This window comes from Miscanthus floridulus, chromosome 7, assembly GCF_019320115.1.
Source record: "Miscanthus floridulus cultivar M001 chromosome 7, ASM1932011v1, whole genome shotgun sequence".
NCBI lineage: Eukaryota > Viridiplantae > Streptophyta > Magnoliopsida > Poales > Poaceae > Miscanthus > Miscanthus floridulus.
The window spans coordinates 69,012,969-69,085,057 of NC_089586.1; the positions used below are offsets into that span (position 1 = coordinate 69,012,969).

Here is a 72,089-nt window from a genome sequence, read left to right on the forward strand (position 1 = left end):
AAAGGGTTAGAGTATTCAAATTAACAATATTTAAATTAACATTATGTAGCATTGTAAAATTTAAACTACTTGTTATGCAATACGAACACAATATGAAAGCACATGTATACATTCAAAGTAACATTAACAGACATATTAAACAACTTCACTAGGAAAAGAAGCAACTTCTATGTAAGGACATGTTGTCCACCAGTGTTTCTTATTAAATTATTACAATAGCTTGTCTGCATCTGCTAGAGCAGTTCATTATAATTTTAACCTAGGGATGAGTAGCCTAGTATAAGATGAATTGATTAAGAACTATAATGTGTGTCATACTTAGTCCTATACTCTATACTAATATGTCTAAAAATATAAGATGTCTACTTTTTTCACACAATGCTATGATGGACTCATAGCATAACGATATCGATGATATTGTGCATGATTTTGAAGGTTATAGTGCTTTCAATATATGCTTGAGTAAAATGATTATTTGGATTAATATTTTCATGTAAGAAAACAAGCATATAACAATTTAAATCATTAAAAACTCAACCAACCAAATTTATCGCTATATATATGCATCCCTAGTGCACAAAAACACATAAATAGATTTATATTCCATTTGCCTTTTAATTAGACATTTGTTTTCGCTATAATTAATAATACATTGTAAGAAAATTAATAATTAAAGTATATAAATAATAATACAATGTAAGATAAATTAACAGCTAAAGTATATTTTAAAAGAATCTATCAATCTAATGGCTAACAATTAATATAAAGGGGTAGTGAAGGTATGAGGGTTTTGATTATGAAGAAATAGGCACCAAATTTTACCTCAACGAGGGTTGAACTACAGTGAGGGCGTCCGTGTCACGCCGACGTGCGTGGCACGGCATACGCGGCGGTCGGCGGTAGGCGCGGCGGGCGATGCCAGGCGAGGCGGGCGGCGTGAAGGCACGGCGACGGCGGCGCTACGGACGCGGTGGCGGTGGCGCTGCGGGCAGGGAGGGCAAGTGGCTCACGGGAAGGCGGGAGGGAGGGCGGCTCACAGGCGTTATTTATCTAGTCCTACCACGCCGTGGGCTATGGCGCGTCACTGCCGCGCCAAGATCAGTGGCACGGCAGACCCTACCACATCACCGGTCAGCGCCCCGGTTGTCACCACGTCAGCCTCTCGCCACGCCACCATGCATGGCGCGACACAGGCGTTTCGCCGTGCCATGGCAATAGACACGGCCAAAAGTGTTAGTTTTGAAAAAAAAAATAGTGTTAGATTTAAAATTAGTTTACAAAAAGTGTTAAAAATAAAAAAAATCACAGAGTCACCCTGTAAGGATTCCAGCCTCTCCTCTTCTTGAACATACATTGCGATGAGCTTCTCTATATCCCACTTATCGGGCTACATGTTGTAATTAAGAACAAAGGTTTCATATTCCTTTGTCAAGGAAGTAAAAACCAAATGAATTAGGAACTCATCCTTGAGCCCCAAATCCATTGGCATCAGCTTCAAAGCCGTGTTGCTCATCTTCAGTATGTGCTCTCTGATACCGCCACCAGTATATTTCTCATTAAATAATTTCTTGATCAAAGTACTGGCATAAGCCTTTGAAGAGTCAATGAACTGACTCTCCACCTTCTTAAGATACTCCATGGTGGTATCACAATCTAGGATAGACCCCCTTATAGCATTTGAAATTGTGAACTTAGCCACCATCAAACACTTGCGGTTTGAAATGTCCCATTTCTTACGTTCGAGATCATATTTCATCCACACTTCTGCATGATCTCGCTGCTGAGCAGTGAAATCAGCATCAGTCTCATTTTCTTCTCTTACCGGGTCCTCTGGCTTAGTAGGACACGGGAGGTAAGCGCTAGGTCATTTTCAGACAGCGCAAGTGCTAGTTCATACTTCTCTCGCCATACCCTATAGTTGCCCCTTCAAAAGGTGGTATGTGCGAAATAAATGCCATTGGATTGAGTCCTGAAAAACATCGTCAAAGATAGTGAGAAGATATGACATCATAATTGCATGCTTTAATTTAACGTTGGTCAAAATTAAAATATACAACATTCTTATACACTAATTCTACATCACCGTTGGGCAGAAATAGAATTAATGCATGGAAAACTTATGAATAAACATTATAATATTGCTATTATCATCGTTGGTCAGAAAAATAATAATATTATAATTTACTGACTAAAAATGACTACTCTTCAAATTAAATTCTTTCGTTAATTCAAATTTAAATAGAATATAATAAACTTTTATATTGTAGTGGAAACATGAAAGAATTATTTATCTACTTTTCAGAAGAGTTTTACTGTACTAATCTACTCTCTGAAAAAATTATCCTGTTGGTTTAAATTTTGACAGAGATTGAAACCGGACCAAAAATCATCAAAATTTCCTTCTAAAAATTAATAAAACATAAACTTGTAGTTCACTATTCATTTGGCCCAGACTGCAAAACGGCTTGGCCTACTCTGCTCTCACGCGCGCTGTGCCTTCCCAGGCCACAACCTAGGCCTGGGCCAAATGCCGGCATGTTCGTTCTCAGCCGTTCATCGTGGATCGATGGTCGAGTGAGCTCCTCGGTGGATCAAAACTAGCGCACGGCGTCTCTCCCCGAACCCTAGGTTCATTCGTTTCCCACCCCTTCCTCTCTCAGCACAGCGAGCAGCAGGCACCGAGCAAAGGCGAGAGGTGATGGCACCGTCGCCGACCCCCTTGCCGACGCGCACGCTCCCCACAGCGCGCCACCGTCGAGCGGCCTAGCCGCGGCGCCCTTGGCCAGAGCTCACGCAAGCTCGATGAACAACAGCGGCTCGGCCTTCTTCTCGCGCGCCGACAAGACGGCAGCGCGGTGCAGCGGCGAGGTAAGCCGTCTCCCAAGCCCTTCCCCTTTCCCCTTCTTCTCTCGCTTGGATCTCGCTCTATTCTTCTCGGATCTTGTCCGATTGGGGTTAGGGTTTAGTGTTAGGTCGAGTTAGGGTTAGGGTTTGAGTACTGTTCTTCTTTCCCGAGCTTTCTACGTGATTAGGGTTAGGGTTCGTGTTCCTTTTCAAAACTGAGACCCTTTCTTACTCCTTTTCTTCACCCAATTTGGGTTTAGGGTTCGATGAACTCTCTGTTTAGATCCGAAAACGGATCTATCACCTCCATCTAAATGCTGCTACTCGGTTTTCTACTCCGATAAGCTAGATCTCCGCCTAGTTAGGCGACTGATACCATTGATAGAAACATTACAGGATCACTAGTCATATATCTAGCATACCTACTTACATTTGATGAAGTGTAAACCCTAGAACATGTACTAGTACGGAATTAACAGAGAGAGAGAGAGTGGGATGCGGGTAGCAAACCATTGGCCACCTTCGTAGAAGACGAGCTGGCCATCGCGGTGCTCGGTGGAGGTGCGGCGGTGAAAAGGCGGCGGTGCAGTGGCGGCGTTGGGCGGTGGCGGTGCTTCCCGTCGCTGGCAACGCCCCCTCACTTAGATCGGATAGGGTTTAGGGAATGTAGGTGGGGCGTCTGGCAGGTCCGGTGAACCTCGTGTCTTGTGCTCCGGCCCCCACCTCCCTTTTTATGACGCTCTGCGATGGGGCCCACCAACCATAGAACGGTTGGGCGCTCCTGATCAGGGCACGGATTCAAGGGCCCAATTAGCCTGGTGGAGATCATCTAACACATGATGCACTTCCAACTTGGCTTGTTGACGTTGTTGACGCTGACCTACACTACACGAGGATAACATAGATGGCATCGGTTACAATATTATCAGCTCGAATGCGGCGCCCTCTGAGGCATTGGACAGTTGCACCATGTCCATATTGGAGATGGGCTTACTATGCTCCAGCGAATCACCTGATAAAAGGACTTCGTCGAATAATGGGGTGGTCAATAGGCTGAGGAAGATTAGGACATGTTACAGTCCCGTCCTGGTGCGAGTACTGAATAAGCTAACTTGGAGATTCAAGGATGTCATGATGAACGCAATATGATCGACATTGCTTTGTTTTCACCCTTTAGTGACGCGACGCATAAAGTGCCTGCTTGTCTTGCTTCTAAAATTTGCAGGTCAAAGATTTGACAACCAAAAGTTATCAAATTTGGATAAAAACATTTGCCACAAATTTGGTAAGCTAAATATGAGATGTTAGCAAACTTTAGCAACAAATCAAACAGAGACCAAAAAAATTAATTTGCCTAAGTTTTGACAAAATTAAAACTTAGCTATCAACCAATTGGGCTCATAATTTGGCTACTAAGGCCGCGTTTAGATGACGAAAATTTTTTGTTTTGGCTACTGTAGCACGTTCGTTTGTATTTAGTAATTAGTGTCTAATTATGGACTAATTAGATTCGAAAGTTTCGTCTCACGATTTCTCACTCAACTGTGCAATTAGTTTTTTTCATTTATATTTAGTACTCCATGCATGTGCCGTAAGATTCGATGTGACACTTTGGAGTGAAAATTTTTGGGAACTCAACAGCCCTAAGTGTTCATCTGACTGATGTAAATATCCCGTAATAATAGTAAATAAACAATGCTCTGTCACGCTCCCTCGAGAACGGGCTCCTGAGCCCTGGTGGCGCAGCGCTCGAGAGGAGCGCACGAGCGTCGTTCACGTGACCCCCGCTCCCGCAAACGGTAGGCTCAAGAAACGGGCTTCCGCTGGGAATGGAGTGGCAGTGCCAGCGGCGGACGGGTGCGGCCAGTCGGGCAGAGAGCCAGGGGGCAAGCGATGGCATACTCGGCAGTCGGCAGACGCCGAGCGTGGGCGGTGGGCCAAGGCATCGTGTTCCTGACGGCTGCCGCACTCTACTCCTTCCCAGACGTCACTTTTCGCTTTTTTTGCATCCATAAACCACACTCCTCCGGTCCTTCCCCCTCCTCTCCACACTCCTGCTCTCCTGCTCCTGTGAGGTGGGGTTCTGATCGGCAACTCGGTGAGGCATGGCGGACTGGGGCCCCGTGGTGGTGGGCGTGGTGCTCTTCGTGCTGCTGTCCCCTGGGCTGCTCTGCGAGCTCCCGGGCACCCACCGCCACGTCGACTTCGGCGGCTTCCACACCAACGGCAAGGCCATCTTCGTCCACACCCTCATCTTCTTCGCCGCCTTCACCATCCTCACGCTCGCGCTCCACGTCCACATCTACGCCGGCTAGTAGGTAGTAGTATGTGGTCGATCTGGACTTGCAGACGTCAGATCGGATCGGATCGGATCAGAAAGCATGCCGTTGTTGCTCTTGTTCCTCTTCAACTCGATTCGACAAGTGCTTGTACTGCCTTCCTCATTCCTAGTTTCTACTCTATCTATATATCATGTAAAGGCCGCATGGCCGTCCATCTGTAGCTATGCTTGCAGGAACTAGTGCCTGCCCTTTAATCGGATCTGTTGCTTGGTTGGTTGGAGCAAAATCTATTATTTGTAGCTCGATTAATTTGCGCTTTGTTCATTCCGATTTCCGATCCCTTGTGTGTTTCTCCTCGTGTGTTCCAATTCCGTGCTAGTACTAGTAGTGCTGCTCCCAGTTTATTTCCATCTCTCGATCCGCAGCAACCCAAGTAGCTGCCTCCGATGGACGATCAGTCAAACCTCCATAGTTGGTCGTTCGTCAGGGTTCCTGCGCATGTACACTCATGCTCTGGTGTGTTCTCGGAGCGGAGTCCGCTTCTGTTTGCAGTCCTCATGTTCATGTTTTGCTCTGTATTCTGAACGAACCTGGTGGCTTCAGGAAGTGCTAATGATGCAAACTTGAGAATCAATTTACGATCTAATCTCCAGCAAGCAGACGACGGTGATCTCCTTGATCGGACTGATGAGTGAGCGTGTGTTTGGTCATTGACTCGCCTCTCCTGTGCCGTGGGGGAATGGGGTTGGTGTCGGTCGGTTGGTTTGAGGCGGAGGTGGAGGTGGACGTGTGCTCCTCAGCTGTGGCTGGCTGCCTGGCTGGGCGCCACGTTGGCGTCTGCGCATGACCGTGGCAGCACAGCGAGGGAGCCACCATGTCTGCCTACATCCAACATCAGCAATCCAGGAAGACGCTGTATGTGTATCTATAATATACCCCAAAGCAAGCTTTCTCGTTTACTCCTGTTATTATCTGCTGCAGTAGGCAGATACTTTTCACAGCTGAGAATAATTTGGACGCCAACTCAGCCTTGGCGTTCGGTTTTAACCGACGGTTTGGTTCAGTTTAAATTTCTGTTTCCAGAAAATGACCCCTGATCAGTTTGCTAAAATTCTAAAAACCGATCAATTTTGGTTCGGTTTTTTAGTTTGGTTTTTTGGTTAAAACCGAATAAACCAATGCAAGAAAACATCAGACAGGATTTAGAACTGACAGCATAGCACAGTACAAACTTGCATAGCACAGTATATTATTTGAAGACTCAAGACTGTTACAAACTTAACAATTCAATGCTCAAATCAAATATTGCAAATTTGCAGTTCATTCTTTATAATAAACCATAGTACTCCATCAGTTTTGATAAACAACAGGAAAAAAAAAAAACAGGTTCCAGCCAGCAGGCATCAACAACAGCAAGAGAACAATGCTCCATGGCACCATCAGGATGTGTCCAGGCGTCCAGCTAACCAACTTACCATTATCAAGATGCAGTAGTAGTAGTGTTATCCTTAGAAATGGCCAAGGCACCAATTTCTACATTAAGTGATTATGTTTTAGTTAGTACTCGGTATAGTCATGTTACTTCAATAAGCTATCAAGATAAACAATAGAAATGATAACAACTTAGACTTAGCATTAAAAATTACCTTCATCAAGCTTGGCCAATGCTTCTGTGTCCTCTTCAACACTGATGTAGTTGTTTCCACGAAGCCAATCATTTGTACAAACGAGCCGCTCAACCATTGTTGGTGTGAGTGATATCCTAAAATCATCAAGTGTTCTTCCACCTGAACTGAAGGCTGACTCAGAGGCTACTGTTGAGATAGGAATTGCCAGAAGATCACGGGCCATACGAGACATTATAGGAAATCTAGTAGCATTGTTCTTCCACCATTTCATAATGTCAAAACTTTTACTAAGCTCCTCATTATCTTCTAAAAGGTACTTGTCTAGTTCAGACTTCACAGTGGTATTGGCACTCCCCTTATTACTCATCTGTTGTGTAATTATGGAGCTCATCAATCCAGAACAAAATTCTGGTGTTTCTTGAGTTTCAGCAGGCACCTTGTCACTTGGAGATGGAGCATACAGTTCTCTGTACTCCTCAAACAAAGCACGAAAATAAGTGTTGACTGTTGCCCACAGTTTCTGACCTATTTCATCACCAAACATTACCATAGTTGCCATCTTGACATAGTTAGAAAGTTTGAACCGAGGATCAATACCAACACAGAAAAAATAACAATGTTAAGCAATTGATCCCCCTTGTCTTTCTCTCCTTTCTTCTCTCTATCCCCCGGCCTTTCTCCATACTTCTCTCCCCAATATTTGTAATACTTCACTAACATTGTCTGGCCCATTTTCTTACATAATGTATCTTCACTGTGACATCATTGTCTCAGCAAAACCAAAATATTAGCAATCTCATGAAAGTATGTGTGAGATGTTAGACGACTTGTGGCAGAGACACGGAGGGTCAGCTCATAGAAGTATTTAAGAAATTGAGCCATTTTCCTTGCCTTTTCCCAATCTGATTTGATTGGAACTCCTTGTGCTTTCTCACTCTCTAACTCTAGACTATAGTATGGGTCTTCATCACTATACCTTTCAAAGGCCTTTTCATACTCTTGTGCAGTTTGTAGCATCAGGTAAGTTGAGTTCCACCTAGTGCAGACGTCTAGGTTGAAAAATGCTTTGGTCTGAACCTTTGCTAACTCGGCACATTTCTTGAACTTTATCAACCTAGATGGTCCACTCCTAACATACTTAACAGCAACCCGAACACGAGCGATTGATCTATCAAATTCTTTCAGCCCATCACCTACTATCATGTTGATAATATGTGCAAAACACCTCATATGAAGGTACTCTCCTTCAGCAATGCAGTCTTTTGATTCATTCAGGACCCTCTGCATGTACTTAATTACAGTGTTGTTTGCACTAGCATTGTCTACTGCTATTGTAAAAACATTCTCAATTCCCCATTCAGCCAAGCAATTCTCTAAAGATTTTTCAATGTCCTCCCCCCTATGGCCCTTAACCAAGAAAAAACCAATAATTTTTTTGTGCAAATTCCACTCATTGTCAATAAAATGTGCTGTAACACACATGTAATTATGACTGTTCTTAGCCGTCCATGTGTCTGTTATCAGGCTAACTCTTTCACAGTTGTCTTTCAAAAATTTCCTAGGTTTTTCTCTCATATCATCAAACACTTTCACACAGGCTCTAGTTATTGTTCTTCTAGATGGCAAAACAAAATGTGGGCATGCTTTTGACATAAATTTTCTAAGGCCAGAACGTTCAGATAACATAAAAGGTTGCTCATCTTCTATTATCATCTCAGCAAAACTCCTTAACTCCTCAGGATCAAATTTCCAAGTAGATAGAGTACCAACACTACTATTACTAGGGCTAGGTTGTAGTTGTAAAGTACCTTGATTATCTACTATAGGTTTGTGAGGATTCTTCTTGCAGATTTTCAAATGAGCCTTCATGAAGGACGTACCATTTAACTTTGTGTCACAGCGGAGTTGCTTGCCACAGTACTTGCACTTGGCTCTCTCCTCCCCATTATCAAGTTTGATCTTGATGAAGTGTTCCCAAATATCTGATCTTGGAACCATGGGCTTTCTTTTCTTGCTTTCCTCATCTCCCACTTCCTCTCCATCCTTGACTGCTGCTGCTCATCCTACTTGTCATTCTCCCCATTTACAACTTCATTCTCATTCACTTGAACATTCAGATGCGTCAGTGTCCCCCATCTACAAGACATCAAAACAAAAACTAGCCATCTACGTACTTAGTCAGGGTACAAACTAACTAACTAATCAACTGGCATTGTCACAAAGCAACCAACAGGCATTTGGATCTATTAGGCATTAAGCAAGAACAAGAAGAACTAAAGACTTACATTGGAGGACTGTTCTGTTCTTGCGGCCGTGGTTGAGGAACTTGACGACGGTCGACGGTGGCACCGCTGCTGCTGGCCGCCTGGCACCCTGGCCTGCTAGGTGCGCCGCCAGCCGCCTGCCGCGCCTCCAAAGGGTTAGGGTTAGGAGCGAGAGTGCGAGGCTCTGCGTGCGTACGTGCGGTGCGACTCAATTCGATGCGGGGAAGTGAAGTGGTGCGGGTGCGGGGTGCCGTGGTGGACTAGCGGTGGTGGACTGGTGGGCAGTGGTCCGGTGCCTGGTGGGCTGGCGCTCAGCGCTCAGCGGCTCAGCGCTCACGGCCTTAGCCTGCCTTACGAGAGTTTCTCGGTTTCTCGGTACTTCGGTTCGGTATGGCATAGAAACCGAAGCCGAAGCCGAACACCGAACTTCACAGAACTAGAAACCGAAACCGAACCGAAAAACCGAACTACCGACTATTCGGTTCGGTGTTCGGTTTTCGGTGAAAAAGCGCCCAGGGTGAACGCCAACCAAGTCTATCTTTGTAGTACTTTTTAGTTCTTAGGGGTGTTTGGTTCCAGAGACTAAAGTTTAGTTCCTGTCACATCAGACGTTCAGATGCTACATAGATGGAGACTAATTTACGAGATGAATCTATTAAGCCTAATTAATCTATCATTAGCACATATTTATTGTAGCACCACATTGTCAAATCATGGACTAATTAGGCTTAATAGATTCGTCTCGCAAATTAGTATCAATCTGTGCAATTAGTTTTATAATTAGTCTATATTTAATACTCTAAATTAGTGTCAAACATTCGATACGACAGGGACTAAAATTGAGTCCGTAGAACCAAACACCCCCTTAGTACCAAGCAACCTAAAGTCAAAAGGAGGGGGCTCCGTTCGGCTGTCATTATAAGCCGGCTTATCAGTCGTGGTACAGTATTTTTCTTTTCTAATAAATTAATTGTACAAATCAGCATAATTGACTTATAGACCAACCGAACAGAGGGGTAGTATGTAACTTGATGGTTGTGCAAGGTCGACGATTCCTGTCTCCTCCGATCCTTCGTACGCACACAAAGCAATCTGTAACGCTGTACGAGTACTGCGCATGTTCGTGGGCTTTTATTTGGCGATCACATTCAGAGTTCAGACCGTTGTGCAATATTCAGCGATTTGCTGTCGTAGAGAATAACCAAGAATAATAAGGGTATGTTTAGTTTGCGAAATTCAGACGGTTGTGCAATATTCAGCGATTTGCTGTCGTAGAGAATAACCAAGAATAATAAGGGTGTGTTTAGTTCGCGAAATGAAAATTTTTGGGTGTCACATCGATGTGTCGGAAGAATATCGGGAGGGGTTTTTGGATACTAATAAAAAAAATAAATTACAGAACCCATCAGAAAACTGCGAGACGAATCTAATGATACTAATTAATCGGTCATTAGCACATGTGAGTTACTGTAGCACTTAAGGCTTTTCATGGACTAATTAGGCTTAAAAGATTCGTCTCGTGATTTTGCGGAGAACTGTGCAATTAGTTTTTTTTATTTACATTTAGTACTTCATGCATGTGTCGCAAGATTTGATGTGACAATTTAGAATGAAAATTTTTGGAAACTAAAGAGAGCCTAAGCTTTGGGCGAGGTATGTCCGCATGTGCAGTCTGCTGCTCTGCAACTGGCTCTTGCACGATCGAGTCGACACCCACCAGGAGTCCAACTCGATCTTTTCAATTTCAGTATTTTGTTTGTAACAACTGCCTAATAGATTGGTCTTTCTGAAGAACGCCGGATCAAATGAATTCACAAGCTTTATCTAAAGCACATTTGCTGTCCCTCGTTTCTTTTTTTCAATTTTATTTACTGTGAAAAAGCACGCACCCCTATATAGCTTTGGATTGGATGCTGAAAACGGCCCTTCTTTTCAGCGTGATCACCAGCTCAAGTTTTGATTGCTGAAAAAAGTCGCGCTTTCCAGTCGCGCTTTTCCAATCCCATTGCTGAAAGAAAGCATGAACACAAAGCATCATTAGCCGCGAAAAAGGAAACCAAAGCATCATTCCACTCCTCTCAGCGGAAGCTTCTTTATTTTGCTTTGCTTCGCAGGAGGCGGCACGTAGGGGATAAAGCAGCCTGTTTTATTCTGCAGGAAGGAATAATAGGATCTCCGATCGTGTTTCATGCATGTCGACGGTGGTGTGATGGGGATTCATCAGGACGTTACGTACCATTCCGTCGGCTCACCGGTCACCACACCACCTGGCTCAAAAGTTGTAGAAAGCTGTGTGGTGTAGGGTGAAATTGTTGGGGCAGGCGAGGCGACACGCCGCGACAGGCAGTCAGTCCACCGACTACTACGCGCGCACATACGAGTACTCCCCGACAATTGCACAAGAGGCAAGTGCACGCTGCGACACGGCGATCCTGGATCGAGGAGGAAACGGCCAAGCCGAGAGGCGCTGCACGGAGAAGACGCCAGGCCCAAAGGATTGTAAAACTGAGCAAGCCGTGGATGGCTCTTTGCATTTGCATCGGTTTTCCACGCATCAGACAGTGCGATCAGTGTCGTAGCTAGGACTCGTAGCTATGGTGCATTGTCTAAATTTTGTTAAGCCGCTATAAATTTAACATGTCGGTGCACAAATATATCAATTACAAAACACAATTAAAAAAAGATATACAGAGTTTATAAAATAGATGAGTGTAACTTTCTTAACATAGAATTGAAATATTACGTACCATAATAATTGAAGAACAATATGTCACTACTTCTTATTCTTGTCAAGCCTGCGCCTTCTAATAGCCATGAAAATGTTGATGAAGGCTATCACCCATCTTATTTCTCAACTTATTCTTGATAAAGGCCATTACAAAAAATATTCTTTCGACACTTGCAGTAGCCACCAGTAGAAGCAATACCAACTTGATAAGTAAATAGACTCAATGATAAACTTTATCCCTCTTTGTTTCAACAAGTTTTACTGAGAGGTCAACAAGATTGTTTAGGCCTTTCAAGATTTCATCTTTTCTCATGTTATCAATAAAGTTTTCAAGTTGCAAATCGAGTCTTAGCAAGTCAGAGCTTGAAAACTCATTAGGGTAAAATTCAGCGAGTTTATGTACCTTGTTTGCATCAAAAGAAGCGAAAGAATCTGCTGGATTCAATGCAGCCATACAAGTAAGCAACTCCATATTTACCTCATCAAACCGACTATCATGCTCTTGACTAATTTTATCAATGACTCCAATATATACTTCTCTTTTGAAATGATCATCATTTGTTTGGTCCGGAGCAAAACGTGTTGATCTACCATGCAACACATAATTATTTTCCATTCCAGGGATTTGAATGCCAAATTTGTTACAAAATATTGTAACCCTTAGAAGAAATGAAACCCACCCTTCAGACCTCATTTGCTGCATTTTACTCTTTGCCAAACGGACAAGTGGCATTGCATTAAGAATATGTTGGTCTTTTCTTTGCAAACACTCAGACAATTCATTTGTGTGTCCAAGAATGTCGAGCATCAAATGAGCACTGAAAATGAAATCTGAAGGGGACCGTGACGCCTAAGATGGAGGAGGGTGAATTAGGCAACTTAAAAATCTACTTCTAAATTATGGCCTCTTTTACTAACCTTAGCAAAAACCTATGCAAAAGATAAACTATCTAAATGTACGCCTATGGTTTTGCTAGTGTGTTGCTATCTCTACTGCAAAAGGAGTAATACAAACAATGTAAATACGAAAGCAAAAGAGCAAGGTAGAGATATGCAAACTCCCGTCGACGATTCCGGTACTTTTATCGAGGTATCGAGAAGCGCGCAAGCTTCCCCCTAGTCCTCGTTGGAGCCCCTCACAAGGAATTCCTCGCAAAGGCCAAGCTCCTGGTCACATAACTTCGTGGATAGCCTTGGGCCTTCCCCACACGCAAGTGGGTCTCCGACGTGCCTTCCGACAAGCCTCTCCCGGATACTCCCCGCCGTCTTCACTATCAAGCTTCCGGCCAAAACGCCGTGGGTCTTGTTCCCTTGGGTACATGGTGGCGGCCACACCACAGTCGCAGTTAGTGTGATCTTGTAAGACTACAAGCCCCTCCGATATACAACAATGGTACGTGGAAGCACCGAGTGCTAAGGGGTATGCAAACCTCACTAAACACTAGGCCTAAACCTAGAGCAAGCGCATAAGCGGTGGTCTAATCAACCTAAGCACTTCACAAAGCACCTACACTAATCACCTAATGAATCACTAAGCACTATGCAAGTGAAGATCACTAAAATGGTGTATCGACACCCTTGATATGTTTCCTTAGCTCCACACACTTTAAATGGCCGGTTGGAGGTCTATTTATAAGCCCCACTGAGAAAGTAGCCGTTGGGGACGAAATCCCGCTTTTCTGCTACTGACCGGACGCTGATCACGTCCTAACCTTTAGAGCCGCGATCAACTGATCGAACGCTGCCAGCGTCCGGTCACATGCCACCGGACTCGTCCGGTCGCAATTTCGCCGCTCTAGAACCTTTCTGTACTTGATCGGACGCTGCTGTTCTGCGCCCGGTCAATGCTGAAAGTGTTGCCGAGATGATGAATAGTGCCATCGATGCGTCCGGTCATTTTACTTGTTCAGCGTCCGGTCGCTGCTGCTGACGCCTGCTGTAGTCAAGTCACTGATCAGAGCGTCCGGTCGATCACCTTCCAGCGTTCGGTCCAGCGTCCGATCACCTTTGTGAGCTCGTATCTTAACGATCTTGCGTCCGACTTGGTTTCTATCTTCATGCTTGGACTCTACTTGATATCTTGAGTCTTCTCTTGTGCTTTTAGGATCTTGCTAAAGGTGTTGATCATCAAATCACGTCGCCTTCGTCCAAGTCACGTCTTGCACCCTATTGAACTATAAAACAATCATTTGCAAATTCATTAGTCCAATTTCGTTGTGTTGGTTATCAAACACCAAAATTCAAGGTAAATGGGCCTAGAGTCCATTTTTCTTACAATCTTCCCATTTTTGATGATTGATGACAACACGACCAAAGCAAGCAAATAATAGAATTTTGAAATTTGAAAACTACCTACTTGCTAGGATGCAATGCAAGGGACAAGGTTATATGATGCTAAAAGATACTACTTGTAAAACTAAAGGATACCACATAAAAACTTATCTTGCCCTTGTAAATATCCTCATGTGGCATTATGGATTTAAGCCTTGCTTGCTACAAATTTTCCCATTACATAGACTAATCCATAATCCACTATCCTCCCTTTCTCGGATTATTACCACTTGTAGACCATTACCACTTGTAAATTATTATGATATAGCTTTTGGTTCTACAAAATAATGTTTGCTTTTGGTCCTCTAAATTCTTCCCCTTTGGAATCAAACACAGAAAAGGAAGACATTAGTAGCACAAGAGAGGGTCAAACTTTGTGATCCTTTGTGTGTAGAGTGGAATAGGTCACAAAATTTGACTCTCACATTATATAGATTAAGCCCCCCCTAAATATATGCATACATATGGTAGAAGGCAAAGCATATGCATAATTAGCAAATTATTGCTCAAGGAAATTTAATCTATATAATGCATGGAGAAAGCATATAAATATCAAAATGAAATCAACATGATAATATTGGTTTAGAAATACCACATGTGGAAACCAATTTGATTTCTACCACTTGCAATAGGTGGTGGATATTTGAAGTATGATGCTTAATTCTGGGGACTCCATTTTCCTTGCAATGAGACTACTATACACATGATAAGCTTGAAAAGGTGTTAGTCTCAAAGCATCCAACTTGTAGAGTAGCCTCTCCCTAAATTTGTGCACACAAGTATGGAATACTTGTAGAAAACATGCACATTGATTTTAGAATAAAAAATACCACTTGAAAGATGACATCACATGAATGTGAGAGTCATTTTCGAAGGCGATATTCGGGAGAAATTATCTACAATTTGGACTTTGGCACATATTAGATGAACAATCGAAAGACAAGCTATGTGTCGTGCTCCTAAACAATTTTAAACCATGTAGGATTGCTCCAAGGAATAAGAATAAAATCGAGCAAGCCTACCATAAGATATACCTAGTGTATGCATGACAAAAGATATAAGCATGCAAATGCAAACCTAGGCATGAAGAGTAACTAGATGCTTAAAGATGCCATTTGTAGAAGATTAAATCTAGTACCATTTGAAGCAAATTGAATCTAGTTACCTAACATGGGAAGAGGATTTTGGGTCCATAGTATTCACTAACCCACTTGGTAATGATTTTGTCTATCATGATGCACCCCATGAAATGCATCCATACTTTGCCAAGTCTCCAAATTCTCCGAAGTCCATCAGACTTTTCACTTCCCTTTCGGGATCAAACCTTCTTGGTGCTCTTCATGTTGAAAATGATTTCCTTTGGCACCCAAAAGCGTTTGACCCCATTGTTGGCTTGCTTGTTCACCTTGATGGCCACCACCTTGTCATTTTTCTTCTTCTTTAACAAGTATGGTGTGGAGGCCTTCTTGTCACCTTGTTGGTGTAGGTGTTGGAGATCTTGCTTGTTTGCTTCTTCTCTTTCTTTTTTGCTCCTCCCCCATTCTTCACCTTGTACTTATAGGACTTGTGATCTTCCTTGTGGCACATGTAGCAAACCACGGTTTGTCCTTCATTAAGCTTCTTCACTCTCTTGACGGTGTTATCTTGATGAAGTTGGTCTTGCTTCGCCTTGCCTTTCACTTGAGTCAAGTCCTTGGTGAGGCGAGCTACTTCTTGCTTGAGTTGCTCATTCTCCTTTGCAACCTCTTGTGTGCATGTATCTACAACAACTTTCTCAACACAAGCTTGGTTGCATAAGGGTGAGTCTAAACATAAATCATTACAAGAAGTAGAGACATCCTTTTTAGACATGTTAAAGATAAAACTTTTCTTTTTAGATGTCTTAGTGGGGGTTGTACCAATGGCTTCAAGATTAGCAACTTTATTAGTTAGCTCATCATAATGTTTGCACATGGTTTTCATTTTAGCAAGCAAACTTTTATAAGCATCTTATAAGCTAGCTAACTTTTCTTTTAATTTTTCATTTTTCTTTACAAGTTGCTCATCATTGATTATGCACGCATTTGTTGTTGCACTAGCCTCAAGTTGCTCAATTTTAGTAGATAGTTCAATATTGAGATTAGCAAATGTCTCATATTATTCAAGCAAAGTTTTATATGCTTCTCGTGAACTATCTAGCTTTCCTTTTAATTTTTCGAGCTTCTTTTATTGACTAGTGCAAACTTTAGCATAATTAAGATTTTGTTGCACAATTTCATCATAAGAAGGCATTTCATCATCACTATCACTCTCACTAGAGGATGAGCTTTCGTTACCTCGTGCCATAAGGCACACACGAGAAGATCTTGATGATGAGTGCTTACGCCCTCGCTTCTTGTGATGGTCTTCTTCTTCACTTGAAGAATCATCCCATGACCTTATTGATGTGAGGGCTTGGTTCTTGCACGCCTTCTTCTTTGTCTTGGGTGTGGTCTTATTTGGACAAACTTCCACAAAGTGCCCCAACTCGCCGCATCCATATCATCCTCTCTCTTTTTGCTTATTTCTTTGATTGGTGAAGATAATATCTTGAATTTGGATGGGCACACCCTTGACATTGAGCCTTTGGATCATCTTCTCCACTTTGTTGATAAGTTTGATTGATTCTTCATCAAGGTCTGAGGTGGAGGAAGAGGATTGATCATCATCACTTGAATCTTCATCATCATCATCATCATCCTCATCTTCTTTTTCATCTTCACTTGAGGAGCTTGAGCTTGAGCTTGAGCTTGTCTCAACTTGCTTGCCCTTCATCTTCTTTTTCTTGCTACATGCGAGAGCTTTGCCTTTGCTTGATGAAGAGGCTTCTTCTTGACCCATCTTGCATGACATTTCAAATGCCACTATCTTACCAATGACTATGGCCGGGTCATGATGCTCAAGTCCTCCATATTGTGAAGGATGGTGATGATGCTTGCATATTTATTTTGTGGAACCACGGAGATGATCTTCCTCACAATGTCCGCATCATCTAGCTTTGTATCCTATTGAATGGAGCTCATTGATTATTAGATTCAAACGAGAATACATATCATGAACAAGCTCATCATCATTCATTGTAAAGGAATCATAATTTTGTTTAGCTAGACAATGTTTTGCTCATGAACATTAGATGTGCCGTCATGGAGCTCTTGAAGTTTTAACCAAATTTCATGTGCCATATTTAAAGTGAACACTTGGTTAAACACATCCATGTTAAATGATTGAAACAAGAAATTCTTAGCTCTAGTATTGAAATGCATTTCCTTTTCTTCACACTTTGTGGGTGTATCGGGATTCTTAATGGGTTTCATTCCATCACGAGTGACTCTCCAAACACCCAAATCAACCGCCTCAAGGTGACAAGCCATTCTAGCTTTATAGTAAGGGAAGTTAGTGCCGTCAAAGTGTAGAGGCCTAGAGGTATCCATCCCAACCACTCTAAATAGCGTCGGCTCAACAGTGGTTAAGCCAAAGGTCCAAATTAAGTCAACATGGCTCTGATACCACTTGAAGGGGACCGTGACACCTAAGAGGAGAGTGAATTAGGCAACTTAAAAATCTACTTCTAAATTATGGCCTCTTTTACTAACTTTAGAAAAACCTATGCAAAAGATAAACTATCTAAATGTGTGTCTATGGTTTTGCTAGTGTGTTGCTATCTCTACCACAAAAGGAGTAATACAAATAATATAAATGTAGAAGCTAAAGAGCAAGGTAGAGATATGCAAACCCCATCGACGATTCCGGTATTTTTACCGAGGTATCGAGAAGCACGCAAGCTTCCCCCTAGTCATCGTTGGAGCACCTCGCAAGGGCCAAGCTCCCGGTCGGGTAACTCTATGGATAGTCTCGGGCCTTCCCCACGCATAAGTGGGTCTCTAACGTGCCTTACAGCAAGCCTCATCCGGATGCTCCCCGCCGTCTTTACTATCAAGCTTCCAACCAAAACGTCGTGGGCCTTGTTCCCTCCGGTACATGATTGGTGTGATCTCGTAAGACTACAAGCCAATCCAATGTACAACAATGGTGTGTGCAAGCATCGAGTGGTAAGAGGTATGCAAACCTCACTAAAGACTAGGCCTAAACCTAGAGCAAGCGCATAAGCGGTGGTCTAATCAACCTAAGCACTTCGCAAAGCACCTACACTAATCACCTAATGAATCACTAAGCACTATACAAGTGGAGATCACTAAAATGGTGTATCAACACCCTTGATATGTTTCCTTAGCTCCACACACTTCAAATGACCGGTTGGGGGGTCTATTTATAAGCCCCACTGAGAAAGTAGCCGTTGGGGACGAAATCCCTCTTTTCTGCTACTGATCGGACGCTGATCACATCCTAACCTTTAGAGCTACGATCAACTGATTGGACACTGCCAGCATCCAGTCACATGCCACTAGACGCGTCCGGTTGTAATTTCGCCGCTCTAGAACCTTTCTGTACTCGATCGAACGCTGTTGTTCTACGTCCGGTCGATTTGTCGCCAGCGTCCGGTCAATGCTGAAAGTGTTGCTGGGATGATGAACAGTGCCAATAGTGCGTCTGGTCATTTTACTTGTTCAGCGTCCGGTCGCTGCTGCTAACGCCTGTTGTAGTCAAGTCACTGATCGGAGCGTCCGGTCCAGCGTCGGTCACCTCTGTGAGCTCGTATCTTCGCAATCTTGTGTTCAGCTTGGTTGCTATCTTCATACTTAGACTTTGCTTGATATCTTGAGTCTTCTCTTATGCTTTTAGGGTCTTGCTTAAGGTGTTGATCATCGGATCATGTTGCCTTCATCCAAGTCATGTCTTGCACCCTATTAAACTATAAAATAATCACTTGCAAATTCATTAGTCCAATTTGGTTGTGTTGATCATCAAACACCAAAATCCAAGGTAAATGGGCCTAGGGTCCATTTTTCTTACAAAATCAAATGACTCAAATACACCAACCATAGTATGTATTTTTGGCCAATCACCCCTTTGTGAAGTATCTCGTCCAAGAGCTATGAGTACATCACGAATTGTGGGATACATAGCAATCATGTTGACCATAGTTTTATAATGGGAGCCCCACCGAGTCTCACCAGGTCTAGGCAGCCCCATCTCTTGATTTAACCCACTTCCAGATTCTAGTATACCACACTCAAGTGCTTTCATGACATTGTCATATTGGTGATGTCGAAGCATGCCATGACGCTTACAAGAACTACCAACAATATTTAGCAAGAGAGATACTCGATCAAAAAACCACACACAATCACCATTTTCTTTGGCAACAGCAATAAGAACCAATTGGAGTTGATGTGCAAAACAGTAAACATAATAAGTAGATGGTGATTCTTTCATGATCAAGGTTTTTAGCCTTTTAATCTCTCCTTTCATGTTACTAGCCCCATCATAGCCTTGCCTACGGATTTGAGTTGTAGTCAAACCATGACTAACTAGTAAAGATTGAATTGCTTCCTTAAGTGATGAAGAAATAGTATCATCTACATGAACAATTCCAAGAAACCGCTCACACGGCCTTCCTGATTTATCAACATAACGCAAGCAAAGGGCTAGTTGTTCTTTATGAGAGACATCACTAGACTCATCAGCTAAAATTGTAAAGTGATCATCCCCAATTTCCTTAATGATTTGATCTCTAGTCTCCATTGCACAACATTGAATAATTTCTTTTTGTATGTCTGGGCTAGTTAATGTGCAATTACCTGAAGCATTCTTTAAAACAAACTTGTCGACCTCTTCATTATTTGCTGCAAGCCACTTCAAAAGCTCAATGAAGTTCCCTCTGTTGCTAGACTCTTCACTTTCATCATGCCCACGGAATGCTAATCCTTGCTATGAAAGAAACCTCAAACATCTAAGCGAATAAGTCAACCTAATCTTGTAGAGACGGCTCTCCTCATTATCCAGCTTCACAATTTTATCATCAATTGCTCCATGGGGAGTCATAAATAAGTTATATCTTTCTTGAGCTGCGTTGTGAGTACTTGTTACACCTCCCACATGTAAATCAAGTGCATCATTTCTATTCCAATTTCTCCAACCACCTTCAACAAATGCAGATTTCTTACATTTCTCCTTTCCAAACAAGTAGCACACAAAGCAAAATGTTGCTTCCTTCTTGACACTGTATTCAATCCATGGATATTTATAAAACCACATAGGATTGAATTGTCGATCCCTATTTTCAATTTTTCTACTTTTAAATTGATGTGCATAAGGTTGGAATGGACCTTCAATAATATATGATCGTCGAACTGCATCTTGATCATTGACTGGATAATTTGCAATGGGTTGTCTTTCTCCCGGATCAAGTGGAAGCCGACTGATATCATAAATAGGTTCTTTTTGGACAACTGGAGGTGGATCTGGAGGCATTGGAGTTAGAGTTACATTTTCTTCAATCACTCTATCCTGATCTGGTCCATCTTCTTGTTTAGACATTAGAGTTGGAGTTACATTTTCTTCAATCACTATATCTTGATCTTGTCCATCTTCTTGTTCTTCCATTTGCTCTTCTCGAACAGCTGCAACCACATAAGGAGATTGAGAACAAGCCTTCTTCTTTGATTCATATTTATGGAAAAGAGAGGCAATATCACCACTTCTCTTCATTTTTAACAAATCTGCATGAGAATTATATGGCGTTTCAATTTACCAAACCAATAATCCAATACTGTAAAAAACATATAATTAAAATTAAATTAGTTTTATATACTCATACCCTGTGCACTTTTGCCGTTCCTGGCTTGCTAATTGCAGAAACGTGGATCCTCCGAATCTCCGATCCTGGCTGAAAGAAAAAGAAGCTAAAAGAAAAAGAAGAAACGTGAGTACAGAGTAGGGCTATGGCTTAGCAAATAGCAATTGAGATTTCATCTTAGGTTTTTGATGTATGTACCTGATCCTAATGGTTGCTGGGTTGCTGCTCACGGCCTAGCGTTTGCCGTCGTGGACTCGAGGTCCTCGTGGAGTCGCCACGCCCTGTGGTCGATCTCGATGGCCGCACCCACGTCGTACGGAGGAGAATACGCGAACCGTCGGTCTCTCGCGAGTCGTGATTCTAGAAGGTCGGCCAAGCGACGTACACGATCAATTCTCCAATACAGACTACATGGATGGGCTTCCGTTGGGCCGAGCGCAGGGTGGTCCGCGGCCCACAGGGACCACCCTGTAGCTCCGCCCCTGACTGCAGGTATGACTGTGATTGCCGATGGAGGAAGAGTTAATGGTACATCAGGGGAAATGTTTAGATCTGCAGTAAGTGCAAGAAAAGCTAATGTCTTGAGGGAGATCTTCCAACTTGACACCCGTGGTATTCTTCTTGAGAAAGCCAAAGCAGAAGTTCGTGAAAAATTACAAGGCTGGAATATTTCTACATCTAGCCAGTTTGCCGAGAAAGGGAAATCAGAAAGAAGAGAGAAGCATGTTGAAAACAATATAAAGGTTAATGGCATCCTCTCTGACAATCCAATCAATAAATGCAAGAAATACAGTTCAAAAGATGCAGATATCGAGATCCCTGTGACCGATGTATTGAATCCAGAACAGATGCGTGTACCTATGTCCATTGATGTCCCTGACCCAGATTTCCATGACTTTGATAAAGATCGAACAGAAAGAGCCTTTGGCAACGATCAAATCTGGGCTACATATGATAGTGAAGATGGCATGCCTCGCCTATATGCAATGGTACAGAAAGTTATTTCAATGAAACCTTTCAGGATACGAATGAGCTTCCTCAATTCTAAGTCCAACAATGAACTGGCACCAATAAACTGGATCGCCTCAGGTTTTACGAAGACATGTGGTGATTTTAGGATTGGAAGATACCAGATTACTGAAACAGTCAATATCTTTTCCAACAGAGTTTGCTGGAGTAAAGGTCCTCGGGGAATTATCAGGATTATTCCCCAAAAAGGTGATACATGGGCTGTGTACCGGAACTGGTCTCCTAATTGGAATGGACTTACACCAGATGATGTGATATATAAGTATGAAATAGTAGAAGTGATCGATGATTTCACTGAAGAGCAAGGCCTGAGTGTTGTCCCATTGCAGAAGGTAGCTGGTTTCAAAGCAGTTTTCCACAGGCTCACGGGCCCTGATGTGGTCAGAAGAATACCGAAGGAAGAGCTTTTCCGTTTCTCTCATCGGGTTCCTTCTCGCCTGCTCACTGGTGAAGAGATAAATAATGCTCCAAAAGGCTGCCATGAGTTGGACCCTGCTGCAACTCCAGTTGACCTGCTTAAGATTATTACAGATGTTAAGGAAGATACCACACAGTGAAGCTCCGAGTAGAACTCAACTTGTCTGTCCTACAGACTTGCAACTGCGAGCTAGCGTGGTTGAAGTCTCATAATGTTGTTCACTCACTGGTCAGCATCATATGGCTCACTTGCCTTAATCTATCATTGAACTTCTGGATGACGATGAGGACTTTATTAAGCATTTCTAACATTTAATTTTATGTAATATCGATATCCTATAGAGCAAACGATTACCGAGAGGCTGCATATTGTGCTGAGGCCAGTTCTCAAAATGGCAGGCCTGACTTGTTGCGAGGTAGGTGCCACTAAGTGATACTCGTCTGTAAGGTTATGTCAAGTAAGAGCGTAGTTTGAGACTGCTACCAGGCTTTACTCTGTACCCGTACTCATTTACTTATCATGTTGTATTTTCATTAATGCATAGCATAATCCTTATATTATCTATCGTATTAAGTTATTTTGATTAAATATTATGTCTTTTCTGTGGTGCCAATTACTCTTCCACTCTTGTTCAAAGATTTATGTACAGACGATTCTTACAAATGGTCTGTAAATGTTCAGAGGTTAATCGGTTTCACATATTTACAGTGTGGAAGGCAGACTATCATTGTGGTAGAAATATGGTTCCGGTATACCATTCTAGAAGAATATGTGAACTGACCGTATTAATACCATTCTAGAATAATGTGTGAATTGACCATATTAATACCGATCTTATGGATGGATGGTTTGCCTTCGTACCACGGAAAATTTAGTTTGGCATAATGTGTATTTGCAGAACAGTAATTTCATCATTCTAGGCCAAAGGAGCATAATTGTCCTGATTCCAGTTCCAACATGAAATGCATATTGTTGATCAGTGTATGATACATTCCATGCCGTTTGAAGGCGGTGTTGTTAGTCCAGTGACCAAAATTTGTCCAATGAATCCAACAAACTGCAGTGTGACCCCGAAAAAATGGGTAAGCTAAATGCTGCACTCAGTAGAATCAGCAGCTGCATTCAACGACGGGCTGATGCTTCAGGCCAACATCGAGGATCCAACAATGATAATGATGCCTAGTGATTTTGCAGTCAGCCACAGATTGATAATCTCGTATTGAATCACAAAATAATTGAGATACAGACATTTCAGTTGTAGACAATGGCACCTTATCAGTATCGCTAAAGGCCCAATTATCACCAGATATCTTGAGAGCACAATATGTGGATGGCGTTGTTCACTGCAATTCTGCTAATATACAACATGGCTGTCGATGACGATGCAACTCGTTTCTGTTCCCCTTTTTCTTTTTGCAACACTTTCGCCGGATGAAAATAATAATGAGAACAAAAAAGGGCAAAAGTACAATATATGTAAGTCTCTCATAAACCATCAAGTTGCAAGACTGGCACTGAAGATGCCAACTGTTTCACCATCGCACTAACTGTTTGTACAGGTACGCTTGGATGTACTGATGTACAGAACTGCATTCAGAAGACTGCTATCAGAATTTGTGCGACATAGATCTCAGAATATCCACATCGTACTGTACGTACCATTATTTCCTCTTATGAAGGCATCACCGTATTTATTCTTTAGCTGACCACTGACGTATTCTTGAGTTTGCTCCATCGCAATGTTCATGTATCCATCAAGACACGCCAGAATACCTGATTAGGATCAGGAAAACTCCACTAGTGTGATTGAACAAGCAATTAAAGGGCGTACCCAGTGCAGAAAGCTCCCGCTCTGTGCGGGGTCTGGCGAAGGGTGTCAGTGGCAAGTCTTATCCTCGCCTGTGCAATGCGAGAAGACCGTGACTCGAACCCGGGACCTTCCGGTCACAGACGGTAAGACTCTACTGCTTGCACCAGGCCCGCCCTTCCGTGATTGAACAAGCAATTGGTTTAACAAATTCGTTTTTCAGTTATTTATACAATAGAAATAGAAACAGAGAGAAATATAATTTTCAGTATGTAAGCGGGCCTCATCCATAAATATGAGCACTGATTATTGCCCACCATGAGTATCAAAGTGGAAAAATTGAAAATGGATCTTCCAGCAAATTCAACACTGTTTGACATAACATATACACTAGCAACATGGAATCCAAATACTGTAGACATCCGATGTACTTTATTTTAAAAGGAATAAGCAAATTCTTCTTCATACGAAGTGACATAGATCCTAGGTTGGTCCTTTTTTTTTTGAAGAATATAAGAAACTTAACGTGGTCAAATATTCACCACAAGGGTATACAAACATGTAGTAGCAAGGAAACTAATGTAGTTAATAACAGGACTAACAGCTAGCAACTAAATATGGATACACAAGTTTGGCTTGGCTCGCCCATGCCACAAACCAAACACACACTTAATATCTATTATAGGGCATTCAATACTCTAATGAAAAACATGCCGATAATCGTAACTACAGAAAACCACACCTATCTGACTATCCAAAATCACTACTTTCACATGAATATCTCACCTCTCCACTGTCCCCTGAATCATAATCCTTGTTAGAGCACCACGCAATTATCTCTGAAGTCATAACACAATCCATGACTTAGAACTGATAAAGTAATCCATGATGCTAACAGCACAGGGCAGGACAGAGTCGTTTGCATAACCAAAACACCAGGCTTAAAACTCTACAGGGATTTGTTCAAAAGCCAAATCTACATGTGATTCCTAAGGTTTAATTTAATGTATGAATCTGATTAGCCACGTTGAAATCGCTTGAGCAAGACCAAAATTCTCATGGGAATCACAATATCATATTCTATCGCGGTTGCCATGCTCCATGAAGCACAGGTTATCTTTATAAGGAACAATAAACAAAATTTGCCCCATTGTTCTGCATAAACACAATAAAGGCAGGTACAAGTTATCTTTACAAGCACAAGTTAATCACCTAATAACTTTACAAGTTATCTTTACATTTTGTCACCTAATATCTTTACAAGTTATCACCTCTGCATAAGCAAAATTTGCCACATTGCCCCATCAAGCACAAGTTATCTTTACAAGTTATCACCTAATAATATCCCCAGCTAAACACAATAAAGGCAGGGTACAAGTTTCTCCTGGAATTAAGAATAAAATAGTTGAACAAGCATGACTGTTCCTCCAGGAGGGTTTGGAACATTGTTACAGACACGGGCAAAAGGCCCAAATTTTTACTATTTGGCCCTTTTTCTAAAGAAAAATTACATTTGGCCCCCTGGCAGAAGTAAACTCATCTTTGGACCCTGGGGGTTGGCGCCAGAACTCATGGCGCCGAGATAACACGTTTCGGCACCACAGATCTTGATGCCGAGGTCCCTGACCGAGATCCTAGGTGATGTTGACGTGGCCGGTACCTCGACGCCATAATATATGGCGCCAGGGTCGGCGGCAAGATCTGTGGACGTCTTGCGGCAGTGCGATGGGACGTGACGAGCATGGTGAGAGGTGGAGTGGCGTGGGTGGCAGCACCTCCTGTCCTGTCCTGTCGTTATGTCGTTCCTGCCCGCTTTGCGGGATCCACCGGGAGTCATACACTCCACCACACGCAGATGCAAGTAGAGAGCATTGCAGGGTGGACGGACGAGGGCCCGAGGAAAAGAAAAGACACGCTGAATTACCACCGGTGAATAAACTCGGAGAATGTCTTTACGCTTTCGTAGGAACAGTAATAGTGCCTGCCGGCAGGTTAAAGCGTGCGTGATCTGAATCAAGAGCAGCTTTGAAGTTCGGGGGAGGGCATGGGAAAAAAAGGAGAGCAATGCTGTTGGTGCAGAAAGTGACCAACTAGTGAATATTTGTAGTTTTGCTGTACGTTGTGATCGGAGGTGGCCTAGCACTCAATGATACATGATTTATACTGGTTCGGGCAACGTGCCCTACGTCCAGTCGGGGTCGATTGGTGACTTTATTCCTGAGCCCAGGTGCTCGAAGTTTGCAGTGGGGTTATAAACGAGAAGGAGAAAGATGTGGGTGTACAAGAGGTCCGGTCGGCTCCGGTCGGAAGGGCCGAGAGTGACATGAACTTCACTATGAGCTAAGTGTTCAAGCGGGTGCTTGAGGTCCGAACCTGATGGTTCTGTGGTTGTGAGCTATCGATCTAAGAAACTCTGGCCTACTGGAATCGGTCTCCCCTTGTTGGAGGAAGCGCACCCCTTTTATAGATGAAGGGGACGGCTTTATAAGTGAGAGAAAAAGGGTGCGTATGCTACCGAGCCTTGTTGTCCACGCCTACTAAGCCTTGTTGCCCACACCGACGGGTACCAGATAATGGTGGGCGCCTACAACACTGCAAAATACTGTTTGATGCACTGTAGAATATCAGATGCATACGGGAGGTCGTGCTGTCTTTTTCAGGGATGGTGGATGTTGGTACCTGCAAATACTGTTTGATGCCTATAGGCATGTGAGGATTCTCGCCATGTTCACCTGGTACGGTAAATCCTGGCGTCCATACCGCTATTGATGCCCAGAGGTACGTGGAGGGCCTTACCGTATGGGAGTTTTAGCGGCCCCTACAATAATACTGTTTGTCAGGTGGCTGCAGAGTACTGTTCCGTACAGGGTATGGTCCTGGTACAGTGGTTTTGACTTGTGAGCCTTGCCTTGCCTTTCTCCGCACGTCTTCTGGTTCCTACCGAGCGGGCGTCCCCGGTCGGATGGCTCCAGTAAGCTCTGAGTACGCCGGTCGGAGAATAGCGGTGAGCAGGGTTTCTACGAGCCTCGGTCGGAGGGACGCGAGGTCGGAGTCAGAAGTAGCGCTTTGGGCCAGGCTTTCCTATCGGAGAGGGCGTCCGGAGGCGGCTGGAGGCCGAAGCAAGTGCTCCGATCAGAGTGGTGGGCCCAAGGGGTCGACGAGCGGGCGCCGCTCCTTTCGGTCTAGACCTTCTGGTCGGCGATTGGGCCGTCCTTCTGGCCTGTTGTATTTAGACTCTTGGACCGAGCCTTGGCGCGGAAGCCAGTCCCCGAGGGACCCCGGGTTAATGAATCCGACAAATGCTAAGCACGGTGATGATTTCTCTTTTGGCCCCGTTCGCGTGTTCTTAAACCCGGCTTGATTCGTTTTTTTTTATCCTGAATAGTATTTTTCTCTCATAAATTCTTCCAGATTCATTCAGATTCCTCCAGAATTCCTCCAGGCGAACGGGGCTTTGCAGCACAGCACATCTCACATTTGCATCGTTCAGTGCCACGCGCCACGGAAAGACGAGAAAGAGGTCTAGCGAGGGGCCCTAAAAGTCCAATCATTGTGCATCCCCAACGCAGAAGCACGAGATCGGAGAGAGCAACGGACTATCATGTTGTATTTGGGTGTGTATTATTGGGTACTCCTACGAGTGTACGGTGGCTGATTGGCACCCTTAATTTGATGCGGATTTATTCTCGACTCACTGCTCATGTGCGAGGCAGTAGTGATTACGTACGCCAATTAATAAGCTTTGAACGGCTTTCCGCAGCAGAGGTAGTTAATTTTGTTTTTGCATTGGTCAGTCGAGAGAGACGATCGGGAGTGATGGGTGGATGGATGACGACGGACAGACAGACATGCCGCATGCACACGCGTCGTCCTGGCGTCCTGGATTTCAAAGGCTTCCAGGTTCATGGAACGCCGGAGAACCTAGTACTCCTCTCGTTACTGCCGTTGAGTTTCCGTTCAGGCCTTGTGTGTCTCAAGCACAGAAAAAGCATGCGAGCATGAAATGAACGTGCGGCGCGACGTGCTCAAATGAAGAAGAAAAAAAAAACGCAGGCAAAAAAAAAATGGCTAGATTCATTGAACCCAGCAGTTGCAGCCGTTGGATTTGGCTCAGATCTCTCTATCATGCAACAACCAGGGGTGTTTGGTTTGAGCTACTAAACTTTAGTAGCTACTAAACGATTTAGTCACTTTTAGTAACTCCAGAGTTACCAGAGATGACTAAAACCCTTTTAGTAGCTTTTAGTCATAGCGTTCGGTTAAAAAGTTAATAAAGTGACTAAAAGTTACTAAATTTAGTAGCTACTAGGCGAACCAAACAGGCCCTAAAAATAACCTGAAAAAATTTGTTTCCCCTCTTTTTGCAAGCATGAAAATTGAAATGACAGGCCAGACACGAGACGGAGGCCCGCCTTGTGAACCACAGACTCCGGAGGGCCGCCTTGTGAACTGCGACGCAACCCTCCCGGTGGGTCCCGCAAAGTGGGCAGGAACGACACTACGACAGGACAGGACAGGACAGGAGGTGCTGCCACCCACACCACTCCACCTCTCACCATGCTCGTCACGTCCTATCGCCCTTCCGCAGACGTCCATGCTCGGAGCCACAAATCTTGACGCCGAGTTCGGCGCCACATAATTTGGCGTCGAGGTACCGGCCACGTCAATGCCATCTAGATCTCGGTTAGGGACCTCGGCGCCAAAATCTATGGCGCCGAGACGTGTTGCCTTGGCGCCATGAGTCTTGACGTCGACCCACAGGGTTCAAAGATGAGTTTACTTCTGTCAGGGGCCGAACGTAATCTTTTTTCAGAAAAAAGATCAAATAGTAAAAAAATTGGGGGCAAAAGGTGAGAAACAGAGCGGAGGGCTGAGGTGACCTCGGTAGTTGACGCTGGAGTTGAGCTTGACAACGACAGGGCGGCCCCTGATGGACTTGAGGTAGTCCGACGGCGTCTTCACCTTCCTGCCAGCACCCGAGCCGGGCCTGTCGCTGCCGCCGCCGCTGTGCCCGGTGTGGCGGTGTCCTTATGTTGCGGATTACGGGTGGGCCAGGTGGGTGCGACCCGTTTGGACTCCGGCCGGAGCCGCTGATCCCTGCTCGGTGTCAGTGCCGTTTACTCTGGGTCCCACGTGTCAGTACCGTCTGTAGATGACAACAACCCGTCGTCCACAGTCGTGTCCAAAATATCCTTTCTTTTTTTTTCGAATATCCTATCTTCTTTTTCCAAAATCTCCTTGACGCACTCTGTCGTGTACCAGCGCGCAGTGGAAACCACGTTTGTACTAAACGCCGACACGTCGGTCCCACATTGACAGACCCCACCGACCAGCGAGGAGCGTGTACGTATTCGGGCGACGGACGTGTCGCCGTCGTCTTGCGAGAACCATTCCCATCCCCATCCGAGCCACACATCTCTGACACAAAAGCAGGGAGGCCTCCACGCACATCCCCCTCCGTGCCACCCGCCCCCAAACCCTCGCGCCGCCTCCGAGACAGCCGCCGCAACCATGGCCGCCGCCGCCGCCGCCGCCGCCACCGCCGTGCTCACCGGCGCCACTACCGCTGCGCCCAAGGCGAGGCGCCGAGCCCACCTCCTGGCCGCCCGGCGCGCCCTCGCCGCGCCCGTCAGGTGCTCCGCGGCGTCACCCGCCACGCTGACGGCTCCCCCGGCCACCCCGCTCCGGCCGTGGGGCCCCACCGAGCCCCGCAAGGGCGCCGACATCCTCGTCGAGGCCCTCGAGCGCTGCGGCGTCCGCGACGTCTTCGCCTACCCCGGCGGCGCGTCCATGGAGATCCACCAGGCACTCACCCGCTCCCCCGTCATCGCCAACCACCTCTTCCGCCACGAGCAAGGGGAGTCCTTCGCCGCCTCCGGCTTCGCTCGCTCCTCGGGCCGCGTCGGCGTCTGCGTCGCCACCTCCGGCCCCGGCGCCACCAACCTAGTCTCCGCGCTCGCCGACGCGCTGCTCGACTCCGTCCCCATGGTCGCCATCACTGGACAGGTGCCGCGGCGCATGATTGGCACCGATGCCTTCCAGGAGACGCCCATCGTCGAGGTCACCCGCTCCATCACCAAGCACAACTACCTGGTCCTCGACGTCGACGACATCCCCCGCGTCGTGCAGGAGGCTTTCTTCCTCGCCTCCTCTGGTCGCCCGGGGCCGGTGCTTGTCGACATCCCCAAGGACATCCAGCAGCAGATGGCGGTGCCGGTCTGGGACACGCCCATGAGTCTCCCTGGGTACATTGCGCGCCTTCCCAAGCCTCCTGCGACCGAATTGCTTGAGCAGGTGCTGCGTCTTGTTGGTGAATCGAGGCGCCCTGTTCTTTATGTTGGCGGTGGCTGCGCAGCATCTGGTGAGGAGTTGCGCCGTTTTGTGGAGATGACTGGAATCCCAGTCACAACTACTCTTATGGGCCTTGGCAACTTCCCCGGCGACGACCCACTGTCTCTGCGCATGCTTGGTATGCATGGCACGGTGTATGCAAATTATGCAGTGGATAAGGCCGATCTGTTGCTTGCATTTGGTGTGCGGTTTGATGATCGTGTGACAGGGAAGATTGAGGCTTTTGCAAGCAGGGCTAAGATTGTGCACATTGATATTGATCCGGCTGAGATTGGCAAGAACAAGCAGCCACATGTGTCCATCTGTGCAGATGTTAAGCTTGCTTTGCAGGGCATGAATGCTCTTCTGGAAGGAAGCACATCAAAGAAGAGCTTTGACTTTGGCTCATGGCACGATGAGTTGGATCAGCAGAAGAGAGAATTCCCCCTTGGGTATAAAACTTTTGATGAGGAGATCCAGCCACAATATGCTATCCAGGTTCTTGATGAGCTGACAAAAGGGGAGGCCATCATTGCCACAGGTGTTGGGCAGCACCAGATGTGGGCGGCACAGTACTACACTTACAAGCGGCCAAGGCAGTGGTTGTCTTCGGGTGGTCTTGGGGCTATGGGATTTGGTTTGCCGGCTGCTGCTGGCGCTGCTGTGGCCAACCCAGGTGTCACTGTTGTTGACATCGACGGAGATGGTAGCTTCCTCATGAACATTCAGGAGCTAGCTATGATCCGAATTGAGAACCTCCCAGTGAAGGTCTTTGTGCTAAACAACCAGCACCTGGGGATGGTGGTGCAGTGGGAGGACAGGTTCTATAAGGCCAACAGAGCACACACATACTTGGGAAACCCAGAGAATGAAAATGAGATATATCCAGATTTCGTGACAATTGCCAAAGGGTTCAACATTCCAGCAGTCCGTGTGACAAAGAAGAGCGAAGTCTATGCAGCAATCAAGAAGATGCTCGAGACTCCAGGGCCATACCTCTTGGATATAATCGTCCCGCACCAGGAGCATGTGTTGCCTATGATCCCCAGTGGTGGTGCTTTCAAGGATATGATCCTGGATGGTGATGGCAGGACTGTGTATTGATCTAAATTTCAGCAAGCACCGCCTCCCTGCCTTTCTTTGTCATGCATATGAGCTACTACAAGGGTGATAGGTGTTATCTATGTGATGGTCTCCTGTGTTCTATCTTTTTGTAAGCCGTCAGCTATCTATAGTGTGCTTGTTTGATGTACTCTGTTATGGTAATCTTAAGTAGTTTCCTACCTTGTAGTTGTGTAGTCTGTGTGTTTTCGTGCTGGCAGATCTGTCATAAGAGGTCATGTAAGTGCCTTTTGCCACAGATAAATAAGGTAATAAGCATTGCTATGCAGTGGTTCTGAATTGGCTTCTGTTGCCAAATTTAGTTGTCCAACTGGTCCTTGCTTTTGTTTTAGCTCTTTTTTCCTTGTTTATTTATTATTATTGTTAATTCCAACTCAACATATGATGTATGGAAGGATGCACATTTGTGCATGAAAGGGCTACTTATATCCAATTTGTTCTTATAAGTATGTTCCTTCATGTGCACTCAAATCGGCTCAATGTGTTATTTGCCATTACAAGTCGTTCAATCCTTCGCACTCAAAGTGGGCTCAAGTTCCATTTTAAAATAAATAAATAAATAAATTGGAAGTTTCCTCGTGTGCGGACGCAATGCACGCGAAACGCTGGTCAAAGAAGCCTAACGCTTTCCACGACGCTGATGTGCCGGTGCTGAAGAAGACAGCGGAGGCTGAGGCTTGATCGGTAAAGCTATCGTTTGTTTTGATTGATTGGCAATCCATTTCCCAAAGATATGGATCAAACATCTCAACTTCCACATATATTTTGCTATTATTATTATAAGACTGATACCAGCGAGACTTCCTTTCTTGAGGTTCAACGAGGGGCATTCTATCCACTCGTTATTCCTTGAGCTATAGCATTCCACTATCAAAAGAAAATAACCAGATAGAAGTAAATACATGCCACAAAAAATGAAAAGGTCATTCACTCTTTTAACTTAACCACCTGGAATCAAAATGCTTTCCTTCTCAAGTTGGATCTGGGAAAAAGCTTTTGATCCTCTGGAATGGGATTTTATCGCCATTGCTCTCCTACGTCAAGGTATCATGGTTATTTCATCAACCTCATCAGAACCTGTATATCCACTCCCACATTCTCGGTCCTTGTCAACGGACAGCCACGCCTACTAATCTGACAGGTATCTCTCTGGGTCCAAACTTCCTCCTATCCACTCCATGCTTTTTGCAGATGATGTGATTCTTTGTGGCAATGCCTCAGTTGCAGAAGCTACCACCATTCGCCATATTTTTCAGGATTCGCCATATTTTTCAGGAGCTCTCAGCTGCTTCGGGCTAAATGCCTAAATTACAAACTTCCAAAAATCAGCCACTCTTTTTAGCAAGAGAGTTGACAACAACACCAAAGACCAAATCAAATCTATCTTCCCAGTCACTGACCTCCTACCCAACACCATGCACCTGGGACACCCCCATGATCTTCAACCATAGAGACAAAACCAAAGCCTATGAGTTCATCATCAACAAATTCAGGGCCAAGCTGATCACAGTCAAAGCAAATACGTTAAACCATGCTGGGCGACTCACCTACATCAAATTTGTTCTTGCATCCATTATATATTACATGTCAACTGGCCTCTTCTCCAAGAGTTTTGTGGAAAGGATTATTACCATCATTAGAAGATTTTTGTGGGCACGTGTCCAAGATGACAATACTACTTCCCCCATTGCCTTCCGCTCTTCGGGGGACATTTGTCGATCAAAGAAAATGGAGGCTTGGGAATCAGAGACCTTTACACTGTAAACAAGAGCCTCACCACTAAAGCTGCTTAGAACATAGTGACCAACAAAAACAGTTTCCTCACTGCCATCCTACAAGAAAAATATTTCCCAAATAATTCTTTTTGGACTACAAAAAGCAATGGACCTCGCTCTGTTTTCTGGTCCTCTGTTCGACAAGTAAAGAAGGATCTCGAGCAAAACTCAGTCTACCAAATTCAATCAAGTAACACCTCCATCTGGTCCAGCCCGTGGCAAAGGTTTTCTCTTTGTTATTTTTACAAATAGAAATAGGTAACCAATTTCTATGTGAGGAGGATGAAACCTTTGTTGAATCATATGATGGAGTGACTTGAATCTATGTTTAAACTCTTATGTGATGAATTAGTTCAAGTCTCACTCAAGGAAGACATGCTCAATCTGTCAAGTGATGAAAGCCCTCAAAGATTGCATGATTAAGTGTTGGCAAGCAAATGACAAGGAAGACAAGTTGAAGTTTAGCTGCTATCTTTCATTCTTGAGTATAGGTATGCCACACTATCAAGAGGGATGCATCAATGCACTAATGACAAGTTAAACCCTGGTGAGAAACCTAGAGAGAGTGAAAGAGAGTTTCTAGAGCCAACATGAGTTGGAGGCAGGTCTGTGAAAAACCAGCCTAGCTGGGTTGGAAAACCGGCTTAGTTGGCTTTGGCATAGTAGTCGTTTTTGTTTGACTCAGCCTCCAACGACTAGTTTTTGAGAGAAACCCTTAAATAACTTCTCTTGTCCCCTTGTGCTGGTTTGCTGAAGCTTTTTGCATTGCATACATGACCAAGAGCAAGTGGTTCTCTCCCAAACCTCCCTTTGTGGGTGAAAGGTGATTAGAGAGTAAAATCCTTAGTTTGGGTTGAGAGCCTTGTTGTGTGAGAAGCCTTAGTGACACTAGAGAGCTTGTGTGTCTTTGAGAGGGTTGTCAAAGCCTTGAGCACTTGACCAAGTCTAGTTTTCGGTTGGTGCATTTTTTACTCTTCGAGGTTAAGCCTTCTTGGTGGCTAGGCGTCACCAGCAAGCACCCAGGTTTGTGGTGTGTTGCAGGCTATGATGTTACCTCCGAAAGGGGAAAGATCATCTAGTACAGCGTGGAAAGTGGTTGAGAGCAACCTGGCTAGAGTGCACCCTAGAGTGGTAGCTCACGACTTCCACATGGGAGATGTAGGATCCAAGTGGGGATCTAAACTTCAGGAAACATATCACTGCGTCTCCTCTTTGGTCTGCCTCATATTTGTATTTATATTGCATATCTTGTGCTTCCATTTGTGTCTACTTGGTTGTGTGTGTGTTTATGATTGCAGGGGCCATGTGAGCCTATCAAGGATCTCTTCGGAGTCACACACAAGTCTGGTCTGACATGGAAGAGGGGAGGGGGATCTAACCCTTACTGCAGGTCTTCAGTGAAGACCGACTAAGCTGTTATTGGTACCTGGCTAAGCCCGGTTTGCCACTTAAGCTGGTTCGATCGTCAAACCTGGCTTGTAATACCGGCTAGGCCAGTTTTGCCTGTGTGTGTGCAAGCTCACGTTACTACCACCCTGTTCGCCTGATCATTTCTGTGGCTTATAAGTCGGCTGATACTGTTTTGTTATGAGAGAGAAAATACTATATCATAACTGATAAGCATGGCTAATACTATCAAGTGAACACGGTGCATTATGAGTGCATGCACACACCCGTTTCTTGCAGCAACCTTTTTTAATCATGCACACGCATGAGGGATCAGGAGCTAACAATCGCCTTGAGATGTTGATTCGTGTATTGTGGTGTGTTACGGAAATTTGGACCTGCATTACAATATTAGGTTCACGGATACGCACCGGCATCTGCAGTGGTACATGTCGGCTGACCGCATTTTGACGTGGCTAGACCATAGGATTTTTTTTAATTTTAACATTTTTTTGATAACTAATTTTAAATCTAACACTGTAAGTTTTTTTTAAAACTAACACTTTTGGGCGCGCTTATTGTCCTGGCGCGGCCAAATGCCTGTGCCGCGCCATGCATGGTGGCGCGGCAGAGGTCTGACGTGGCGACGACCGGTTTCGGTGACCGTTGACGTGGCAGCTCTTGCCGCGCCACTGACCTTGGCGCGGCAATGCCGCGTCCTGATCCGTGGCGTGGCAAAGCCGAATAAATACCGCGCCCAGTCCCGCCTGCCCGAGCAGCAAGCCCGCCTGGCCGCCGCGCCCGTCGCCTGGCCGGCGGTACCTGAACGGTTTAATCCGAACGCGTCGCGCCGATAGTGGGAGTTATTCTAAGTATTGATTGACGTAAAATCAATATTAGATTTGTTTCTGTCTTTTGTTGAATTTTTTTTCACGGCCGAATAGAGAATTTGATAAGCCAATGATTTGTTTTCCGTCTTTCATAGTACAGTTAACCACCAATTTAACTAATCGATTATGAAAAATTGCCACCGGCGTCGAGATACGCCGGGACTGCCGATTTCCGAACTAGTTGGTACTTAATCTCGCCAGCAGTGCTGCCGCGACGCAAAGAAACGAATATGAAACAGATAAATGAAGTCCGTGCGCAAGTTGACAAGCTGTCACATAACATTTTCATTGTTTTGACATAAGTTTGACATAACATAACCCCGCAAGTTTTGGACGCCAATATTCGTTTGACCTAACAAACTAAGACCCAGGAGTGTAAGTATCCCTCGGACGCCTCTGTCCCTTCGGATTTATTGGCAACACATTGAGAGTGTAGCCAACGTCGGTATGGTCGCATCGACGGTGCGTACGACTCGTACCCTGCAAGTATATGATACGCATGATTACTTATAATTCTTTATGATCGTTAGTTCATGGAGCCTACGTATTTAAATAAACTATCTTTGATAGTACCTGTGAGGCTCCTTGGTACCAAGCGAGGCACCACCTAACTGAGACATGCCGATCTCGTGCTGCGGCCAATTGTCCCACTAGTCATGCTGTCTGCGGAAGCCTGGGGGGTCGTCATCATCGTCGTCCTCGGTTGTAGGGTCCTTCCCAGCGCTATGATGTGGTGGTGTATGCACCGCGAAAGTGGCACCCGACCACGTTGGGAGTGGAGGTTCCTCATAAGGAGTGTCCATGCAGCTCAGCTTCTGAGCTAGCTTCCTGCAGCTCTTCTTCACCTTCTGTATAAATAGACATTAAAGTTAGTGCATTACCCAAACGCATATACACTAAAGAAACATTTTTGGAATGGACAAGTTTATGTTACTTCCACAAAAGCCGCGAGAACGCTTGGCCCCTGACCTCTAGACTTGTGAAGCCGGAACGCTGCTTCGTTGGACAGCCTTGACAATTGTGTCGCCTGGGTACAGAAATACGGTTGGACAGTTTTAGTACACATACTTGATACCAAAAGGATAACAAATTGTACCATTTAAGTATATTACCACGTATCTTTGAAGCGGGGCTCTCTCCAGCTATGTGTCCTCCCTAGTGGTAACGTCGTACACATCTTCGATGGCATCTTCCTCTGAGTCCTCGTCAATCGCCACGTCAGTGTACGGGGGCTTGATATGTCTCCTTGTAGACCTGTGAAGCCACCGCAGGTACTCGTCGAAGGTGTGCTGGTCATGTGGAGAACCCGCATGGACCGGATGTCGTACCCTATTCTGCCATAAATGGATGCACGAGCTGTGTGTCACGCGCCAATCCTTGGTCTTGTACCTCTTCCTACGATCATACCTGCAACAAAATGATGTTAGTTGTACCACACACCTCTGGATTGTAGCATTGTTATTAATCGATAACGCACGGTGGAGTAAAGCGGTGGTGGGCAGCTTGTCATTCTCCCAAACTGTCTGCAGACCCGGATGGGCAAGTGAATCTCGACCACATGGAAGAAAATAAGAGGGACGTCGCAGCGATACTCGTCTGACTCGTCCCTAGTGAAAGGACTGAGATAGTCCTGGAGCTCCAGAGAATCCCAAGGACACCAATACACCTGAAATTTCATAATTGAGTTAGGTTGTGATATAGTGTACATCGAACAAGACACATGTATGATAGTAAAGAGAGCGTAACCTGGTGCTGTGTCAGGACGTCGAGATCGTCCGTGTACTCCCTGTACTTGCGCCTCGCATTTCCTCTAACTAACTCTGCTTCCGTCTAGATATATAGAGCTGTAGGGAGTGTATCCTGCCTGTTCCATCGCTGCATTGAACACGATAATGAATTAGCTATTAATAATGAATTCATATATAACTGCCTACAAGAATATAGTAAACCGAAGTACTTACCGGTAAACCATTATTAAGGGGCCTCCCAACGGGCCATCGTTCCCAACACCACACCTGAAGTAGGTACGAGCAACCCCCAAGGTTCGCATATCCTGAGGTGCGATGGCAGACAACACATAGCTGTCGATACGTCCATGCCAGGACTGCGCTGCCCCAGCTGTACGCCGCTATGTTCTCCCACGGCTGTCGTAGTATGTCAAGGAACATCTAGCTGATCGTGTTGCCCGAGGCGTTTGGGAAGAGGAAAGCACCAAGAAAGTGCCAGAGCCACACACGAGCGAACCTGTCGATCAGAGCCTCCTCAGCCTGTGGGTCCAAGTAATCAAAGCGCTCCGTGATCCAGGACGACGAAACCCTAGAACTTTTTCTGAAATTGACCAAAGAAAATGAGACCCCATGGCTGCAGGGAAGTAATGCAAGTATTAAATAAGCTTGAATTACTCACTTATTTTTCTTGAAAGCATCGTCGTCCGGTGGAAGAAAGCCAGTAAACTGAGCCACCAGCTCCCTCCAGTGATCGTTGTCAACTATCCCTGTCACTGGAAGTCCACCCAACCGAAGGCCTAAAAAAACCTTCACATCTTGCAACATCAAGGTCATCTCGCCACAAGGTAGGTGGAACGTGTGGGTCTCAGGCCTTCACCCGTTATAAGAATAGAACGACTGTTAGTTGCCTCAAATTTGTTAGAAGAAAATTTACGTACAAAGAATGCACTCGCACCTGTCTACAGCTGCAGTAAGTAGTGCTGGGTCAAGAGGCGGAAGACCGTGGTTGACAACACGGACAAGCTCGAGAAAGCCGGCACGCTGTATGTACGGCGCATAACGCTCGTCCCACTGGTGCGCTCTAGTGTACGTGCGGGGCCCTCAAAGGAGGCAAGGACACCTCTGCGTCATTATCACTCAAGATGTGTGCTCGGTGCTGGTCGTCGTACTCCACCTCAAGAATGAGGTACAACGGGCGTTGTGTGGGAGGAGTCATCCTGTTACGAATTGATAAACAAAGCGTTAGAGTATTCAAATTAACAAAATTTAAATTAACATTAGTAAGTTCACAAACAAATCACTAACCTAACTATCATAAATCGCTAAACCTAAAATCCTAACTATACTAGATAATAAATACACAATCAATCCCTAAAATACCTAAAACCTTTTGGGTTTAGAGTAAACTAGTATCTATACCCAAAATCCCTAACTAAATAACTAACTATAAACTAAATAATAAATACATAAACAATCCCTAAACCCAAAATCCTAACTATACTAGAACACACAACCTCAAACCTACGTAAATCACAAACAAATTCACTAACCTAACTATCCTAAATCACTAACTATCATAAATCAATACCAATCATAAAACCCTAACTATCCTAAATTACTAACTATCCTAAATCACTAACTATCCTAAATCAATAATAATAATAAAAATATGAAATCAACCCTAACTATCCTAAATTACTAACTATCCTAAATCACTAATTATCCTAAATCAATAAAAAAAAAAATATGAAATCAACCCTAACTATCCTAAATTACTAACTATCCTAAATCACTAATTATCCTAAATCAATAATAAGCAAAAAAAAATATGAAATCGAGAGGAGGTACCTTAGGAGCGGGCGGCCTTGACGCGCCGGCGTTCGTGGCGCGACCGGCGCGGCGGGAGTGGCCGGGCGCGACGTGGTCAGGCGGGCGAGGCCGGGCGGGCGCTGGCGGCGGATGGGCGAGTGCAGGCGCTGGCGGCAGGCGGGCGGGCAGGGTGCGTGCGGGCGGGCGACCGACCACGCGGTATTTATTCAGCTCTGCCGCACCATGGATCAGGGCGCGGCACTGCCGCGCCAAGATCGGTGGCGCGGCAAGAGCTGCCACGTCAATGGTCACCGAAACCGGTCGCGTCCACGTCAGACCTCTGCCGCGCCACCATGCATGATGCGGCACAGGTATTTGGCTGCGCCAGGGCAATAGACGCGACCAAAAGTGTTAGTTTTAAAAAAAAACTTACAGTGTTAGATTTAAAATTAGTTATAAAAAAATGTTAAAATTAAAAAAAAATTCGACCATAGTCCATAGACATGGGTCCAACTGTCCCCCTCCTTATGGATAACTTTATTTCATTTTAATTTTGCGTGGTAATTTTAAAAAATCTAGTAAGACACGATCGGGCCTGGTTCCATCTCTAAAACTACATGACCAACATCATATAAGGTAATTCGAAAATATAAATCTAATGGTGCTAAATTTGTAACATACAAGATTCGTGAAAAGTTCGTAAGATCTGTAGGCACACCGTGGAAAAATGAAATGGAGGGAAAATAATGTTTTGAGAAAAATAAATCTACTGCTCTCGTCTTTTCAGGATGATGGTAATATGGATCGATCCCTCATTTTTTTAACTTTTTTTAATCATTTTTCATTTTCTTCTATGGCCGCGTATGAGAGTAAAACAAATACATATACTGTTCTATGTTGCACCTTTGAACGTTGCTTTTTGTAACTTCCGATTATCTTATTATAAAACATTATTATGAAATTGGTGGAGACAACAACCAAGGCCGTGTGCGGAGGCCATGGCCGCGGTTGCCGGAGGCAGTGCGCGCGGACCTAGCCACGGCTACGGAGCCCGTGTGGAGGCCATGTCCGCCCGCATCTTGCAGTATCCGACGTGTGAGGTTTGATGTGGTTCAACATCTGTGCATGGCTGGGCATAGCAATGGCCAGGGGCGTGATTGGGCGCTGCGGTGACCAGGGCTGGGCATGACGATGGCTAGGGGTGTGACTAAGCGCTGGCCACGACCATGGCTAGGCTCCGCGGCGGTGGCTGGGGCCAGCGCCGAACTTGCGCTGCCGGTGCGATCGCCTCTTCGGACTGTGGGAAGAAGATGACATCGAGAGAAAAAAGAAAGAGAAGAAAAATAAATTACAACCTAACATGTGGGTCTCACTTATCTGGGAGATTATTGGCGAGCGAATACTTGTTTATGCTAAAACACAAACACTAGTAGCCTGTTTGTTTGGTCGTAAACGATCATAAATTTTCAGTCAAAATAGTATTTTTCTCTCACACCAAATTAGCCAGCAGTAATAATCTACGATCGTATACGATCGTTTCAGCACCGGTCGAACATGCCGTAGAAATGTTTGGGCTCCATTTCAGAAGCACGCAGGTATCAAATCCAAATAAAGAAAGAAACATTGGTCGGTGAAATAATTTGGCACTGACACAAATAAAATAATGGCTTCACATTAACTTCTCGAGCTGCACAAAGCGTCGCTTCGGTGACACTTCACCGACCTTGCCGTCACAACATTAACTATTTGCTCAGGTAAATTATCGCTCTCCATTGCTTTGCTCCTATCTTGTACTCCACGTACGCTTTCCTTTAATCTGATTCGTGTATAATTCTGGTAATAGCAACGGTAGATGGCCTGGATCAAACTGGGGGAGAAGTGAGAGAAATAGGCAGCTATATGTATTTGCATTGGTATACGCCTGAACTCTTTTAGAGCAAGTATAATAATAGTTTTATAATAAGCTAATGCTGACGTGAAGGAGAGAAGAAACTAGAGAGAAGAAAATTTAGTTCTCATACAAACAACAAGGCATGAGAGTCTATGTACCCTAGGTAACAAGTATCTATGTGAGGAGAAATAGAAAAGAGAACGTGAGATATGGTATCACATAATAATAAAGAAATTTTTTAGACAAATATGATACAACTATTATATAGTTTGGCTCCTCTTATAACTTCACTTATAGCCAAACATTTGATTTTATTATTGACGTTTTGCTCTTAAAACAGTTGAAAGGATCAAGATGCCCAAGATGTAGTGAATTGGGCTAATTCTAAATTTTTTGTAATAATTAAACCCTACACTTAGCCAATTTCACCCCCTTGTGCCTAAACGTGTTCGCTATTGATCTACCGTACAAAAGTTTTGCACCCTATGTTTCAATTCTACTCTAGCATGACAATTCTAAGAATGTAAAAACATGAATTGAATTGCTCAAATGTAAATGCTCAAAGTAAAGAGATAGAGAGGAACGAGACGATGTTTTTTCGAGGTATCGAGAGTCGCCACTCCCCACTAGTCCTCGTTGGAGCACCCGCGCAAGGGTGTAGCTCCCCCTTGATCCACGCAAGGATCAAGTGCTCTCTACAAGCTAATTTTTTGACACTCCGTCGTAGTGAATCGCCCACAACCGCTCACACCATGACTTGGGTCATCCACAAGCTCCGTCGGATAATCACCAAGCTTCCAATCATCACCGAGCCGTCTAGGTGATAACGATCACCAAGAGTAACGAGCACGAACTTTCACTTGACCCAACCAAGCATAATGAGAAGAGTGGATACACACTTGCTACTCTCTATGTACTAATGAGGTCCTTAATCTTGGATTAGTAAATTTCAACAATCCCACTAGGCTCTTGCTCTCCCTTGCACACCAAATGGTTTCCTCAGCTGAACAAATGGGCAAGAGAGCCTCAGTGCATGAGATGGATGGGTATAAATAGCCCCAAGCCAAGGAACTAGTAATTAACCTCCAACTCGGCAAAGTCGGGGTCACCGGATAGCAAGGTGGCGCACCGCCACTCCGTGTCCGGTGCCACCCCAACGGCTAGTTTATGAACTAGCCATTACTGGACTGGCACCGCCACTCCAGGGGCAGTGACCAAGCCCCCAAAATACCCTCTCTAGATAAAAATGGTCGTTTCGAATCGCTTTCCAACTTCCGATGATCTTGGGCTTCTCTGAGCTACCTAACGCTAGATTTAACAAATGTGCACCACATTCTTCTCACTAGACACGCTTAGGTCAAGCTACCCATCCATGCCCCCTTTATAATACAGCCAAAGGAAAAACAACGTCCTAAAACTAATCTAAGTGTCTCTCAATGCTAATCGACACTTAGAGCTAGTCCGTCCTTAACCTTGTCATCCATCATCTAAAAACCGAAACGATTTTCATCGACAGGGATATGAAAACCATAATTGCCCACGTAATCACCATTACCATGACCTAACTTTAATTGCCTCTACAAAACTCATGTTAGTCATAGTAATCTTGTGTAATCATTAATCATTGAAATCCAACTAGAGGCCTAGATGCTTTCAATCTCCTCCTTTTTGGTGATTGATGACAACACAACCTCGAGTATGTGTATAAGAGAGATTTGAGGTTTTCAACCGCTTGGTTTGCATGAACTTGTGGCAATGAGATCATAAGGGTTAGAACAAATCCATGCATACCAAGTCCACAACATGTACTCAATATATAAGAATTAAGCGCGAGTACAAGAAAGTAAAGCTCGTTTAATCAACGGAGTATGGCGGAAGCATAATAAACGAGCAACACAACTGAGCCATGATATAAAATATAATGATAAGACCTCATGTTTCACAAGTCATCACATATGCAAGCACACATATAATACAATGCACATCGGAAATGTAACATGCATGCAACGAAATATGGGAGTAGCACACAAAGATATCAAATCCCTCTCATAGGCTCTCCCCATAGCTCACATACTCACTCCCTCTCCCCCTTTGGAGTCAAGCCCCAAAACCTAAGGGTCTTGAGTTGGGGTAGGAGTAGTAGCGCCAGGTGCCGTGGTACGCGGTGAAAACTTGAACTAGTCGTAGTCAACATCTGAGTCAGAACTCTGTCTCTCGGGCTGACCGGCAGACACTGTAGCTACAACTGTCACTAGCACTATCACTGGAGCCTCTGTAGTAACAAGTGGAGGAGGCTAACTCACTGGAACTGTCTGTTGATGCTGCGGGTCCGACGAGGCAACTAAAGATGGAATAGTATCACTGGTTCCTGTCTGAGGTGGAGCTAAAGGTAACACATGAGCTAGAGTAGATGACACTGCCTGTGAAGACTCTCCTATGACCTAGCTATGTGTGGCAGAGACGATCTAAGAAGTCTGAGCTATTGTAGTCGCCATGATCACCGACAGTGTCTAAGTAGCTATAAGCGGGAGATGCTGAGACACGCCGGTAATCCTTAGATCCACATCCTGTACTGTTGGAGAGGAGAAATTGAGTGTCATGGGGTGGATTGGAGACACCTGAGGAAAGCTCTGACCCAAAAGTACACTATACTGTATAGCCGAGGCCAGAGAAACCTGCTGAACCGGTGCAGGGGCTGCTATCTAGACTAGAGGCGGTGGAGGGGAGATACCTGTCTACTATAGAATGTGGTCAAAGTAGTGAAAGTGACGCGCCTCACTAGCAAGCATCTGGTCCTAGAAAGAATCATGCCAAGCCTGGATGTTCTCAAACAAGGTAAGCATCTGTTGGCCTAGCTTGGCCTTCTTAGTATGTGCCTCTACCTCATGTCGTGCCTGCTCAGCTGCTAACCGCTGTATCTTGGTAGCCTATCTCTACTGCTCAGTGATCATCTGCTAAAGTAAAGCCACCAAGGTAGGATCTATCGCTAGAGGAACAGTAGGTGGAGCAAAGCGGGAACCACTAGCCTCGCGGGCGTGGGGTCTAGGTGGAATAGGCAGAGGCTGCGGTCCAAGACCTAGTAACTCATCATCATCATCGAAAATCATCATCATCATACTGCTGATCAGTGTCTCTAACTGTCTCATCCTGAGGGTCCTCTGTCCTTGGCTGCTCAATAGGCCAATCTCTCTGTGTCGCTCATCTGTCCCAAGGGCAACTAACCTGTAAGTCCCAAAGGCTCTAGCATTAGTGTCGTGAGTCATGACATACTAAGGATGGTGGATCAACCTCTCAAAGATATGTGATAGGTAGTGAGCATAGGGAAGCTGACAATGAGCTTTGCATCCATCCATCACTGTATCCTCAATCTCACAAAGCAGGAAGTCTACAACATCGAATACTGTGTGAGAGACTAGTGCCCCAAGAAGCCACTGCTATAGGTGTGTCAAGGCCTCTCTAAAACAAACTCATGGTAGCAAGGTCTTCCTCATCGCTATCTCAACCACCTAAGCAAGACGAGTCATGTCCCTCAGACTTCGTCTAGAACCCTCGTCAAATGGCGGACAAAAGATAGTGACCACATGGGCTACCGGTGGCTGCGTCCTACCAGATGTCGAGGAGGGTTAGCTGTACCATAGCACAAACTGTGTAATCTCACTAGTGTCTTTAGAAACCCTTACAACTATCTAATCTCAGTGGCGAGGATCCTGTAGGTCTCACCCTCGAAATGAAACTAAATAAACTCGTGGCTTGGGTCAACCTAAACTATGGCATAGAATACTCTGACCCACTCATCCATGTATTGCCCTGATATGCACATTAGCTCCTCCAGTCCTAATAAGTAACTGATGCACTATGAAATCTCACGAGTGCCTACTACTCTCCTCAAATAGTCTAAGTCCAAGACTCTGTGGGGCCTCATGCCAACTCGCTCAAGCACCTATGCTCTATAGAATGACTCCTAAATAGTCGTGTTGAACAGCTCTGAAGCATTCTTCTCTCTCTCTACAGGTAGGCACTCCTCAAGCGGGATGTTTTGAAAATGACGGACATGTCCGGCTGTGGCTATACGAAGCTCAATCAGGCGAGGGTCATCCTAAACTTGCTCAAGACCCTACTCGTCACACTCTCTAAAGCATCGTCTAGGTGGCAAGTCCTCCTTAGGGTCCTCTGGCTACTCCTCCTCCTGCTACTGCTGACTTGACATTGGGTGCATAGTGACGCGTGCACAAGACGACCGACAAAGTTAAGGCGTCTATGTCTGCTGAGTCTCTGACTGCTGAGGCTTTGAAGACTGAGTCTCTATAGCTGAAGGTCCAATGCGTAGAGCACTACTACTACCACCTCGAGCACCCCTATCGTAAGCTGCTGCTACAGCTAGTACTCGCTCAACCTCTCAGTGCTACCTCTTCCACTTCTTGGTTTGCTCGATCACTTTTGCTTTCCCCTTGTCCCTCGGTGGACGGCGAGGGTCCTGACCATCACCACCTCCACCAGCTAGAGGGACAGGACTAGTGTGCTTTGAATGCGCCATAGCTGCAACTTAGAAAACTCCCCCTGGCTCTCTACGAGATCAACTGACACAACACACAACTACTAGAAAACCACTGTCAAACAATAGAGCTCCCCCTGACTCAAGTTACTGCCATCTAACACTCAAAAGGCTTGGCCTCTGTTCCGTACTCGTGGACTTGGCCCTGAGTTCACTACCACTGACCACTGATCAAGTCAACTCACACACTAACACACTGCAGTGAATGGAATAGATAGAATACATATAAGCAATATATTCAGTAGAGAAGAGTGAAACGTAATGGAAGAAAGCATACAGGATAAGAAGGTGAGACGAAGGGCTTTCTACCTCAATCAAGCGACAAAATGACCACCACTAGTAAAGAAAGGAGTCGCATGGGTCGGGACATCAACTGCATGGAGATTGATAGAAGAGAATGAGCAAAATGACATTTGGATATGGTTCAGGCATTCCATCGAGCAGTTGGCATGCAGCGTGGGTGGTCACCAAGGAGAGACTATGGCCAACTAAGGGAGACGCTGGATGGCAAGCACACATAGCACAAGTGTAACACTCTCGGTGTTACCGCTTAAACAACTTGCTTTTATTGAGCGATTGTTAAAATACCATTTTTGGCGAATTATATTGAGCGAATTAGTTAAATGGTGCTTAAATATTTTGCTTCTATGGGTTAGTATAAGGTATGGACTATTGCATGAAGTATTTGTTGGTTGAAGTTAACAAGGTTTAGATCTATTTAAAATTGCGACAAAAGAGTTAATGGTTACTTAACCTCAATGGAAATCCTTAACTTCCTGATTATGGAAAAGTAGTAAGACAATGCTATTTTGACATTTAATTTCTAACAAAATGTTTAAACACTAGTTGCATATTTTTGTATTGTTGATTGGATCAAAGTGAGTTCTTGAGCATGGCATGGGTCGACATTGTGTTGGATGTCATGTTGTCCACTCTAAAATTGCCCTAACTTCACTAGAATGCATTGTGAACCCTGATTCGGTGCTCGGTTCGTGAACTAGCGTTCAGCGTGATGAACCCATGTTGGCACCTCCCTATCTCCCTCTCTAGTCGCTCTTTGGATGTGAGGTTTGCTTCATTAGCTAGGTGTTAGTATCGACTTTGGGTTCATGGAGTTGGTTGAGTCTTCATCGAGTTGGTAAGTAGTTTTTGGCCCGCTTTAATAAGCGTGCGTCTCACTGTTTCATCCGTTTGGCCTCGTGGGCACGGTCGCCTCGCGCACGTGCGCAGCTGGTGCTAGGCTAGTCATGGACTTTCCCTGTAGGCCAATGCCGCCTACCGAGATGATGCCACAACGCTCCTCTCACCTCACCTGCCCTCTTCCTGGCCAAGCCACGCCGAGCCACTGTGCCGCGCATAGCGCCGAGGCGAGGCTACGACTGTCGTCGCTTGATCATCGTGGCATCTTTCCCGCCCTCCGATTCACCTCATTTGCTGTAGCGCTCGCCCTCCGCCTCTCAACCCACCTACCACATCCTCATCTCGACACCATTGCGTGGCCACACACAGGCGCTAATCGACGCGCCGCTCGCTCATGTGGTCATATCTCCGCTACTGCCGTCCATGCCCTACCAAGACCAAGCCATCCCATCTTGGCACCCCATGACATGCTCCATCTGTGATGCACCACGCGGATGCTCGTGCTCATTAAACACAGCCTCAGCTGAGGTTGGTCGGGCCTAGAAGCCGCTGTCCCATTGCCTTGTCACCGAAGGAGCCACGCCGCTTCGCAAGCTTAAAACACGTGGTCCATGATATCCCATATGGATTCAGTGCCCCAGCAGCTAGGATTGGAAGCTAGCTAGCAAACCGACCCACACCAAAGCACAAATGAGCCTTGTAGTCGACCAATTTGGCGTTTTGTTTGTCACAGGCCGTGGGCACAGCTGAATTAGTAGGTTGGGAGGTAAGGCATGTAGGAGTGGTAGCAGTTTGATTGCTCATAACCCTGCACTCGCCTTGATTCCCTCTATTCAGTGCTTGCACTATTTTGGCTAGGGAACTCGTTGGTGATGTGGTGACGCACCGGTGTCCATCGCAGAGCGCCGCTGCCCCGCTCGGTCGCACGTGGCCAGACCACCATAGTGCTTCCTAGCTTTAACCGTTAGTAGGGTGTACATCATGGTGAGCTACAGATGCTTCTCCAACATCTCTACCTAGCCGTGAGGGCGTAGGCTCGCCAGAATAGTCACGTCACCACCGTGGATAGCCATTCGCTGCTGCAGCTCATGATAGTGCGCCTTCGAGTCTCTAACCACCACCCATCCTTGCGCGTTTAGCTATAGATGGTTGTTGACCCCTTACTTCCATCGTAGCGAGCCTAGTTGGCCCAGCGTAACCGCCGGTGTTCCACACCGCCACGCGTGGGCACATCGAGGACCGCCCCATTGCGAAGGCAAGGTATTCCGAGGTGCTTTTGTGCAAAACTCGACACTAGTGGAATAGTGTTGCATGGTATTGTTTGAATTTTTAAGAGTACGAGCCCTCTTTTGCAAAATGGGCAAGCACGCGCGGGCTCCTCGCCGTGGGCCGCTTGGTGGGTTGGCCTGCTATGCGCATAGCCTATAACACCCTAAGTGTTAAGCATGCATTTGGCATTGGCATTGCATCTGCACAAGCATAATTGGTCATTCATGAGCATGAGCATCTCAAATTTTTTCTCTATGATTGCTTATATCACATGTGTTTGTTACTAAATGCTTTACATATGCTAGGATTTACATGTGACCAATGTATAAAATGTTTGTAGGACCTTAGGAGTACCTTAAATATGTTTATAATGTCACATGGAACAACTTTGGTATTCATGACTTGGACCCATTTGGCCATAAGTCATGGTTATAGTGTAGGCTTTCATTTTCAAGTTGTATGATTGACCTAAGTTGGGAGAAATTTGGGGATGCTTCTTAAAGCAAGTTTGTAGTTTACATGTAGCTCTACAATTTCTATTTAGGGAATTTTTGCTAACTCTAACTGGTTTGGGAGATATTAGGGATCAAGGTTGCTTTGTCAGTTGGCTTCGTCACTAGACTAAATCGGCTGAGGGTAGCGGCATTGGCCGACCGAGGGCAGGCCAGGCACGCCATGTGGTGGCCGTATGCTAGCGTCGGCCTGGCCGATCAGGCCAACATGGGGAGTAAAGGTGCGTGCCTCTGTTGCTCGCTCCATTTCACCCTCGTACTCCGCTCTCTCTTGCCCACGCCAGAGCAAAGCGGAACACCACGCTGCCGTGCCATCGCCGTCGCTCCACTTGATTCCTCATGCTAATAGCTCCACCACCTCCACCTCTACCTCCCTGAACCATTACTAACTCATGTCGTGCCTTGGTAAGGCCCCATTTCGCCTTGCGGCCATCGCGTCATCACCGGAGCACCGCTGCGCTCATGGCTCACCATGGCCTGGCCATTCCACTACCCCGTAGGCCTCCATCTCCTTTGGTCTAGCACCCTGCTAGAGTCTAGAAGCATAGGCCAAATCTAGGGATGATGCCACTGCATGTTGGTGCCAGAACGGGTCACCGCTCCACATGCGACCGCCATTGCCGTCGTGGCACTCGAGCTCGTCGCCGTCGAGCTAGTCAACTGTATCCCTTCTTCCTCTCGCGTCTTCGGTAGGGTAACCCTAGGTCTTGTTAATGGCATGATGGAGACCTCTCTCCTACTGCCATCTTACCTGAACGGTGAGAGAACCGCCACGCGGCCACGCACGCGAACCAAGCTCGCCGTCACATCACTGGAACCCCAGCCACCTAGGTTAGCTCCGATAGGTTATCGCGAAGCTATAGAGCACCTCACTAGAGCGTATGGTGGCCGGAGGACGCCGGCATACCACCGTGCAACCTCCGTCGTTCGCCATTACCACTAGCGAGCTACTTCAGGTGAGCTTCCGGGCAAACCGAGCACACCTACCGACGCGACTCGACGTGTAGAGTGCAACAGTGTAGATGCTACCATCAGAAACCTCACTGACGGCGAACTCTCACCGGTCAACCGCCGTGCTCTGCTTCTTTATGTCTGACGTGTGGGTCCCATTGACCGTGGGCCCTAGCTGTTAGCCTGTGTAGGTTTTGATTTTCTGATTTATTTTCTAGATTTGAATGCATGTTTCAAAAATTCATATCTCAAGCTAGGAGTGTCCAATTTTGGTGAATCAAATTTGTTGGATTCCTCATGAAGTGTAGTATTTGATAAAAATATGAAATGCACTATTTCTAGTATGTTTCTAGGAGAATTAAATGGAACTAAATAAGTGCTTTTAAATTGTTTGCAATCTTGTAAAATACATAACTTGAGCTAGGGAAGTGATAAAATTGTGATTCCAATTTTGCTGATCTTGTGTTGACATGCTCTAGCTAGGAAAAATACTAAACTTGCAGTAAACTTGATTGGAGTAGGGTCTTTCTATTTATCTTTTAATAAATAGTGTTTTCTGAGGAAATTCATAAGGATAAAAATAAGTAACATATTGCCATGAAAATTTGTGTATTGTGTTAAGGGGTTATGGTGAAGCTAAGAAAAATATTAAATATATTGCTTGACACTTTTCAATAGGGCTAACTATTTTCACTAAATAAACCTTGCTAGCTTGTCATTTTTTGTAGAGGATGTTATACATATTCAAATGGTATGAAATTTATACAGTAGCCTATTGAGAGCACTTGGAAGCTACTGTAATGTTTTGAGAATTTACTGTGTGCACTTGGTATATGTTTGTTATTTCACCTAATTGTCTAATTAAATTAATAAAGGCATTTAAATAAATAAATTGGGCTTGACCAGTATGTTTTCTAGAGTGTATTTGAGGTCTACGAACTGTTGGTATAATTGGTGATGTCCAATTTTGAATGCTTATATGCAATGAAAATATTATTGCTCTATAATTCCATCATAGAGGTTGTTTTGGATAGATTCTGTCACTTGGTGAATTGCATGGGCAAGATGAGATTTGTTGTAAAAATAGTTAATAATAAAGTTGTAGAGAACTTCTTTTATCTAGCTAGTGTCAAAATTTTAGGGCATTAGGCCGAATGGTTTAGGAGTTATGGCTGTTAGAAGTTGGTCTCCTGAAATGCTTACTCTCTAGAATTTCTAGACAGACCTGGGAAGTTTACCTATTTTGACTAGGATAGATATTGAATTAGATTTTGGTGATTGAATGAAAGTTGTACGCAATTTTATAAGATTTCCATAAAGTCCAAGATCCCTACATTTGGTTAAGTAAAACTCTAGTTATGATCTAAACTTATAGCTACTATGTTGTGGTTAAGAAATGGACTTAGTGTGGATTCTTGAAATTTCTAGAGAAGAGATATGCACCTACTCAGTAAATAATAATTGAACTTGGTTATCATCTAAGTAACTTGATATAATCATCAGCATAGAATCATGCATGTTCTCATGTCATATCATTCATAATTCTTCTTATGCATCCATGATACTTACTTTATGCATATGCATGCAATAGATGCAGCAGAAGAAATCATGTTGGTGGAACTCGAAGCCAATCCACAAGAGGAGAACCAGGAAGCTCAGCACCAAGAAGCTCTAGGTGAATGTGAGCCTGAAGTTGATGATCTCTAAGAGTGCCCTGACCACCAGCCGACCACGTTTGTGAAAGGCAAGTCCCGGAGCATTCTAAGTCTCCCATGTTTTATGAGATATTACTTGAGTCATTTATGTTTGATGCATTAGGTTATAAGAGTTGATTGGAACCACTTGTTGCATATACTTTCCTTGTCCAGAAAATTCTATCTTGAATTCTATGTAGTCTAGGATCAACCTTTATGCTTAGCCATGCTTAGACCGATAGAAGTCATGTGATTTCCTATCACCTGTGAGCTATAGGTGGTGACTTGATCACGGTTGGCTATATTGTGCTATCGTGGAACATAACCTGGTGATGTTGAACAATTGGAGACCGGGTGGAATTTATATGTTAGGTTGGTGACTTATAGTGATTCCATCTGTGTCATTTAAGGACCGTCCGTTGGAGGCCCTCTTGTCATGTTGAATGCATGCCTCTCACATAGTTGGCCAGATAAGTCGTTCTGACCACGAAGCCGAGTAGCTCAACTCAGGCTGGGGACATGAGCAATTAAAGTGCACACCCTAGAGGCAATAAGGATGTGCAGAGAGCTAATGGCGTGAGTCCAACGGCGGGTTTGAGTCCCAAGCCTCCTAGTAGATTGGTAGTATCTTTGAGAGTGCAGCACTGGTCTTACCCACAATTTGGACCTGAGTTGTACCAAAGGTGACCTGATGTGACCCAGACGGGGGGAGTATGGGTGTGTGTTAGGAATAATTCCCTAGCTGGGTAGGAATCGATTCGAATCGCCGTCTCTCCCGGATAATGAGAACTTAACATGAGCCCCCTTCATCATAGTAATTGATGAAAGTAATGGTTATGTGGATTATGGAAATGCTCAACTCGATATGGTTACTATTGTGATGATTTAATGATACACAACATGTTTGGCATTGGATAGATGCTAATCTAGAATGGGACAGGAATAATAAACTTGTTATTTCAAACTTAAAAAGATACTAGATAAATCTTGGCTTATAGGCAAAGGATCTCAACCAGCTCCACTTATAAGCCTTGCATGATCCTTGGTGTCTCTTATTTTTGGTTTATAACAGGTAAGTCTAGCTGAGTATCTTCTCGTACTTAGGGTTTATTTCCCTATTATTGCGGATAACGTGATGTACCACGGCTACTGTAAGCACTGCTTTGCTCCTATAGTGGATGAGGAATAGGACCATGGGCATGGTCATTCTATATATCATCTCACCCTTGTGCTTTTGTTGGAGATGACTGTGAAAACTAGGTATGTATCTAAACTACTATTGATGTCATTCAGAACTATGTTACTTCCGCTACTGTTAAACTGATGTTATAATAACTATGTTGGAACTTCGATGTATGACAAACTATTTGTGAACTTGTAACATGTGGCTTGTATGTTGAATCATGTACGATCTTGGCTTATATGTTGGTTGATTCAAGATCCTTTGTGATACTCGATGGACTACCGGATTTATATGGGCTCAAGTGTGATGGTTTGACTGCCTCGGTGGTTGCTATTGTACTTGTGCTCTTATAAATTGGACGGTTATGTTACATGGCCACTCCCGCATGAGACGCTTAGGCTGCTGGGCTGAACCGTTGGCCACCAGCCCTTTTCATTTTTCTAAAGCATTTTCTAATTTAGTCTCTAAAGGTAAATTTGTAAATTCAAGATAAATTTGTGTATATGTCCGAAAATTGTGTAACCAATTTTGTTAGGTTCCTAAAATCATGACCTATCTGCTAATGTATTTTGTTCACTTAGTTTCATAGAATTTTCAAGAGTAAACTAATTAATTTGAAGCACTTAAAATGGGTAAAACATGAACTTGTAGGAATTATTGTGATGAATTGGTAGTAGTACTGGCCCTGAAATTTTTACAGTAGATTCCTAACATTATTAGGTGCTCACTGTAATTTTTGTAGCTCCATAATAATTAGTTTGCTAAGTTAGCTAAATGAGCCCTAGTTCAAATATATATATATATTTAATTAATAAAGAAACACCTAGGAATTTTATAACTAAAACATTGTGGGAAATTAGTGCCTAGTTCGACAACTTGGATACGTAGTCTAGTATGTTAGTCGTCAGAGCTAGCGCATTAGCTTGTGAGGCGTAATCGTATTCTTAGAATTTTGACTGTAGTTGGTTAATTACGTTTTCTGCATTGCACCCACGAATATCATAATAGGAACAACGATGGATCATGGAGTCGACTGGAGTAGCAGAAAAGATGATGCCTTGATGATCGTGTCACCATGAGGGAATGCTAACTTTTGGTTACATCTTACCCAGCAAGCCCCGGTGCATCCCCCTATTATTCTACACTTTATCTTATGCTTGTGCATTAAGTTTTAAGGAGTTGAATGAAAACCACTTGCATATATATATATCCTTATCCTATGAGTCATACTAGTATGTCAGGATCATGTAGATTGCTATGCTATAGGATCCAGTAGAAGTCGAGTGATTACCTGTCACTCGTGAGAGATAGGAAAGATATTATTGTTGTTTTTATATTACTGTTACATGGAATATATATATGAATGATAACTGGAGACCAGGCAGAATGGTACTTTGGATCTAGACTTGGTTAGGCATTCGAGCGAGGCTCGGATTGCACTTGTTCCACCTGTGTCGATTGAGGACTGTCCATATCATTGGATTCTAGTTAGGCCACAGACTTATTATCCTGAACACATACTTGTTTATGGGAGCGGGAAGGCTCGTTGCTCTCTTATCGTGGGATCCGGCTCTTTCTGGACTGACTAATTGAAGGTAGGGATGATGGAGATCAAAGCACCACACTGAGTCTGGGACTCAGGTGTGGGGGTTTGGAGTCCAAGTTTGGACAGGGACCTAGACCCCTTGACAGGAGAGTGGTGGGTTGGTCTTGCTTGTGCCTAGGGTACAAGTGGGGCGTGTGTTTTGGGGTACCTAGCTAGGATACATTGGTTCACGAATCACCATGTGATACGGTATGGCTTGGCTACGATCTAGCACCGTATTAAGAACTAGAATATAAAAGATGGTAAAATAGTTCTGATTGCTTACCACCTGCTTGGAAGTAGCATAGGTGCTTACATAGAATGGTTAGTTAATGAGCTAATGATGATTGCTAATAAAATTAAATATAAGGACACACATTTAGTAATGATCCTGCAGATGCAATAAATCCATAAGCCAGATAGCCTTGCATATCCTTGGAGTCCTTTCTTTCCTCCTAACAGGTAAGTGTTACGGAGTACAATCGAGTACTCAGGGTTTGTTCTACATTGTTGCAGGTGATAGGAACATGTGGAGCTGACACTTGTGTGTGGAAACCTCTTGGTGGGCTCAACAAGGATTTTCTTAACGTTGCAGACATAGAGTTTATTTGAAAATTCCACCCAAAATGTTTTATAATGGAAAAACTTATAACCTATTATGATGTATATAATGGATCATCATGTTAATGTTTAACTTTTCATTAAAAGATTTTATTTCCGTTAAAACTCTTATAACATGGTTATATTCTGCTGTTATAAACAATAAATATTATACTCTGATGTTGCATGAAAAGTGATGTAAGAAATGGCTAAAATGTTGTAAGCTTTATTCTCCCATTTATGATCCTATTGAAAAATTTGGATTTTCGGGTTCTCCCATGCGGTGTGCTTGACAGAACTACTTGATGTAGGTTACCTTCGGGGTGCTTAGTGTCTAGTGGAAGACAAACGCCTCCGTAAGTGAGTTATTTCAGGCGGTTCTACCATAGGTGGTATCAGAGACTAAATGAGGAAATAAAGCTTCAAAATCCTTTTCTAAACTAAAATTTGACAACCTATTTTTGCAAAAAAATAGGGCATTTAACTACAAAGTATATAAGTATCCCTATTGCTATAGTTAAGCATCCGGAATAGGTTTAACTAGGCTTTCTCTGGTGGATTGTCTCTTGTGTAGCAAACGATCTTTAAGATAGGCATGCTAATGCCTTAGTCATTGTGACCGTATTGCTGGTAGATGCGCCCTTTTTAGGTGTCACATGAGTCGTATGGTGCACGATTGACTCATCCCTGTTCAGGAATTACTGAAGAAATGTGGCTTCATGCTTCGCGTTCGCCTATGGTTCACATCTGCTGTGACCCACGTCTCTCCGTACTCCTTTCTACATTCATGTTGGACCCTTGCCCTGTAGTCGTACTAGTCATTAATGGCCTCAAACATCATTCGTCTCGAACACGCGAAAAATTCGATCGATTCATTTGTAGTGATCCCACACAGGAACCTTGGTGGACTGTGCTAGGACCACTAACTATTCTGCCATTATAAGCAGGGCCTAGCCTAGCCATTAGTACCACCACTCAGTGCACTCTAGATCGCTTAGCTTTTCCTCTTGAGCAAGCTTTTCGCTCAATCCTTCCTTGCAACCGCCCACTAGGGATGGCAGGAGCCTGGGTAAGCAGTTACTTCCTAAACACTGAGGGTTTTTCTAGAATCCTATATGCCACCCTATAAAAGCTCGGAGTCAAATACCATCCCGAGTATGAGGGCCGTGAGTATGAAAAGCATGGCACTGAGCGGTGTGAAGTTACCGTCTACATTGGGAAGAGTGAGGAGTTCCCCAGCATCACTAAAGCTTGGAATGTGACCGCAACCAGGTTTTGCTTCGTCAACACCTACTAGGTGGTGGCCCACAAAGCATTGCAGTACCTTTGCTAGATCTATGAAGAGTCCATTGCTCGTACCCCCATGAGGTTCTTTCCACCTTTGGAAAAGAATCAACGGGCATGGAGGGCTCGAATGGTGGCTTTGCAAGGGCAAGATGCATAAGAAGACAGTCCAATCGTGGTGCACTTGACCACGTACCTACTTGCTCTAGATGAGTAGTATGACTGGCAAGCCTCAGAGCTAAGGAAGTGCCTCCGGCGAGCCAAGGAAGCCAAGATCTTCTCTAGGATGCTCTCGGTGTAGCTTGCCAAAGCGCATGCCAGTGTGGTAGCCATAGAGAGTTGGGAGACTGCCATGTCAGAGGCTCTAAAGGAGGCTAAAGATTGACATGCCCATCAGTTGGGAGAGGCCTACCTTATCACCAGGGCTAAGTGGAGGACGCTGGCTTCTGAAGGGCAGGATTTCTCAATCTTGTAGGGAATCCCTGTCCACCCTCTGGAAAGGAGAACTGGTGTTGCAGTACCACTAGCACCCCCACCCTCAGAAGTGTCAGAAGTAGAGCCCTTGCTTCTCCTCACTCAGCCACTGCCTAGAGAGGACACAGATCCTTAGCCTAGGCAGTAGCAGAATCCACCGAGCCTGGGAATGAAGATGTGTGGTTTGACAAAGTAGATTAGTTGCCTTGAGGAGATATACCCGTAGTTGGCGGTGTCCTTCGTCATTGTCCTTTAGTATTGTAATATTTTCATTGTATTTCGTTCATAGTTGTTGAGGTTGTCCGATCGTAGGGAAGGTGAATGATGTGCCGAGACTGGGAGAGAGTGTGCCTGTATGTTGTACCAGCATAAGGACGTTTAGGAATGTGCATTTTATTTATTTTGCTATGTTTATTGCGTCCATCTACCCTTAAGTCTCGTTAGACGTGCTTAGGGTTTTCAAGGGTGATGTTAAGTGGGTTACAAGAGAAGTTACCATTCAGATGCCAGCAGACCAGCTGTGATTGGATAACATAGGGCATTGTATTGACTAATTGTGGATGTCCCAGCAGAACACTTGAATCTTTTTAAATCAAATCCATTGTTGGATTTGAATTCCTTGTCCCTTGTTGCGAAAGGAACCCATGTTGTCTGAATCTTCACTTGCAATACTCCTTTATTTCTAGGGTCTATGATCCCACTATGTTTTTTTTTCACTGCGTGTAAGTTGGTAAAGTGGCCTAGTTAATAGCTTATGGTGCTGTGAAGAAACCAAGGGCTCTTGTGGAATAGCTGCCATAGGGTGACGCTGCTTGGCATGCGTTGGTATCAAGGTTGTTGACCAGTACCTTTGCTAGGTTACACCATTGTACCACTCTTGCTATAAATTATTCTCCTTGGAAAATGTTCTAGTGTTCGAACGGTAAATCCACAATGGGTTGATGAAATAGTGTTCTCTCAAGGTAAACAAGAGAATGTGATTTTTGTGGAAGCACGTATGTCATGATCTGAATTCACATGAAAGACTGGGGCTTATTATGGTCAAAGCAGGGAAAGAAAAAGAAGAGCAGCATGGAAGAGTTAGTCTCGAGTAGTAGGGAGTAATTGGAAAAGTCTGAGTGGACATCATGTCCCAAGCCCTATGACCAGCTCAACCACGCTACGCACGCCAGTCACTATTGTCGTGTGCCCTACAAACGTCGTCTATATCGGGCCCATTAGCACCCCATTCTCGTGTGGCTGCGACATTGTGCCACACTAGCCATCCTCATGTACTGTGCGCTTCCCCTTTTTCTTGGCATCCTATCAGCTCTTGATCCTCGCTCTCATCCCTAGACCGAACCCCCTCTCCTCTCTTTTTCCTCCCTCCACTCAAGCTCACGTAGGGAGCGCACCGTGGCCGACTTTATCCCCACAATGTGAACCAATAGTGTCTCCCATACATGTCGTCTCCATGTCCGATGCACTGCGCCCCACCTCCGTTGTCCACTATAAGATGCCCTTGGTCCTTGCTCTTTTTCTTCGTCCCAATCCCCTCGAATCTAAAGCAGAGCTATGAGATCCAGTTGTCATTCTTCGGACTAGGTTTGTCAGTCAGAGGTGATTGTGTAATCCAAGAAGAAGAAGATGGCCATGAGATCAACATGGCATGCAAGCTAATTAAGTATTGAGGCTTGTATGCATGTGCACATACACAAATGCAATGACTACAACTACAACTCCAACTCCATGCGCCCGTCCAACTACATAGAGCCATGAAGCGAGTCATGCCGCATCGCAATGATGATCACCGCATAGAACTATGTCATGACGATCGCGACCGCCACCATGATGATAGTTTAGAAAGCTCAAGGGCTTGGCAATTTCGTCAACGTTGACCAGATAACGCCATACGTCGCTGACCAGACGTTTTGTCTAAAGCTAAGTCACGCTTTAATATTTTTCTAAATATTCTCCAATCTTCGTATATCACCATAATGTTTCTCTGAGCTATTTTCTCCATGTTTGCTCTCCAAATGATTTTCTGAACCCCTAAATAGTCATGTTGATGCTTGGATGTCCCCAGAGATAGCCCTATCTCTGGCTCCTCCCTACACGTGCATTTGCCCTCTGTGTTATGGGTGGTCGACAACAGCTCCTTAGCGACGCTTTGTTCTTCGTACATGCACACGGGCTCCGCGCTCCATGTTATGGTTAACGGGCTTGCTAGGGCTGGAGACTTAGCTACACACTAACTGGTCGGACGGTTTATATTAAATATAAATATATCTTCACACCAACTAATCGCCGAGCTACATACGCTATTTCATCGCCATTGCTGATTTTTCTCCAGACTTCATATATTTTTACATCATGTACTACCCGTTCTACATATTTGTATTGCAGGATCATCGTCTAGGTGATTGGACCACCTGGTGCTCAGACTTCTCCACCGATCAACTGGTTAGACCACTAGGTTCATGGACTTCATCACCGACCAGTTGATCGGACTGTCCACCGATCACTTCTACTCAATGCTCACTTCGTCATCGACCAGTTGACCAGACTGTTCATCACTCATGCTTCATCGCCAGCTACGTTGGAGACTCCTCGGTGCTCGGACATCGCCAGCTACGCTGGGGACTCCTTGGTGCACGGACATCGCTAGCTATGCCGGGGACTCCTTGGTTCTCGGACATCACCAGCTACGCTGGGGACTCCTTAGTGCTCGGATATCGCTAGCTACACCGGGGACTCCTCGGTGCTCGAACATCGCCAGCTACATCGGTTACTCCTCGGCGCTCGGATTCTTTGTGCTCGGGGAATAAGTGGGCACACTTCACCCCATTTCAGCTTGTGGACATCGCCAACTATGCCGGGGACTCCTCGGTGCTTGGACATCACCAACTATGTCGGGGACTCCTCGGTGCTCGGACATCGCAACTACGCCTAGGACTCCTCAGTGCTCGGACATCGCCAGATACGCCGAGGACTCCTCGATGCTCGGAGACACCGGGCTCCTTAGTGCTCGGACAACGCCAGCTATGCCGAGGACTCCTCGGTGCTCAGACATCGCCAGCTATGCCGGGGACTCCTCGGTGCTCGGACATCGCCAGCTATGTCGAGGACTACTTCGGTGCTCAGACATCGCCAGCTACATCAGGAACTCCTCGATGCTCGGACATCACTAGCTACGCTGGGGACTCCTTAGTGCTCGGACATCGCTAGCTATGTCAAGGACTCCCTCGATGGTCAGATCTTGCTATGCCTCATCGATGTGCTATCAAGCTGCTCCATGCTATTCAGATCAGGGTGCTGATCTTGGGCGGCACATATGGGGTCTTGATACGCGAATGTCAGATGACGTCGGCAAGCTTTTAGACTTCTTTTTCTTTAACCCTGCTACAAGATTCATTCTTCATCTTCCAGCAGGCTCGAGGACTAAGTGGGCACACTTCACCTTGCGGTGAATGTGCATTTTTCGATCGAGGCTCTGCCCATGGACTGGTTGCCTACTCGGCCGGTCTTTTGCCTTTCTTCTACTTTCTGACCCTGGCACTATGTGACTACGTCACCTACTGTCAGGTTCGGGGACTAGCTATGGGGGTATGGCCCCCGGTATCCACAAGACAAGACATGGGCCGCACCATCAGGGGTGGCCCAACCCATAAGATCAAGGCGTGCACGACACTGGTCGACGTGCACCACAAGATATTGTATAGTACCAAATAGGAAACTTTCCTTATAACCCTACCCCTCCAGAGTATATAAGGAGAGGTAGGGGTCCCCTAGTCAACATCTACTACATCTCAATACAACACACCAAAGACATAGGACGTAGGGTATTACATTGATCAGACGGCCCAAACCTATCTAAATCGCTATCTCTACGCCTTGTGTCACCATCCGGTTCCTGATCACGCACCTCCACCGATTAATCTACCTTCGTGGGATACCCCTCGGAGGACTGTCGAGCATCTTTTGTCGACACAAACCAAATGACGCTCCATCTCGATGCTATCCTTTGATGAAATTTGCATACTCTTTATTCCTCGCTAATATTCCTAAACTTGTGGACAACTCATCATAGGGACCCCATATTATCTAAGTAATTGGAATATGTGATATAATAGGATGAAAATGAACCTTGCTCTCTCATGCAAAGAACTTGGGATTTATTTTAAAATCAAAATTCAAATAGCATGTTCCTCAATGATATGTAAATTTCTACCAAAGCCATATCTAGTGATTAGAACTTAAAACCTCCATATACTACTTATTCCTGCATTAACTTTTGTCAAGTCTTGTTGACCCTTATTGAGAAAGTTATCATGCCCCCAAGATCAAGAACACGTACACCCACATACATAAGCTATTCCTACACTGGGAATAAGCTAAAACATGCCTCCATCCACCTAAAACTTTGCTCCTACACTGGGAGTAGACAAAAAAATGTTTGTTAGGTAAATACTCTATGTTTTATGAGATAGTGATCTCTCTCAATATATGGTTTAAGAGACATGGGCTATGCAAAAGTGTGAAAAACAAAAAAATATAGACACATGGAGGTACAAGAAGAAAAAGAAAAAAATAGGGACACATGAAGGTCTGAAAAAAAGGTGAGCACAAGAAGGCTGATAAAAAGAAAAAAAATAAATAATAGCCATGTCTCAAAATAAAAAGCTAGAGAGAGATAGTCATACAAAAGGAGTATAGTATAGATTTATAAATGTTCATCCACATACTTGCACTTCTTGATCTAAGAGTATGACATCTTTCTCCTTGTATCCAAGCTTTGACTTAATAAAATATGCAGAGTAAGTATGCCTTCATATCTTTCCCTACCAAAAGATCCATATAAGCTTTTTAGAAGTAGGAAAGAAAGAAGGCAGCACTATGATATGCCTTGGTGAGGAACCAAACACAAACTTGAGTGATCTAAGAGAAACATTTGAGGAGCTTAGCTATGTTACATTTTCAAAATAAAATGAAAACCCAAGTTTTTGAACTATTTAATGCAAGGAAATTTGAATCCATGTTGTTCCATTATTCAATTACCCAAGATAATGTGGTAGACACTTCAAAGTTCACAAGTACAGGTGAAGCTTGGAATAACTTGTATGCAGATGTCATATCAAGGAGATGACCCATCTTAGTCCTTAACTTTACTCGAGGTTGAGCAAAGGCTTAAGTGTGGGAGAATTGTTGGCGGCCCTTAACTCACACTTTTAACCACCAACTATCACATAAAATAATCCAATGCGAACACCAAACTTAGAATTAGGGTTTATAACTAACGAATTCTATGAGTTCTGGTGTTTATTCATTTGTAGGAGGGTATTTATGGAAATACACATAAAAGGGCTAAAAATGTGCAAGAGAACAAAGCACAAAAACCATTCTACACAATCCCAAAAGAGAGAGGCCCACAAACAGGCAAAATAGGACACAAATGAGAGGAGAATAAGGCAAAACCCAAATCAAATCGCGTAATCTTTGCCGGGCACACACATGGACCCACTCAAGAGGTCCAAAGGAGATCACTCACCGAAGATGGGGCCCAAAGGCCCTAGTGGGGGTGCAGCCACACCGCCAATGGCCCCGTTCGGGCTCAAACTTCATAGGCCGCCTCTTATCGCCTTCCCATGGTCGGTCCAAGTGGGTATGTCGGCAAATTTAATGCGGAGGTGGTTTGTTCCTTCCATATGAGGGGATCTAGGGAATATTATAAGGAATGCACCCCTCCTCTCCACCTATAAAAGGAGGACCTCTCCCCCTCATTCACAACAACACCTCAAGGGAGAAAGAGCACCACACAAGAGCTTCATTCCAAAGGGCTTAGGCCCTAGTAGCTATCTAGAGTTATGAGGGAGAGATGTGAGGGAGAGTACGGGGAAGAGCCGGACTTGTCGGTGTCTCCCTGAGATTGTACCTTGATGAACACTTGTGCCTCAACAAAGCTTTCTACTAAAGTGAGTGTTTGTGCTTCTTGTGGCATTAAGTCCTTTGAATAGTTAAGCTCTATTCTTGCTTGTTTGATGGTTCATCATCCCCGTGACGGATATTCTAGTAGAGGCCCTGATAAAGATGGATAACCCTTTGTAAACGCTAGAGTAGTAGTCGATAGCATATATGTTGGTATATTTAACGCACATAGATAAATCCACAAGCACACAGATACTGTTGTAGCTTTCACCCAAAAATATTCCAAGTATCGTATCCATAAAGAAACATGTGAGACTAACTACGATCTAACTTAACTAGGGGTAGAAACAAGGTCGAGATAAATAGGGGCATAGAGAGGAAGACTAAGGTTCTCTAGTTCTGACTTGGGTAAGCTATGTCTTCTACTATTTAACTGAGGACATTATTAGGGAAAGACACCAGCAGAGGATGCTGTCCTTCGTAACCACGTCCTACTTGCGCCAACAGATGGGAGGTGGACTACATAGGATCAAAAAAGCTATATAGTATAGTCTATACAGAACTGATGTCACACACACGATCTACCACCATCTAGAATGTAGGGTGCATCCATGATTAACCTAAGTCTAAGCACCATGCTTACACTTATGATTAATACCTTAACCTATAGCGTCTATAGATTAATGCACTCAAAAGAGAGTCATGATCCTAATGAACAATATAAACAATTACTTGAATAAGAAATTGATTACTAGAGAAATCTAAAAGGCAAGCTCAAGTAGAACTTGGATCCGCCAAGGTACAAGCCATAGAGACAGCACCGACAGGCCGGCACCTCCTCCAAACTCTTCCCTCACTCTCTATCTTATTATTATTTACAAGACTAGATCCTATGGAGGACTAATCTTCTCTTGATAGCTAGTTCTGATCCTCATGATATGAATTAGGGTTTCAGGATGACTCCAGGGAGGGTGTCAGGAGCTGGTATATATAGGCCAGAGCGTCCAACATGAGCCCTTATATCAAACCAACTTAAAGGATGGCCTAGATGCAACCTAGGAGGTGGTGGAGAACCAACATTGCGACATGGAGGCTGACAGGTGGGCCTAGGAGCTAGGCGGCCCCACATGGCAGCCCCTCAGGGTCTACTTTGGTGGAGAGATTCCTGGAGTCTTCTAGAATCTTCCCATGCTGTTTATGCGGCAGAATTCCATAATTCCCTTTGATGAATAGGTCCCCTTGATGGTTTTCTGGATAAATCCTGCTAAAAACACAGATTCACCAAAACTCATGAAATTTATTAGTTTAAACCCCTATACCTATGTTTGGTGATGGAATAAGTATAAATATAGGTTATGTTGATGGTTTATAATTGATGTTAGTGACCGTCAATAAGTTCCCCGAAGCTTAACCTTTGCTAGTTCCTAAGCAAAGCTAAACTCAGCAATGGATCAGGAATTGCTACAATGTTTTCACGCCTCAAAAGTACACATGCATTTAATAAAAAATTCTCCTCCAGATTAGAATAAATTGATCTGACTGTCAAACTTACCCATATTACCTTCAACCATGGGGCTTATTAACCTTCACTTGGGTCTTGAGCAATTGCAAGACAGAACGATCAAGTCAAGCACTATGTCTCAAGTTCTTTGTTCCACCATTGTTCTAGAGTTTTTATAAGTTTTCAAAATAAAACTTGGAGATTCCATTGTATGACACTCTCAAGTCTCTCAATATATGTGGTATTTGTGGATCCTTACCAAAGGCAGTAAAGATGTTATGCCCTTTTTTCTCTTCCAACAACTAAAGCTTATGTGGAGTTCATAGGTAGGGAGAACGCTAGAGCATACTTGCAATGCATATATTGTAAAGTCAAACAATGAATCCAAAGAGAGTTGAGTCTACAATCAAATCAAGATGTGCATGTGTGTGGATATATATGGTGGATAACCCAATTCTACTTTGCTCCTTGAAAACATATCTCTCTTTTGAAACTTGAAAACATTTGCTAGAGAGCCGGGGCTGTCTTATTCATCTCTTCTTCTTCTTTTTCAGGCGGGCATTTAAGTACCCATTGTTTTAAATATCTCGGACACTTTTGTGTCTATTTTTTTTCTCAACTCTTTTTTTATGAATAACTTTTTCATAGCCTCATATCTCTTTTCTGCAACAAAACTTTGAGAGATAGCAACAAGAACTAGAAGCATTTATTTGGTGGATGAAAAACCTATGAAGCATGTTTTTGGTGTTCACTCCCAGTGTAGGAGTAAAATATTTTTGGGTGGATCTAGATGAAAGGCTTGTTTTGTGTACTCCCAGTGTAGGAGCAGCAGGTATCTGTAGTGTGTACGTGATCTTGATTATAAGAGCTTGGCAAATCTCTGTTAACGGTCAACAAAGCATGACAAAACTCAATGCAAAAACAAGCAGCATATATATGAAAGTTTTCCTAGCCTAAATAACATGTATGGCTCTGGTAAGAATTCAAGCTTTGTCATATAGGAACTCATCATATAGCATTTTTGTGTTTTTTAGAAAGTAAATCTCCAAAACTTTAGTGTCACTTGGAATGGGATAAACAGTAGCTCAAACCTTCTCATATCATATCTGTCAATTACCTAGACTTAGATCAAGCATATGCTACCCACAAATTTCTAGTTCAGAGTAAATCTTTATATCAAATCAGTCATATCCAAAACTCGGAAGAATTTGAGGCTGAAAACTAGGAACTTGAAAGGAATAACAACAGCGCAACTATTCATCATTTCTATTTAAGAGATTATTCTTAGTCCTCTTTATTTTACTCAACTCTTAAAAATAAATTAAAGCAAACTAGACACACCTTTTTATTTTGTTTTTGATTCACCATTTTCTTAACTATTTAAAAGAAATTAAAACTAGAACAAAGGGAAAGCATACTTACCTGGATACACGGGAGTGCTTCTGCCCCAAGCTAGTTCTTTTGGTGAGGGTTTGGTGTTTTAAGTCCTTTGATTAGACTTCTCCTTGTGAAGTTCAATGATCAAGTGTCTTGGTTCGCTCTGAAGATGAGGATTCTTGTGGTGGTGCCTCTAATGGTGATGTCACCTTTTTCTGCTAAACTTGTCTTGGTTTTGAGTTTTGATTTTGGTTTAGTAGGTTCAGAACCTTTACTTGTAGAAATTGGGGAGTCGACTGTCTTCCCCCACACTTTGCTTGAAGTGTGTCCTTCTCATAAGACAAGGTAGAGGTCAAGTATATGGGCTCTGTTGGTGGGAAAACACCAACAAAACCAAAACTTTATTTATTCTTCTCTAACCTTAGGCACATTGAACAAGATGAAGTTGATTTTGTGTGTTTTGTTCAATTATGTCATGGGTGATAAGGCCAAAATATTATTTAAGTTCATATGGCAGAAAAGATTGAGTTGCTTAACCTATGGAAGGATTGTCTATCTTTATATAATGTATCAAACTTTACATAATTATGACTATCATCTTCCAGAATTAGGATGTGCACTATTCAACTTATTTGGTTAGGACTATGAGATCAAGAAAGTGGTGCTAGGAACAAGCTTAAAGAATAAGACATGTTGAGCTAATCAGGTTTGATCTGATAAATTATAACTCAAACATATTTTGTTTCTTATTTATGTGCCTACCAGAATCAAGGAAAAGCTTTTTAAATAATGACCATTTACCTTAGGATGTTACCTTTATCATTGGAGCATAATGTCACCATATGACGAAGGATAGATGACTCATGGTGGTCCTTCCCTTTTGTTTGAAGTTTTCCTTGTTCGGTTAGTCTCGTAGCTTGAGCTGTTCATGAGCTTCTTGTTTCCTAGTTCACACCTTTTCTTTCTTATCCTTTTGTCATGCCATCTTTCTACTCTTTGATCTTTTGACACCTTGTTAGACCTTTTGCCTCACTCATTATTTTATGCCTGCAAAGGATTAGTGGACAACACATACCCAAAGAAATATACAATTTTGAAACACGGGTTGTTTGTCCAGAATTTTATAATTTCCCTCTATGCTAAAGAAAAGATGGTTTTGGGATTACTTTAGAATAGAGATCATGTTTTATACAAGCATGGCTCAAGGCAAAGGTAACTTGCAGCAAAAGACAAAGTGAATGAACTTTGATACTTACAGTTCTTTCATCCATGTTGCATGAGGTATGTAGTTCTTACATCTATAATGAACAAGTTGTGTCTTGTTTCATCTCTGATTTGAATCCATCTCATGACTTACCAATATTGAATTAAAAGTTTCCTACATAGGGTTAGTCCAACAAAATGATCAATATCTACTATAGAATATTCTTGGTTAAAAAATCAACCTAGACACCATGTCTAATTTGATTCAGGAAGGCATTTTAACCTAAGCACCATGCTTAATTTAAAAGATGTATGAACATATTCCAAACCTCAAACATACTATAGTAAACATAGGTAGCATGAAAGCATTACAGAGATTTATTCAATTAGAGATGAAAGAGCATGATTGTTATTCAAGATGATTTAAAGGTAAAGACAACCAAGATGAATTAGCAACATGGCATAAGATTTTTCAAAGCAGTCCATCCCCCAGGCTTGAATTTTGTAAGGCAAACTCAAGTTTGGATGCATGTGATTCAGTGTTGCATGATGATTGGTTGGACATACCTTGAGTTGTCATCCTTTATTCTTTTTGCTTCAAACCTAGAATGGTTAGTGACAAAAATACCCAAAGAAATATTTTTACAATTATGTTTCTATGCTCACTTCACAAGGGCATTATAGCAAAAAGTGAAAGCTTATGTTATCTCCCGAAAGTGCTTGCTTTTAGGACAAAAACTCATCCTTGGGAAACCTTCTAATTGCACTCAAGTTGGTGAAGTGGTTTCCCCTCCAACATCAACCTTTGTGTACCTATCTCAAGATTCACACAACGAGATCTATAATATTTATGATAAACATATGCATCTACAACCATCCTTTTAAAGTGTTAATGAACAAGGAGAATCAAGGGGTTGAAGATCTTGTGTGTGGCAATGTTGGAAAGACCAATTAGTTCAGGAGATTTCTCATGCGAGCATGGATTTGATGAGGTGTTTATGAAATAACTTCCATGCTCGTTGATGTTATCTTCCTTTTCAAGCTCTAAGGGTGTTTCTTCATGAATGTCTATAGGTGGAACATTATCTCTATCATTCCATGCCTATGACATTCATTGGATGTTTTATTGTCCAAGATTTCCCATGGATTGGTGGCTCTCGGGTTGATCTCGTCTAAGGCCTCCTCCAAACTTGGATGAGTCTTGTTTATTAAAGAGATTGATTTAAGCTCACCGTTTGGATTCCACATAAGGCTTAAATCATGAAAATTTAATGTTCTCCCAAAATCAGCACCAAAGGGGTCATCCTTAATTTCAATAGGGATTTCCAAAGGTGGAATTCCTTCTTCTCTTGGGGGATTTAAGGGTATTGGTGGTTCATGATTGATAGCTAAATTTTAAGATTGAAGTGGTTGTGATTTCGCTATCAGAACTTCCTCTTCTTGATCGGGAGATGATTTCTTCTCTTTCTCGAGGAGTTCTTTATGAATGCTAGTGTAGGGAGTTTTCTTTCCACTAATTCTATCAAGAATAGCCCTTGCTTCACTAGTAGACAAATGAAGGAAAGCTCCTCTGGAGGCTGCATCAAGGGATTCCATGGAACCCTTGCTAAGACCCATATAAAAATGTTGAGGAAGTATAGGGTCTTGAATGGCAATGTCTGGGCTAGTGATGATGAGTTCAATAAAACGATCCCATGATGTACCAAGAGATTCTTCTTCTAGTTGTCTAAAATTTAGAATCTCTTTCCAAAGGCTAACCACTTTAGAGACAGGAAAGAAACATAAACAAAATTTAGAGTATAACATTTACCAATCTCCTTGCATACTTCCTACGGTTTGACTATACCAATGTTTAGCTTTTCCCGTCAAAGAGAATGGAAACAACTTCCATCTTATGATTTTGTCAGACATGCCAGTGATATGCAAGCATGCACAGGTCTGTTCAAACTCTTGTAGGTGTGAGTATGGGTTTTCATTGCCTTTCCTAAGAAGGATTTATCCCATATCAATTTTATAAAACACGGGCACATCTCATAGCCAGGTGTTAGAATAGGCTCTGAAGATTTTGGTGGTTCTAGCCTTACGCTCGTGGGATTAGCATACTGATAGATAGGAGTGGAATCCATGCTAAAAGGAAAAGTAAAGAAAGAATAAAAGATAAAATGTTAAGCTAGGCTCGAAGTTAATTCAGCAACCATTTCCCCGGCAATGGCGCCAGAAAGTTTGTTGGTATATTTAACGCACATAGATAAATCCGTAAGCGCATGGATACCGTTGTAGCTTTCACCCAGAAGTATTCCAAGTATCGTATCCATAGAGAAACATGTGAGACTAACTACGATCTAACTTAACTAGGGGTAGCAACAAGGTTGAGATAAATAGGAGCGTAGAGAGGAAAACTAAGGTTCTCTAGTTCTGACTTGGGTAAGCTATGTCTTCTACTATTCAAGTAGGGACATGCTTCGGTGGAGAGCCCCTTGGGGTCTGTTTTGGTGGAGAACCTCCTAGAGTCTTCTAGAATCTTTCCACACTGTTTACATGGTGGAATTCTATAATTTCCTTTGACGAATAGGTCCCCCTTGATAGTTTTCTAGATAAACCCTGCTGAAAACACAGATTCACCAAAACTCATGGAATTTATTAGTTTAAACCCCTATACATATGTTTGGTGATGGAATTAAGTATAAATATAGGTTATGTTGATGGTTTATAATTGATGTTAGTGACCGTCAACAGTAGACATTGTGTCTAGGCTAGAGGCTACCTTCGTTTGTCTCGTATCGTCCGGTTGAGGTGTAGGCGGCAGGTGGTGACAGCCCTATCCATCCCTTATAATCCCCCATGTTCGGGTACAGCATAGAGCTATAGGGTTGCAACGCTTGGCAGACTAGGTGTTCACCAGTGTCTGAAGTAAGCAAGTAGAAGTAGAGTTTATCTTATCAAAGACCCAAAAGCCATAGGAATCCATCTCTACTCTTTCCAACTTTACCCCTTGTGTTGTCCTTGGATGAACTAGCTAGAGGAAGTACCTCCATTCCTTGTGGAAATACGATACCTTGAATACTTCTGGGTGAAAGCTACAACGGTATTTCCATATGCTTACGAATTAACTTCTATAGACATTAAGAAATTCCAACAACAACATGAACTCTAAGAAAAGTGATGACGGATATCTATGTGCTTGGTGCAAGAGCGTTGAACCGGGTTATTAGCATGATTTACCGTGCTCTCATTGTCACACAAAAGGGGTACCTTTTCTAGAACTACACCATAGTCTAGAAGAGTTTGCTTCATGTAAAGGATTTGTGCACAACAAGCACTAGCGGTAATGTACTATGCCTCAGCGGTGGACAAGGCCACACTATTTTGCTTCTTAGAGGTCCAAGACACTAGTGACCTACCAAACAAGTGGCACCTTCCAAATGTGCTTTTCCTATCAATTTTGCAACCCATGTAATCCGAATCAAAATACCCAATGAGTTGAAATCTAGCTTCTTTGGAATACCAAAGGCCAATGCTTGGTGTGTGCTTAAGGTGCCTAAGGATTCTCTTAACAGCAACTAAGTGAGCTTCCTTAGCATTAGCTTGAAATCTAGCACACATACACACACTAAACATGATGTCGGTCCTAGATGTGGTCAAATATAATAAGCTACCAATCATAGAATGGTAGAGAGTTTGATCAACTGGTTTACCTCCCTCATCTAGGTCGAGATGTCCATTTGATAGCATTGTTGTCTTGATTGGCTTACATTCATCCATTTTAAACCTCTTGAGAAGATCCTTGGTATACTTTTCTTGAGAGATGAAAATCTCTTCTCTCATTTGCTTGACTTGGAAACCAAGAAAGAATGTAAGCTCTCCAATCGTAGACATCTCAAACTCCTTTGACATCAATTCACCAAACTCTTTGCAATATTCTTTATTTGTTGAGCCAAATATGATATCATCAACATATATTTGAGAAATGAAGATTTCTCCATTAAGCTTCTTGGTGAATAGTGTTGTGTCGACCTTCCCAATGGTGAAGCCCTTCTCAATGAGGAAATCCTAAAGGCACTCATACCAAGCTCTTGGGGCTTGCTTTGGCCCATATAGCACCTTGGATAACCTATAAACATGATTGGGATATCTAGAGTCTTCAAACCTAGGAGGTTGATCAATATAGACTAGTTCATTTATGAAGCCATTTAAAAATACACTTTTAACATCCATTTGATATAATTTCATTTCATGATGAGATGCATATGCAAGAAGGATATGAATGGCTTCAAGTCTTGCAACCGATGCAAAGGTCTCTCCAAAATCTAAACCTTCAACTTGAGAGAACCCCTTTGTAGCTAGCCTTACCTTGATCCTTACAACAATGCCTTGATCATCTTGCTTGTTGTGGAATACCCATTTTGTTCCTATGACTCTTGCATCTTGTGGTCGCTCTTCAAGTGTCCAAACTTCATTGTGGGTGAAGTTGTTCAATTCTTCATGCATGGCATTTATCCAATCTAGATCTTGAAGAGCTTCTTCTACATTCTTAGGCTCAATGCAAGAAACAAATGAGTGATGTTCACCAAATGAAGTGAGTTTTTTAGAGCGAGTCATTACACCCTTTAAAGGACTCCCTATGATGAGATCTTGTGGATGTGCTTAAAGTAGAGACGAAATTCTTCTATCGATAACTTGAGAGGGAGGTTGTGGAGCATCAACATCTTGAGATTGTGCCACCATTTGATCATGGGAGACATGAGTATCTTCATTTTCTACTCTCCCATCTTTTTCATCAAATTGTGGCACATTTGATGAAGAGGGTGGATCAATCACTTGGACTTCATCTTCATCATCTTTAGGCTTGATGTCTCCAACTGAAATATTCTTCATGGCCTCCCTCAATGGTTCATCACCTATATTATCAAGATTCTCATGTGCTCCTTGGGAGCTATTAGATTCATCCAATTCCACATCATATGTTTCTTCTACCAAGGTGGTGGCATGGTTGAATACAATATATGCTTTGGACTTCAATGAGTAACCAACAAGAAAACCAATATCACAATGTATTTGGAACTTCCCTAGATGTTGTCACTTCTTGTATATGTAGCATTTGCAACCAAACACCCAAAAGAATGAGATGCCTGGCTTCTTCCCATTGAGCAACTCATAAGGGGTCTTGCCAAGAAACTTTTGAAGAAATAGGCGGTTGGATGCATAGCATGCGGTGTTGATAGCTTCCGCCCATAAATCTTGAGGTGTATTGTACTCATCGAGCATTGTTCTTGCAAGGGTGATTAGTGTTTGGTTCTTTCTCTCTACTACACCATTTTGTTGAGGAGCGTAGGTTGCAGAGACCTCATGCTTGATCCCAACTTCATCACAATACTCTTCAATGTTTGTATTGATAAATTCTTTTCCATTGTCACTTCTAATCTTTTTGATCTTCACTTCAAATTCATTTTGTGCTCTCTTGGTAAACTTCTTGAAACATGCTGTCACTTCAGTCTTGTCATGATGGAAGAACACCCAAGTGTATCTTGAATAATCATCAACTATCACAAGATAATAGAGGTTGCCTCCCAAACTCTTATAAGTTGTTGGTCCAAATAAATCCATGTGGAGAAGCTCTAGCACTCTTGATGTTGACATGTAAGCTTTTGCTGGATGAGTGTTTGCAACTTGCTTGCCGGCGAGACATGCACTACAAAGTTTGCCCTTCTCAAACTTGACATCATTCAAACCTCTCATCAACTCCTTCTTCAATAGCTTCTTGAGTGTACTCATCCCAACATGTGCAAGCCTCCTATGCCAAAGCCACCCAAGTGATGTTTTAGTGAATAAGTATGTCTTCAAGTTAGCATCTTCGGAGGTGAAGTCAACTAGATATAGATTATTG

General features: G+C 43.8%; 2 protein-coding genes across 2 annotated transcripts; both read left to right on the plus strand.

Annotated features, from left to right (window-relative positions):
- The first annotated feature begins 21,088 nt into the window (after window positions 1-21,088).
- LOC136465626 (uncharacterized) lies at window positions 21,089-22,616 on the plus strand. The gene has a single exon (XM_066464285.1). The coding sequence runs from the start codon at window positions 21,089-21,091 to the stop codon at window positions 22,376-22,378; it is 1,290 nt and encodes a 429-aa protein (XP_066320382.1). The 3' UTR covers window positions 22,379-22,616.
- Window positions 22,617-29,446: 6,830 nt separating this feature from the next.
- LOC136467064 (acetolactate synthase 1, chloroplastic) lies at window positions 29,447-31,952 on the plus strand. Its single transcript, XM_066465611.1, has one exon. It carries the CDS (start codon window positions 29,558-29,560, stop codon window positions 31,478-31,480), a length of 1,923 nt encoding a protein of 640 aa, XP_066321708.1. The 5' UTR covers window positions 29,447-29,557; the 3' UTR covers window positions 31,481-31,952.
- The last annotated feature ends 40,137 nt before the right edge of the window (window positions 31,953-72,089 follow it).

Coding starts and splice junctions, on each gene's coding strand:
- LOC136465626 (XM_066464285.1), top strand. CDS start 21,089: ATGGCCGCACCCACGTCGTACGGAGGAGAATACGCGAACCGTCGGTCT.
- LOC136467064 (XM_066465611.1), top strand. CDS start 29,558: ATGGCCGCCGCCGCCGCCGCCGCCGCCACCGCCGTGCTCACCGGCGCC.